Source organism: Strongylocentrotus purpuratus, unplaced genomic scaffold (assembly GCF_000002235.5).
Source record: "Strongylocentrotus purpuratus isolate Spur 01 unplaced genomic scaffold, Spur_5.0 spur5_scaffold_5, whole genome shotgun sequence".
Taxonomy (NCBI): Eukaryota; Metazoa; Echinodermata; class Echinoidea; order Camarodonta; family Strongylocentrotidae; genus Strongylocentrotus; species Strongylocentrotus purpuratus.
Genome location: NW_022145611.1, coordinates 3900185 through 3972273, shown reverse-complemented (window position 1 = coordinate 3972273; position 72089 = coordinate 3900185). Strand labels below are relative to the sequence as shown.

At 40.6% G+C, this 72089-nt stretch overlaps 4 protein-coding genes across 5 annotated transcripts in view; 2 read left to right on the top strand and 2 right to left on the bottom strand.

The window, feature by feature from the left end:
• LOC115929478 (pollen-specific leucine-rich repeat extensin-like protein 1) overlaps positions 1-3413 on the bottom strand; it is a 19771-nt gene extending 16358 nt beyond the window's left edge. Inside the window, exons 1-2 of the mRNA XM_030998462.1 lie at positions 3134-3413; positions 1706-1942 (exon numbers count right to left, since the gene is read on the bottom strand). Coding sequence (XP_030854322.1) covers positions 1706-1942; positions 3134-3413 — 517 coding nt within the window. The remainder of the gene's footprint in view (positions 1-1705; positions 1943-3133) is intronic.
• Positions 3414-28056: 24643 nt separating this feature from the next.
• Positions 28057-32378, top strand: LOC585065 (fatty acid-binding protein type 3). Its single transcript, XM_011666099.2, has 3 exons — positions 28057-28143; positions 30014-30284; positions 31949-32378. Exons 2-3 carry the CDS (start codon positions 30039-30041, stop codon positions 32087-32089), a joined length of 387 nt encoding a protein of 128 aa, XP_011664401.1. The 5' UTR covers positions 28057-28143; positions 30014-30038; the 3' UTR covers positions 32090-32378.
• Positions 32379-33797: 1419 nt separating this feature from the next.
• Positions 33798-39955, top strand: LOC585086 (programmed cell death protein 2). Its single transcript, XM_011666098.2, has 5 exons — positions 33798-34455; positions 35842-35921; positions 35970-36245; positions 37964-38077; positions 38747-39955. Exons 1-5 carry the CDS (start codon positions 33846-33848, stop codon positions 38909-38911), a joined length of 1245 nt encoding a protein of 414 aa, XP_011664400.1. The 5' UTR covers positions 33798-33845; the 3' UTR covers positions 38912-39955.
• LOC585110 (axin interactor, dorsalization-associated protein) lies at positions 39576-70320 on the bottom strand. 2 transcript variants are annotated; one of them, XM_030998804.1, is made up of 11 exons: positions 70122-70319; positions 64370-64511; positions 63689-63752; positions 60831-60884; positions 59223-59277; positions 58707-58779; positions 57381-57493; positions 55514-55636; positions 53584-53706; positions 50509-50626; positions 39576-40501 (listed from the first exon to the last, which is right to left on the bottom strand). In XM_030998804.1, the coding sequence occupies exons 2-11, from the start codon at positions 64474-64476 to the stop codon at positions 40405-40407; spliced, it is 927 nt and encodes a 308-aa protein (XP_030854664.1). In that variant the 5' UTR covers positions 64477-64511; positions 70122-70319; the 3' UTR covers positions 39576-40404. The 2 variants fall into 2 exon arrangements, with proteins under 2 accessions (XP_030854664.1, XP_030854665.1); XM_030998805.1 differs by lacking the exon at positions 50509-50626 and having other exon boundaries at positions 70122-70320.
• Between the last annotated feature and the right edge of the window lie 1769 nt (positions 70321-72089).

The window sequence follows — 72089 nt, the reverse complement described above, 5'->3', positions numbered from 1 at the left end:
TACTACCATCCTACCTCTACTACCATCCTACATCCACCCCACCCCAACCCTACCTCTTCTTCCATTTTACCTCTACTACCATCCTACCTCTACTACCATCCTACATCCACCCCATCCCACCCTACCTGTTCTTCCATTTTACCTCTACTACTATCCTACATCTACCCCACCCTTCGTCTACCCCCATTCTATGCCTACCCCCACCATACCTGTTCTTCAAGCCTACCTCTGCTACTATCTTTCGTCTACCACCACCCAACCTATTTTTTCCAACATCTACTACCATCCTACGTCCACCCCCCACTCTACCCCCACCCTACCCGTTATACCTCCCAACTTCTACTACCACCCTTTCTGTTCTTCCATTCTACCTCTACTACCATCCTACATCCACTCCACCCCCATCCTACCCATTCTTCCATCCTACGTACACCCCCACCCTACCCATTCTACGATGATACCTCTACTACCATCCTACGTCCATCCCCCACTCTATCCTCACCCTACCCCTTCTTCCATTCTACTCTTATTATGTTCTGTCAATGTTCAAGGTTGATGTTCAGCCAAATAAAGATGACAAATAAAGACGTATTCGTAACTTTAAAACTACATGGTGGTAGCATGGACTTTATTCGATGAAGGCATCGATGGAAACTGCGCGCGGTACATTGGGCAATGCGTATACATAAAATGACAAGTCAAGACATGCATAGTCTTAATTTCAGACGTCATACATAACATTCCTCCCCTTTTAGTGAATTACATGGGTACATCAAAATGAAATACATGTATCAAACTGGCATGCAGACTAGGCAGAACTATATAACAATATGGTCTTATTTTCTCAAAAAATGTTTGTATAGAGATGTGACACTGGCAAGACAGGAATGTACTCGCACAACTTGATTCTATTTAAAAAATTCTATTCCATGTATAACATAAACTAGCAACATTGCTTGGATGCATGTAAATACAACAACACAAAATTTTCACTGTTATAACAACCTATTTTTACTGATCTAAGTTTTACTTGAAGGTTGTTTGACACCTAAGGAACAACACTTTTCCTCCTTGAAAATAGTCAACATATGCATTATTTGATGCATTACTTTATGCATTACTTTATGCATTAATTACTTTATGCATGAAAACTTTACATGGCAAGAAAATAAAACAAACTCCTTGTACTTTGATACAAAACTGATTGGATCCAAACTTTATCAACTAACTTATCTCCTGGCATAATAAAGAACAGACCAAAATAAGTGACATTTTCTCCATGAAAATACATGTAGTATTTTTGATAAAATGTAGAACAATTTACACTGTTACTTTTAAAAACATCAACACTTGTGATGAATGCACCAAATTAGCTTTCATCGCTAAAGAAAAATGATTTTTCCTTTTTGATCATTGCCTTAATTATGTAACACATAAACAATACCTGTTGCACTTTTGCAGACTTATGCAATACAAAATTAAAAACATATTTAACCCCATAACAAATAGAGTTTGATCTACAATAGTTTCACTTGGCATAAATACAATTATCTTGCAAAATAATTCTTTACTGCTTTGCATTGGCTTTTAGTATGTCCAATTTCCTGGCATTGATAGCATTGCTCTTTCTGAAACGGACAGGATTGATGAACATGTCTTGTCGATCCACAACGCCAACACCTTAACTTCTGGTCAGTCCACTGACCTGTGGGCTTTTCCTTCTCAGTAAGCTTGGAATTCCACTTGCTTGAAGACCTTTCTTTCATCTGCGTGGTTCTTAACTGGTGAACCTCTTTGTCTTCACTACCATTGTCACTGGAGTGCAATTGTTCAACATCTCTATTAGCTATCTCCATGGCCATGGCTACTTTCAACGCTTTATCAAATGTAAGCTCTGATTCACTAAGAAGCTTTCTTTGTGTAGCTTTGTCCTTACAACCAACTACAAGGCGATCTCGAAGCATGCTATTCAATTCTTTAAACTTGCATCCTTCACTCAACTGGCGTAAACGAGCAACAAATTGCGGGATTGTTTCACGTGATTCTTGAACACAAGTATAAAACTTATACCTTTGGACTATTTCAGTTGGTTGGGGGGCAAAATGTTCAGACAGGGTATCCTTACATACTTGGTAAGTTTTATCAATTGGTTTGTTGGGCTGCAACAATGCACGTAATGTGGCATAGGATTTACTTCCTAATCCTGATAAGAATATACCCTTCTTCTTTGCATCTGCTGTAATATCATTAGCTATAAACCATGACTCAAGAACCTCAATCCAATCTTCAAATTTATACCCCGAGTCCAACTGAGGGACATTACCAAACATTTGTGCTGCCATGTTTATGTAAGGCGCATTAAACTTGTAATGAACAACTTTATACCATAACAAATACTTGCATAAATATTTGACTTGAAATACCAATACCAAACAACAACAACATTTGGGCTCTTTCCACTTCCACACATGTATCTAACACATACACATTTCTTTGACAAGCAATTTACAACTGAAGAACCAAATTCTTGACTTTAGACCTGGACTAGACTGCAAAGACTAGACCTAATTGTAATTATTGTCTGATTGTTAATAGGTTCTACTGTTATTTACTGTAAAAACCCCGAGACTAATGTCTAACTCTAAACTTGTAGACCTACTTAGATCCACATCTTCACACTTGAATCACACTTTAACTTGTAATGTTACTAGTCCTGGTCTGGGACTGGTCCTTACACTCAGTTACAAAACAGATTCATCATAACAATCGACAATATTATCAAATGAGTTCTAAATGTTTATTTGCTTGCATCAACATCACCATCACTTCATGATGAGTGGTCTGGCTTTCACTTGGGTGGGTTGCTACTAGTCCGAAACTATGAACTGAGTCAACTGACACTGTCACTGAACTGGATCCTGGTCCTAAATTGAAGGCAATCACGAAGTAACAACTTCCTGTATTTCAATTTTAAGGCTAAAACAAAACACTTCCTCCTCTAGTCTACGCTGCAGTAGATCTAGATACAGGAACCTGGATTCTGAAACAATGTATGCCGGGCGGGGCTGGCTGGGCGGGGCTGGCTGGGCTGGGCTGGCTGGGCTGGGCTGGCTGGCGGGCTGGGCTGGCTGGCTGGCGGGCTGGCTGGCTGGCCATGGGCTGGGCTGAATTGGCTTGCTGGCTGGCTGGGCAGGGCTGGGCTGGCTGGGCTGGGCTGGCTGGCTGGCTTGGCTGGCTGGCTGGGCGGGGCTGGCTGGGCTGGGCTGGGCTGGCTGGGCTGGCTGGCGGGCTGGGCTGGCTAGGCTGGCTGGCGGGCTGGGCTGGCTGGCTGGCGGGCTGGCTGGCTGACCATGGGCTGGGCCTTGAACTTGGTTGGAGCTTTCATGGGCTTGGCTACTGCCACTGAGTTGCATGGCCTACTGTAGTACTACTGCAGCACTGCCACTGGTTGATTGTTAAGTTGAAAGTTAGGTTGGGGGCATCCATTCACTATTCATCCAACTGCGGCTAATAAAGTTAAACTGATGAGGCAACATCAGCAAAAACAAATACTCGCTCACCTACGATCAACTGCTGGATCTCCTGGCTAAAGAGTTTTTCATCCAAATTAGGCAAACTCAGCTCCATTAGTTCGGTTCATTTGCTGAATACATGCTGATGCACAATTCTCCATAGCTGTACGTGCTGTACGGCAAAGCGTTCATAAAAAACTGCACGTGTACAGGCATAATTCCAAACCATGTCGGATCTCTGCTGGAGAAACTTTTTCAAGTCTTTATTTCAGCAACTGCGGCAAAACCAAACTAATCATCTCGACCTCGTCGCCAATATTATGTTCTGTCAATGTTCAAGGTTGATGTTCAGCCAAATAAAGATGACAAATAAAGACGTATTCGTAACTTTAAAACTACATGGTGGTAGCATGGACTTTATTCGATGAAGGCATCGATGGAAACTGCGCGCGGTACATTGGGCAATGCGTATACATAAAATGACAAGTCAAGACATGCATAGTCTTAATTTCAGACGTCATACATAACAACTCTACTACCATCCTACCTCTACTACCACCCTACCTGTTCTTCTATTCTACCTCTATACTACCATCCTTCCTCTACTACCATCCTACGTCCACCCCCACTCTACCCCCACCCTACCCATTCTTCCATCCTACCTCTACTACCATCCTACGTCCACCCCCACCCTACCCCTTCTTCCATTCTACCTCTACTACCATCCTACCTATATTACAATCCTACATTCACTCCACCCCCACCCTACCTGTTCTTCCATTTTACCCCATCCTACGTCTACCCCCACTCTACCCCCACCCTACCTGTTCTTCCATTTTACCTCTACTACCAGTACGTCCACCCCCACTCTACCCCCACCCTACCCCTTCTTCCATTCTACCTCTACTACCATCCTACCTCTACTACCATCCTACATCCACCCTACCCCCACCCTACCTGTTCTTCCATTTTACCTCTACTACCATCCTACCTCTACTACTATCCGACTTCCACCCCACCCCCACCCTACCTGTTCTTCCATTCTACCTCTACTACCATCCTACCTCTACTACCATCCTACATCCACCCCACCCCAACCCTACCTCTTCTTCCATTTTACCTCTACTACCATCCTACCTCTACTACCATCCTACCTCTACTACCATCCTACATCCACCCCATCCCACCCTACCTGTTCTTCCATTTTACCTCTACTACTATCCTAAGTCTACCCCACCCTTCGTCAACCCCCATTCTATGCCTACCCCCACCATACCTGTTCTTCAAGCCTACCTCTGCTACTATCTTTCGTCTACTACCACCCAACCTATTTTTTCCAACATCTACTACCATCCTACGTCCACCCCCCCCCCCCCCACTCTACCCCCACCCTACCCGTTCTACCTCCCAACTTCTACTACCACCCTTTCTGTTCTTCCATTCTACCTCTACTACCATCCTACATCCACTCCACCCCCATCCTACCCATTCTTCCATCCTACGTACACCCCCACCCTACCCATTCTACGATGATACCTCTACTACCATCCTACGTCCATCCCCCACTCTATCCTCACCCTACCCCTTCTTCCGTTCTACTCTACTACCATCCTACCTCTACTACCACCCTACCTGTTCTTCTATTCTACCTCTATACTACTGAAGAATTATTAGTGTGTAGATGAATTGTGAATGGAAATTGTAAAGGCGTGTTCACTGATCACACAACATAACTCTCTTTTTAATTTAACTACAAGGAAACAAGGTTGCACTGGCAATAAAATACATGATAAAAAGTCTTCCCTTTTCGTTATTTTATTGGGTACTGATTTGCAGACACAACACTTGCAAAGTGTAGTCATGCAAGCAAATAAATGATTCAGAATGAGAATCACATGAATAAGTATCGTGGATATTGCACGGAGTTTAAATGGTCATGTATGAGATGGACATGAATAAATGTAGTGAATGAGTAGAGCTTACGACAATGGTAGAAATGACGTCGAAAGTCCATGAAGATGATGATGGATGAAACGAAGAAAGGGGCTCACGCGATGATTGTGCGGAGGCTTGATGATGGAAACGCGACTTCGTTGACGTGGCTGAAGAGCCGAGAAGAACGCGATGTCGATGCCGACGCTCGTGATGATGATGAATGTAGCGCTCGGGCGAGAAGAGAAGAGAAGAGATGTGGCGCTCGACGACGAGGCAGTGAGTCGCTCGATGTCGGAGGCCCAGGTTGAAATGTAGACATCAAAGCCGGTATAGTGGTGATCGTGAAGAGCAATGAGTCGCTCGATGCTGGATCGATGAGCCGGACTTTGAAGTGAAATCATCGGAGTTGCAGTGAGATGGACTCGTTGATGAAAGTTCAGGCGAGCTACAGTGAATCGAGCTCGTGTGTGAAAAGAGTTACCGAAGCGAAGAAAATGACAGCTCCCAGCGGAGAATCAGGTGCCATGTCGGGTCCTGATTTAGACGTTCCACTGCAAGACTGCCCGTCCTTTGACGACGGCAGAGAAAGAGTTGATGTGCCATACAAGAGGTGATAGACACAGAAGAGAGTTCTCCAAAAGAAATGCAGGAGGTTAGAATTGAAGAAGGATTTGCTCCTTGTGTATGCATGAAGCAAATTGTAGAAGTAGAGGTGACATTCTCATATTGACGTGTTACTTCATCGAAGAACTATGAGAAGTGTAGTGGTGAAGAAAGTTAGAGAGTATGATGTTGTTTTCATCCTTCTTGGGAGGCAGGATAAAACAAAGAGGGTACTATATACCAATTCTGGGAAGGGAGAGTGAGTCACTGATGATTACCAGGTACAGGGACATTGAAGCCATTATGCTGACACTTGTTGATAAATATATAGGGGCAGTGCCTGGCATAATGTCAGAGGGCAATGTCCTCCCAAATTGGGTTTGCAAAGTAACAAATGAAATTGAGAAATGAAGAAAGATGAAATGAGGAAAATACTACACTACCATCCTTCCTCTACTACCATCCTACATCTACCCCACCCTCCCTGTTCTTCCATTTTACCTCTACTACCATCCTACGTCCACCCCCACTCTACCCCCACCCCCACTCTACCCCCACCCTACCCATTCTTCCATCCTACCTCTACTACCATCCTACTTCCACCCCCACCCTACCCCTTCTTCCATTCTACCTCTACTACCATCCTACCTCTACTACCATCCTACATCCACCCCAACCCACCCTACCTGTTCTTCCATTTTCCCCCATCCTACGTCTACCCCCACTCTACCCCCACCCTACCTGTTCTTCCATTTTACCTCTACTACCATCATACGTCCACCCCCACTCTACCCCCACCCTACCCCTTCTTCCATTCTACCTCTACTACCATCCTACCTCTACTACCATCCTACATCCACCCTACCCCCACCCTACCTGTTCTTCCATTTTACCTCTACTACCATCCTACCTCTACTACTATCCGACTTCCACCCCACCCCCACCCTACCTGTTCTTCCATTCTACCTCTACTACCATCCTACCTCTACTACCATCCTACATCTACCCCACCCCAACCCTACCTCTTCTTCCATTTTACCTCTACTACCATCCTACCTCTACTACCATCCTACCTCTACTACCATCCTACATCCACCCCATCCCACCCTACCTGTTCTTCCATTTTACCTCTACTACTATCCTACATCTACCCCACCCTTCGTCTACCCCCATTCTATGCCTACCCCCACCATACCTGTTCTTCAAGCCTACCTCTGCTACTATCTTTCGTCTACCACCACCCAACCTATTTTTTCCAACATCTACTACCATCCTACGTCCACCCCCCACTCTACCCCCACCCTACCCGTTATACCTCCCAACTTCTACTACCACCCTTTCTGTTCTTCCATTCTACCTCTACTACCATCCTACATCCACTCCACCCCCACCCTACCCATTCTTCCATCCTACGTACATCCCCACCCTACCTGTTCTTCCATTTTACCTCTACTACCACCCTACCTCTACTACTATCCGACTTCCACCCCACCCCCACCCTACCTGTTCTTCCATTCTACCTCTACTACCATCCTACCTCTACTACCATCCTACATCCACCCCACCCCAACCCTACCTCTTCTTCCATTTTACCTCTACTACCATCCTACCTCTACTACCATCCTACATCCACCCCATCCCACCCTACCTGTTCTTCCATTTTACCTCTACTACTATCCTACATCTACCCCACCCTTCGTCTACCCCCATTCTATGCCTACCCCCACCATACCTGTTCTTCAAGCCTACCTCTGCTACTATCTTTCGTCTACCACCACCCAACCTATTTTTTCCAACATCTACTACCATCCTACGTCCACCCCCCACTCTACCCCCACCCTACCCGTTATACCTCCCAACTTCTACTACCACCCTTTCTGTTCTTCCATTCTACCTCTACTACCATCCTACATCCACTCCACCCCCATCCTACCCATTCTTCCATCCTACGTACACCCCCACCCTACCCATTCTACGATGATACCTCTACTACCATCCTACGTCCATCCCCCACTCTATCCTCACCCTACCCCTTCTTCCATTCTACTCTACTACCATCCTACCTCTACTACCACCCTACCTGTTCTTCTATTCTACCTCTATACTACCATCCTTCCTCTACTACCATCCTACGTCCACCCCCACTCTACCCCCACCCTACCCATTCTTCCATCCTACCTCTACTACCATCCTACGTCCACCCCCACCCTACCCCTTCTTCCATTCTACCTCTACTACCATCCTACCTGTACTACAATCCTACATTCACTCCACCCCCACCCTACCTGTTCTTCCATTTTTCCCCCATCCTACGTCTACCCCCACTCTACCCCCACCCTACCTGTTCTTCCATTTTACCTCTACTACCATCATACGTCCACCCCCACTCTACCCCCACCCTACCCCTTCTTCCATTCTACCTCTACTACCATCCTACCTCTACTACCATCCTACATCCACCCTACCCCCACCCTACCTGTTCTTCCATTTTACCTCTACTACCATCCTACCTCTACTACTATCCGACTTCCACCCCACCCCCACCCTACCTGTTCTTCCATTCTACCTCTACTACCATCCTACCTCTACTACCATCCTACATCCACCCCACCCCAACCCTACCTCTTCTTCCATTTTACCTCTACTACCACCCTACCTCTACTACTATCCTACTTCCACCCCACCCCCACCCTACCTGTTCTTCCATTCTACCTCTACTACCATCCTACCTCTACTACCATCCTACATCCACCCCACCCCAACCCTACCTCTTCTTCCATTTTACCTCTACTACCATCCTACCTCTACTACCATCCTACATCCACCCCATCCCACCCTACCTGTTCTTCCATTTTACCTCTACTACTATCCTACATCTACCCCACCCTTCGTCTACCCCCATTCTATGCCTACCCCCACCATACCTGTTCTTCAAGCCTACCTCTGCTACTATCTTTCGTCTACCACCACCCAACCTATTTTTTCCAACATCTACTACCATCCTACGTCCACCCCCACTCTACCCCCACCCTACCCGTTATACCTCCCAACTTCTACTACCACCCTTTCTGTTCTTCCATTCTACCTCTACTACCATCCTACATCCACTCCACCCCCACCCTACCCATTCTTCCATCCTACGTACATCCCCACCCTACCTGTTCTTCCATTTTACCTCTACTACCACCCTACCTCTACTACTATCCGACTTCCACCCCACCCCCACCCTACCTGTTCTTCCATTCTACCTCTACTACCATCCTACCTCTACTACCATCCTACATCCACCCCACCCCAACCCTACCTCTTCTTCCATTTTACCTCTACTACCATCCTACCTCTACTACCATCCTACATCCACCCCATCCCACCCTACCTGTTCTTCCATTTTACCTCTACTACTATCCTACATCTACCCCACCCTTCGTCTACCCCCATTCTATGCCTACCCCCACCATACCTGTTCTTCAAGCCTACCTCTGCTACTATCTTTCGTCTACCACCACCCAACCTATTTTTTCCAACATCTACTACCATCCTACGTCCACCCCCCACTCTACCCCCACCCTACCCGTTATACCTCCCAACTTCTACTACCACCCTTTCTGTTCTTCCATTCTACCTCTACTACCATCCTACATCCACTCCACCCCCATCCTACCCATTCTTCCATCCTACGTACACCCCCACCCTACCCATTCTACGATGATACCTCTACTACCATCCTACGTCCATCCCCCACTCTATCCTCACCCTACCCCTTCTTCCATTCTACTCTACTACCATCCTACCTCTACTACCACCCTACCTGTTCTTCTATTCTACCTCTATACTACCATCCTTCCTCTACTACCATCCTACGTCCACCCCCACTCTACCCCCACCCTACCCATTCTTCCATCCTACCTCTACTACCATCCTACGTCCACCCCCACCCTACCCCTTCTTCCATTCTACCTCTACTACCATCCTACCTGTACTACAATCCTACATTCACTCCACCCCCACCCTACCTGTTCTTCCATTTTTCCCCCATCCTACGTCTACCCCCACTCTACCCCCACCCTACCTGTTCTTCCATTTTACCTCTACTACCATCATACGTCCACCCCCACTCTACCCCCACCCTACCCCTTCTTCCATTCTACCTCTACTACCATCCTACCTCTACTACCATCCTACATCCACCCTACCCCCACCCTACCTGTTCTTCCATTTTACCTCTACTACCATCCTACCTCTACTACTATCCGACTTCCACCCCACCCCCACCCTACCTGTTCTTCCATTCTACCTCTACTACCATCCTACCTCTACTACCATCCTACATCCACCCCACCCCAACCCTACCTCTTCTTCCATTTTACCTCTACTACCATCCTACCTCTACTACCATCCTACATCCACCCCATCCCACCCTACCTGTTCTTCCATTTTACCTCTACTACTATCCTACATCTACCCCACCCTTCGTCTACCCCCATTCTATGCCTACCCCCACCATACCTGTTCTTCAAGCCTACCTCTGCTACTATCTTTCGTCTACCACCACCCAACCTATTTTTTCCAACATCTACTACCATCCTACGTCCACCCCCCACTCTACCCCCACCCTACCCGTTATACCTCCCAACTTCTACTACCACCCTTTCTGTTCTTCCATTCTACCTCTACTACCATCCTACATCCACTCCACCCCCATCCTACCCATTCTTCCATCCTACGTACACCTCCACCCTACCCATTCTACGATGATACCTCTACTACCATCCTACGTCCATCCCCCACTCTATCCTCACCCTACCCCTTCTTCCATTCTACTCTACTACCATCCTACCTCTACTACCACCCTACCTGTTCTTCTATTCTACCTCTATACTACCATCCTTCCTCTACTACCATCCTACGTCCACCCCCACTCTACCCCCACCCTACCCATTCTTCCATCCTACCTCTACTACCATCCTACGTCCACCCCCACCGTACCCCTTCTTCCATTCTACCTCTACTACCATCCTACCTATATTACAATCCTACATTCACTCCACCCCCACCCTACCTGTTCTTCCATTTTACCCCATCCTACGTCTACCCCCACTCTACCCCCACCCTACCTGTTCTTCCATTTTACCTCTACTACCATCATACGTCCACCCCCACTCTACCCCCACCCTACCCCTTCTTCCATTCTACCTCTACTACCATCCTACCTCTACTACCATCCTACATCCACCCTACCCCCACCCTACCTGTTCTTCCATTTTACCTCTACTACCATCCTACCTCTACTAATATCCGACTTCCACCCCACCCCCACCCTACCTGTTCTTCCATTCTACCTCTACTACCATCCTACCTCTACTACCATCCTACATCCACCCCACCCCAACCCTACCTCTTCTTCCATTTTACCTCTACTACCATCCTACCTCTACTACCATCCTACCTCTACTACCATCCTACATCCACCCCATCCCACCCTACCTGTTCTTCCATTTTACCTCTACTACTATCCTAAGTCTACCCCACCCTTCGTCAACCCCCATTCTATGCCTACCCCCACCATACCTGTTCTTCAAGCCTACCTCTGCTACTATCTTTCGTCTACTACCACCCAACCTATTTTTTCCAACATCTACTACCATCCTACGTCCACCCCCCCCCCCCACTCTATCCCCACCCTACCCGTTCTACCTCCCAACTTCTACTACCACCCTTTCTGTTCTTCCATTCTACCTCTACTACCATCCTACATCCACTCCACCCCCATCCTACCCATTCTTCCATCCTACGTACACCCCCACCCTACCCATTCTACGATGATACCTCTACTACCATCCTACGTCCATCCCCCACTCTATCCTCACCCTACCCCTTCTTCCGTTCTACTCTACTACCATCCTACCTCTACTTCCATTCTACCTCTACTACCATCCTACCTCTACTACCATCCTACATCCACCCTACCCCCACCCTACCTGTTCTTCCATTTTACCTCTACTACCATCCTACATCCACTCCACCCCCATCCTACCCATTCTTCCATCCTACGTACACCCCCACCCTACCCATTCTACGATGATACCTCTACTACCATCCTACGTCCATCCCCCACTCTATCCTCACCCTACCCCTTCTTCCGTTCTACTCTACTACCATCCTACCTCTACTACCACCCTACCTGTTCTTCTATTCTACCTCTATACTACTGAAGAATTATTAGTGTGTAGATGAATTGTGAATGGAAATTGTAAAGGCGTGTTCACTGATCACACAACATAACTCTCTTTTTAATTTAACTACAAGGAAACAAGGTTGCACTGGCAATAAAATACATGATAAAAAGTCTTCCCTTTTCGTTATTTTATTGGGTACTGATTTGCAGACACAACACTTGCAAAGTGTAGTCATGCAAGCAAATAAATGATTCAGAATGAGAATCACATGAATAAGTATCGTGGATATTGCACGGAGTTTAAATGGTCATGTATGAGATGGACATGAATAAATGTAGTGAATGAGTAGAGCTTACGACAATGGTAGAAATGACGTCGAAAGTCCATGAAGATGATGATGGATGAAACGAAGAAAGGGGCTCACGCGATGATTGTGCGGAGGCTTGATGATGGAAACGCGACTTCGTTGACGTGGCTGAAGAGCCGAGAAGAACGCGATGTCGATGCCGACGCTCGTGATGATGATGAATGTAGCGCTCGGGCGAGAAGAGAAGAGAAGAGATGTGGCGCTCGACGACGAGGCAGTGAGTCGCTCGATGTCGGAGGCCCAGGTTGAAATGTAGACATCAAAGCCGGTATAGTGGTGATCGTGAAGAGCAATGAGTCGCTCGATGCTGGATCGATGAGCCGGACTTTGAAGTGAAATCATCGGAGTTGCAGTGAGATGGACTCGTTGATGAAAGTTCAGGCGAGCTACAGTGAATCGAGCTCGTGTGTGAAAAGAGTTACCGAAGCGAAGAAAATGACAGCTCCCAGCGGAGAATCAGGTGCCATGTCGGGTCCTGATTTAGACGTTCCACTGCAAGACTGCCCGTCCTTTGACGACGGCAGAGAAAGAGTTGATGTGCCATACAAGAGGTGATAGACACAGAAGAGAGTTCTCCAAAAGAAATGCAGGAGGTTAGAATTGAAGAAGGATTTGCTCCTTGTGTATGCATGAAGCAAATTGTAGAAGTAGAGGTGACATTCTCATATTGACGTGTTACTTCATCGAAGAACTATGAGAAGTGTAGTGGTGAAGAAAGTTAGAGAGTATGATGTTGTTTTCATCCTTCTTGGGAGGCAGGATAAAACAAAGAGGGTACTATATACCAATTCTGGGAAGGGAGAGTGAGTCACTGATGATTACCAGGTACAGGGACATTGAAGCCATTATGCTGACACTTGTTGATAAATATATAGGGGCAGTGCCTGGCATAATGTCAGAGGGCAATGTCCTCCCAAATTGGGTTTGCAAAGTAACAAATGAAATTGAGAAATGAAGAAAGATGAAATGAGGAAAATACTACACTACCATCCTTCCTCTACTACCATCCTACATCTACCCCACCCTCCCTGTTCTTCCATTTTACCTCTACTACCATCCTACGTCCACCCCCACTCTACCCCCACCCCCACTCTACCCCCACCCTACCCATTCTTCCATCCTACCTCTACTACCATCCTACTTCCACCCCCACCCTACCCCTTCTTCCATTCTACCTCTACTACCATCCTACCTCTACTACCATCCTACATCCACCCCAACCCACCCTACCTGTTCTTCCATTTTACCCCATCCTACGTCTACCCCCACTCAACCCCACCCTACCCCTTCTTCCATTCTATCTCTACTACCATCCTACCTCTACTACCATCCTACATCCACCCTACCCCCACCCTACCTGTTCTTCCATTTTACCTCTACTACCATCCTACGTCCACCCCCACTCTACCCCCACCCTACCCCTTCTTCCATTCTACCTCTACTACCATCCTACCTCTACTACCATCCTACATCCACCCTACCCCCACCCTACCTGTTCTTCCATTTTACCTCTACTACCATCCTACCTCTACTACTATCCGACTTCCACCCCACCCCCACCCTACCTGTTCTTCCATTCTACCTCTACTACCATCCTACCTCTACTACCATCCTACATCCACCCCACCCCAACCCTACCTCTTCTTCCATTTTACCTCTACTACCATCCTACCTCTACTACTATCCGACTTCCACCCCACCCCCACCCTACCTGTTCTTCCATTCTACCTCTACTACCATCCTACCTCTACTACCATCCTACATCCACCCCACCCCAACCCTACCTCTTCTTCCATTTTACCTCTACTACCATCCTACCTCTACTACCATCCTACATCCACCCCATCCCACCCTACCTGTTCTTCCATTTTACCTCTACTACTATCCTACATCTACCCCACCCTTCGTCTACCCCCATTCTATGCCTACCCCCACCATACCTGTTCTTCAAGCCTACCTCTGCTACTATCTTTCGTCTACTACCACCCAACCTATTTTTTCCAACATCTACTACCATCCTACGTCCACCCCCCACTCTACCCCCACCCTACCCGTTCTACCTCCCAACTTCTACTACCACCCTTTCTGTTCTTCCATTCTACCTCTACTACCATCCTACATCCACTCCACCCCCACCCTACCCATTCTTCCATCCTACGTACATCCCCACCCTACCTGTTCTTCCATTTTACCTCTACTGCAATCCTACCTCTACTACCATCCTACCTCTACTACCATATCCTACGTCCACCCCCACCCTACCCCTTCTTCTATTCTACCTCTACTACCATCCTACCTCTACTACCATCCTACATCCACCCCACCCCCACCCTACCTGTTCTTCCATTTTACCCAATACTACGTCTACCCTATCCTACGTCTACCTTCTACTTGTTTTCCCAGCCTACCTCTACTACCACCCTACCTGTTCTTCCATTCTACCTCTACTACCATCCTACGTCCACCCCCACTCTACCCCCACACTATCCCTTCTTCCATTCTACCTCTACTACCATCCTACCTCTACTACCATCCTACATCCACCCCACCCCAACCCTACCTCTTCTTCCATTTTACCTCTACTACCATCCTACCTCTACTACCATCCTACATCCACCCCATCCCACCCTACCTGTTCTTCCATTCTACCTCTACTTCCATCCTACCTCTACTACCATCCTACATCCACCCCACCCCCACCCTACCTGTTCTTCCTATTTTCCCCATCCTACGTCTACCCCCACTCTACCCCCACCCTACCCCTTCTTCCATTCTACCTCTACTACCATCCTACCTCTAATACCATCCTACATCCACCCTACCTCCACCCTACCTGTTCTTCCATTTTACCTCTACTACCATCCTACCTCTACTACTATCCTACTTCCACCCCACCCCCACCCTACCTGTTCTCCCATTCTACCTCTACTACCATCCTTCCTCTACTACCATCCTACATCCACCCTACCCCCACCCTACCTGTTCTTCCATTTTACCTCTACTACCATCCTACTTCTACTACCATCCTACATCCACCCTACCCCCACCCTACCTCTACTACCATCCTACCTCTACTACCATCCTTCATCCACCCCACCCCCACCCTTCCTGTTCTTTCATTTTACTCCATCCTACGTCTACCCTATCCTACGTCTACCTTCTACTTGTTTTCCCAGCCTACCTCTACTACCACCCTACCTGTTCTTCCATTCTACCTCTACTACCATCCTACGTCCACCCCCACTCTACCCCCACCCTACCCCTTCTTCCATTCTACCTCTACTACCATCCTACCTCTACTACCATCCTACATCCACCCTACCCTCACCCTACCTGTTCTTCCATTTTACCTCTACTACCATCCTACCTCTACTACTATCCTACATCTACCCCATCCTACGACTACCCTATCCTACGTCTACCTTCTACTTGTTTTCCCAGCCTTCCTATACTACCACCCTACCTGTTCTTCCATTCTACCTCTACTACCATCCTACATCCACCCCACCCCCACCCTACCCATTCTTCCATCCTTCCTTTACTACTACCCTACCTCTACTACCACCCTACCTGTTCTTCCATTCTATCTCTACTACCTCTACTACCATCCTACATCCACCCCACCCCCACCTTACCTGTTCTACCATGATACCTCTACTACCATCCTACGTCCACCCCCACCATATCCCTTCTTCCATTCTACCTCTACTACCATCCTACCTCTACTACCATCCTACATCCACCCCGACTCCACCCTACCCATTCTTCCATCCTACCTCTACTACCATCCTACCTCTACTACCACCATACCTGTTCTTCCATTCTACCTCTACTACCTCTACTACCATCCTACATCCACCCCACCCCACCCTACCTGTTCTTCCATTTTACCTATACTACCATCCTACGTCCACCCCCACTCTACCCCCACCCTACCCGTTCTGCCTCCCTATGTCTACTACCACCCTTTCTATTTTTCCACCTTGCCTCTTCTTCAATCCTTACTTGTCTAACACTCATCTACCTCCTATACGATCATGAACATCCTACCTTTACTACCATCCTACGTCTACTAACACCACCTTACCAGTTCTTCCATCCTACCTTTACTACCACCATACCTCTACCACCATCCTACCTACGTCTACTACCACCCACCCGTTCTACCATCCTACCTCGGCCACCATCCTACAGATCATTCCAATCTACCTCTACTACCATCCTACCTCTACTAAGACCACCTATCTTGTTCTTCCACTCAATATACATCGTATACGACCATGAAAATCCTCCCTCTACCACTATCCTCCCTCTCCCACTATCCTCCCTCTCACACTATCCTCACCTTCTACCATCCTGGCTCTACCACCATCCTAGCTGTATCACTCTCCTTTCTCTACCACCAGGCTCAGATCCAGGGGGCGAAGCGGGCCTTGCCCCCCCCCCCCCCCCCGCAAAGAGAGAGAGAGAGAGAGAGAGAGAGAGAGAGAGAGAAGGAAAAGAAAAGAAGGGAAAGGGAAAGAGAAGAGAAATAAGAGGAAGAAGTAAAGAAAAAGGAGGGAAGAAGGAGATGGGAGGGGGTGAAAGGGTGCCTCCCAGGCTGTTGCCCCCCCCCCCCCTTATCTTAAAAATAATAGAAAAGTAGAGGGTTGGAAAAAGAGGAAAAAGAAAAAAAAGGCGCACATCGGTTGCAATTTTCCCGCCAACAAGTTGTGGATCGGGGGGGGGGGGGCAAAAGACCATTGCCTCCCCCGCCCCCACCAACAATAAGAGAGAAGAAAGGGAAAGAGGAGAGCTAAAAGGGAAGAAAAAAGAGTGAAATGAAGGGGAGATCAGTTTGGATTAATCTGCCCAACAACGTGTGTATCTGGGGGGGGGGGGGGGGCGAAAGGCTGTTGCCTCCCTCCCCCAGCAAAGAGGAGAGAAAGGGAAAGAAAAAAAGATATGGAAAGATGGGTTGCGAATTTTTTGTGCTTACAAGGTGTAGATCGGGGGGAGGGGGCACTGGCGTACTCAAAATAGGCTGATCTGACCGTGATTGAATGCCTAAAACCCCTGAGATTCCGGGGGCTATGCCCCGTACGTAGACCCCATGTCAGTTAGTGTCCTACCGGTGCACAGTGGGCCAGAATCGCCTCAAAGTGTGTCAAAATTCAAAATCGGCGAATGTGAATTTTTATATTTTTTCATTCGCTTGGGGAAGAAAACATTCTAAAGAATATTTTTCCACCCATATTTTAATATTTAGCGAGTTTTAAAAGTGTTATATACCCCTGCGAACATGGGAAAATCTATATTGTTTCTCCAAAAATGATAAAAGAGGCAACTTTACAATAGATGTTGAGAATTTATGAAGGGAAAAAGGAATCAACTTGATACTGCGTGCACTTCTTGCCTATTGGTAACCCAATTAGAAAATACAATGACCAAATTTATTGAAGCTTCATTTTGGGAAAAATGAGCATTAAATTTCACACAAAAAGGAAAAATTGCAATTTTTATATAAAAGTAGCATGTTTATTAGAATTCCGGCCGATTCCCGCAATGATGTTAATCTCAAAATGTCTGCCCAAACCTAAGCTTTCCATGTATGGTATTTCTTTTTGCTAGAATTTGGTACACTGCATGTGCAGGCGCTTTTCCTCCCCACGTCCATCGATTATTATTAGGCATAATCGGTACACATTTGTACTGTTTTCGTTTACGCACAGCCGATTCAACGCTCGTCCGCGTAACCATGGCAACGCACGGTGGGCCAGGGAGGAACCAAAGTGCGCCAAAACTCATTTTGGGTAATTTTTTTTTTTTTTCTTTTCAATTCTCTTCTTGACAAGTTGAACTGTAATACATTGAGGAATACTTCAGTGAAATATTTAATTCCGGTAAGCACAACTAGGGTACTAATTTACTCCTTCAAACAGCAAAATCCTACACATTCACAGTTTTAGTGCAAAAGTGACTTATTTTATAAATCTTTCAATGTAACATGAAGTTATTAAGTTATTGATATGAAACTGCTCTCACATATTCATGATAGTTCATTTCGCTTCATGAATTTGTTAATATGTATAGAAACACAATCTTCATTATATATATTAAAGGTTAATTCACTGAAAAATGGACTAATTATCCATGTTTTTTATAAATCCAGAGGAAACGTTTAAATTTCCGCAGAGTTCCGCTTATATTTTAATACCACCATTTTGTCTGATGTCTAAGCTTTAAGTTGATACCAAATTTGGCTGCCCGATCTTGCCCGTTGTCATGTTAGAGCCGATTCCCCTTGCCACATTGTCCCGAAAAATATGTTTGTTTTTAGTCCGCGGCTGAATCATGAAGTATTCGCGGTCATAAATCACGTCGCTTGGGGGCGCGTGACACTTGTTCTGACACCGCGGACCAAAATAAACACATTTTTCGGGTATCAAAATATGCTTATTTGACCATAATTAAATACCTAAAACCCCTGATCTTCCGGTGGCTCTGCCCTCCTGGACCCCATCTATGGCCCTAAAGCAGTCCTCTGGATGCTAATCTGTCGGTAATTTAATTTCTTTCCCCTTTTTGTTCCCTTTCTTTCATTTCAGTTTTCCCTTTCCCTCTTGTTTTTTCCCTCCCCTTTTCTAATTTTCCCGACGGCAGCGCAATCACCCCTTTATATAGCAACCCCCCTGCTCCACCCCCTGGACCTCACGCCAATTAGTGTCCTGCCAGTGTCACAAATAAGGTATCAAAATATGCTCATCTGACCGTAAGTAAACGTCTGAAACCCCTGAGCTTCCGGGGGCTCTGCCCCCAGGACCCCACGCCAATTAGTCACCTAGTTGTGTCATGAATTATCAAAATATGCTCATCTGGCCGCTATTAATAGCCCATACCCCCTGAGCTTCCTGGGCATGGGTGATGCAGATTTTTTGCCTCCCCCCCCCCCCCAACGTTTTTGTTCATTACGTCACTGCTGGTCACCATTACGTACCAATATTTGGCTCGCATATTTTCAAATTTCGGCCCCCCCCCCCCCCGTAAGAAATCCTGGATCCGCGCCTGCAGTGTAGGACGGGGGCGGGGGATCTTTAAAGATCATAAATTTGTCTTCCTTTTCTTTCCTTTCTCAGGGCCTCGTTTCATAAAACTCAGCAGATGGTAACTTTGCAATTAAAATGGTAACTTCCATGGAAACGTTGATTGGCTGCTCAGCGATGTGTCCGTGGTAGTAGTCAATAATAATGGCGAAGTTACCCATCAATAAGTAAGTTAAGTTTTATGCAACGGGTCCAAGGCGTCTACATAATTAGTTGCATTACCCACTTTTGCGCTGTTTGCGTCCATTTGAAGTACCCACAAAATAATATAAGCCTCTGTTTAAGCCTCTTTCAAACTGGTCACCCTCCCATTTAAGAATCAGTCTGCCCCTGTCTCCCCCTCTTGAGCTGTGCTCTATACAATGTGGTTTAATCAAAATTACATGGATCGCTATATCAGCTAGACTGTTTGTCCCCCCCCCCCCCAATCTTAACCCTTGAAATTGATACCTTGATACGCCTCTGAATTAGTGTATTATGTGAGGGGTGCATGGCGGTGTCGCGTGTTGTATTAATAAGTTTAAAACATAGCTTAATCATTTACAGCGCTGTGTTCTTTTTGTTTCCAAGATAATATTGAATGTCTTGATTAACAGGGGTTTTTCTACCTAGCGTCTGATATTTTCAGAATGGCAACGAAATGACAAACATGTTAAAGGCCTTTCTTACAAGTAGTTGCATGTGTGATTAAAATCTTTAAAATGCGTTGATTCTGAAACCTCATTTTTTCCTGATAGCATGGTAACAATTTATTAATCCATTCATTCTTTTATAACCGTAAAAGTGCTCTCGCTTTTACCTAGGATGATGAACCCCACTTGCTTATCAAGTTGAGTAGCTCATTATCTTGATGTTAAATCTCATATTTGCTTTTCACACAGTCTTTGAACACCTTCTTGATTATTGTGATGTAGAGATTGTAGGTCTGTGTGCAAAGTTGTATGACTCAGAGTCGAAACCGAATGAATCATATAGTTCTAGAACGTTTCGCCGATGTATCTAATATTCAGGGAATGGCGACAATTCTGCGGGAGGGGGTGGTTATGGTTTCGTTTGGGTTTCATGGTTTCAAATGACACATTCATCGCCGCGCCCTCGTGAAGTGGTGAAAAGGGGGAGAGAAGAGGGTGAAATGAGATGTAAAAAGGAGACCCTACGATCTTCCCCTCTAATCTTTCCCTAATAACCTTGTTAATTGCATTTCATCCACCGAGTAAGACCATTGCCCCCCCCCCCCCCCCCCCGATGTTTGAACCCACACTATACTGCTACCGCGCCGTATATTGGCCCATTGTATATGTAGATTCCATTATTTTCCTGTCATTTTCGTCGCAAAATTATCTGTAGAATGTGTTCAGGAAGAACATTCTTTTGAAGTGTTTCGTTTTCATCACAGCGCAGTAGAGTATATTTATTTATTTATCTAGTAGCTGTGCTAAAATGATTGTTTTTTTAAACAATTATTATCATTATTATTGAATGATACAGCTTTATTCCAAGGGTTCGCTAGTATTCTTTAGAATTTTAACTTTAAAGATAGTGTTATTAGTACAGTTGTTTAATCTTTGTTCGAGGCGCTGAAACATCGCAAATAATCTTCTTTAATTATGTATATAGCGAATCAGGAAATTTTGTATTAAGATAGTTCTTTGATCATCTATATTAGAATGTAACTATTACGTAATGGTGTAGGCCTACTGGATTTTAGAAGCCGCGTACAACCAAACACTGCTGTAACATAAGGTTATACAGATTTTAAACCACCGTCACCTGCACCGGGGACTTATCACACCGTTTTGCTCCTTTAATGTGAACCACAACCAGTGGCGTAGTAAGGATCCAGCCAATGAAGAGGGCCAGTGGCGGATCCAGGGGAGGGGCCCAAGGGGCCCCGGCCCCCACCCCTGGGGAAATAAACGTGTAAAAACACATTAATTTTAATTTTTTTTGGAGTTGGGCCCCCTCTCCTGGCGCTCAATGGGGGGGGGGGGGGATTCGATTTTTCAAATCTTCCAAAGCCCCCCCCCCCCTCAAAAAAAAATAAAAAAAATAAAAAATTAGTGCTTAATCGGCAGGCTGTTTCGCCGCTAAATATTTTCTCACGGATTGGGCCCCCTCCTCTGCCGTCGGCTGGATCCGCCCCTGAAGAGGGCCGGGTAGGGTGTGGGGGAACCCGTGTTATACGGCGAATAGAATGCAAAATAACAAGTCCATCGGTAAGGAGAGCTGCGGCAGGGGTCATATCATCATCTTTTGTTGTCCTTTCTCCCCATTTGTCTTATATTTTCTCGTGTGTTAATATTTTTTCACTTTCTTTTTTCTCTATTTAATGGGGGATGTGCCCCTTGTGGCCTCCCTCTGTAGCTATATACGCCACTGACTACAACGAGATAGTATTTGGCGCGTTTCCTTGTCTCCTTGCGGTAGGAATTTTGAACCGACACGCTCTATTTCCCCAGCAAAACTTGTTAATGCACCATTTTGCTTATACGAAATTGAAAAGAAATGAGAAATGTATGGGATACTGTCAATTTTACTGTTTAGTATTAATAAGTCACTACAATTGGTCTCGAAATTTGAAAATTTGACATTTTTCTTCGCTGGGGGGGGGGGGGGGTCAGGTCACCTTTTTTAGGTCAGCCATGGGCATAATTATTTTTTTTTTTTTATACACTGTCGCTCATAAAGGTGGAATATTTTTTTTTATTCCAATTTATGGAATTATTTTAAAAATAATTTAAAAATAATAGATCTAGATAATAGTATACATTCTCAGATTTTATTGAATAATAATTTGCCAATGTGTGTTTTGCGTGACTGCTAAGGCATGTGTATGCGACTATGCTTATCAACTAGGGGACCTATGCCCTTAAGTCATAAATGACAGTAATGAGGATTAGTGCCCCACAAAAAGAATCTAAAGTCATATATGTTCGCATGTTATTTTAGTTAATTATATGTTAATTGTACATCTATGCATTTTTTATCCCTTCTCATTTCTCTATGTATCTCATTCTAATTCTATCCCTTTGCGCCTCAGAATAGTTTACTAGATCGATGGCGCATAATAAATGCTGTATTATTATTATTATTATTATAAATATAGCACATCGACACGGTTTTGATCCTGGGGCCTCACAGTTACGAGGCCATTGCTTTGTCACTGAACCATGACTGTACGCAGCGGGGGCTAGGATACGGGGCAGTTTCCATAAATAAAAAAAACACACAGAAAATGCAATAAATTTTCAATAATTTATTGCATTTAACCCCGGTGCCTAACGTAAAAAAAAATTATGTGTGCCCATGCCTTGAGCCATAATGCATGGCAGTCCAGAGGATTTTTTTATGTCGGGGACCGGGGTAAAATGCAATAAATTATTGAAAATTTATTGCATTTTCTGTGTTTTTTTTTATTTATGGAAACTGCCCCCTACTCTAGCCCCCGCTACGTACATTCATGGTTCAGTGACAAAACAATGGCCTCGTAACTGTGAGGCCCCATGATCAAAACCGTGTCGATGTGCTATATTAGTGCCCTTTTGTGGGGCATTAATCCTCATTACTGTCATTTATGACTTGAGAGCGTAGGTCTCCTAGTTGATAAGCATAGTAGCATACACATGCTTTAGCAGTTCCGCAAAACACACATTGGCAAGTTATTATTCAATAAAATCTGAGAATGTATACTATTATTTATATCTATTATTTTCAAATAATTTTTAAAATAATTCCATAAATTGGGGTAAAACTAAAATATTCCACCTTTATGAGCGACAGTGTGATTAAAAAAAAAATCCAAAGGGGGGGGGGGGTTAGTTTTTTTTTAGGGGGGTTTACACACATAAAAATACCAAAGGGGGTTCAACCCCCCCCCCCCCCCCCCCCCCCCCCCCCCCCCTGCGTACGCGTCTGCATGCATGTATAGTATGTAGATAATATATTGGGATAAAATGTAAAATGTTCAATTGTTTAATATATTGCATAACATATCACACCAACATGATTTACCCAACTTTCTTTTCGTCCGTATGGTTTCGTACCCGGGACCTCCCGATTCTATTTAGCCACCGCACCAGATGGCCCTGCTAACAAATTCCTACGTCAATTCATTTATCAATATCAATGTTAAGAGCTTCAATGATTGTAATACCCCACGCAACTTACTGCAACATAATCATCATTTATCACAATTACACTTCCGAATTAGTACCTTCTCTATTCATAAATGTTTAAACCAGATACATGTAATCTTATCTTGAAACTATAGTGTTAGTGAAATCACCTTTTAAAAGGGTCGAAGGCCGGTTACACTTTCAACCTTTATAGTTGTATCCAGCATGTTAAAGTGTCAAATCTACCATTCTGAACATGTGGTCACCCCTCGATCCTTTTAAATAATGGTTTGAGTATGTAACACGTATAGTTTTAGTGAGTACTATATCTCAAGTGTCTGATTCATCATTCATGTCATTCATATTATCTTACATGCTGTTAATAGCACCTTGGGTGCCATCCAAAGATAATCATGGTGCGTGCCTAGTTCGTATGGGTTTAAAAAGCAAGTGTTTGCTCAATATTATCATTGTAATAGTGTTTATTCTAAATTTATTTCCATGTGAATATTCAAGTGGTCCAATCTTCTATCAGCTTATCCAGGGGAAGTCATGTCTGCTTTAAAATATCTTGTTTAAACACTTCATTTGAGTCAAAATCAACGAAGCTTGCTTTTTGTATTGCGTATCTGATAACGTATGTTTGTTTCGAATGATAATGGCAGTTAAACAAGTTAAACATACACTTTATTCCGTACAACGGCCGATAGCGATGTGCATCGATCAAAACAGTCGTGATCTTTGCAATTCGCCCAGTAACCTTTTATCAGCTTGCCTTGGGTGAAGTAATCAGCAGTCGACTGAAGGTCCTATAGTCTGATGAGAATGCATTTAGAGCTTCTCGATGACTCACTTAAAATCTAATATTTTAAAATAATTTTGTCTACAGTTTCCTATAATTTGTTGGTTTGCTTTACCTGACTGCTAAGAAATCGTATAGTGCACTTGTAAGTAAGCAACCAGGGGACCGAAGACTTTAACAACAACAAAACAAAGTTCCAAAATGTCAGGAGAACGACGGCCCCCGTCCCCGAGACCGACAGCCCATCGTAGGCAGACACACAATAACAAAACAGAGAAATGAACAATCGGAGAAAAGCATCCATCCAGGGGGCCTCTGGAATAGAGATAGAACTTAGAAGGCCCACAAATACGATATTGTCGGTATAATGGCCTGTAGTCGAGATTTATTGTCACATGAACTTTGTCTCCATAGCTACAGTGCCGAAACTTTCTCATGTCATAGTTTATGTAAAATGGTGAAAGAGATGCGTTGCATTCCATTAACCTGAAAAGCATGCATATTACAATCCACGAAAAAGAGAAAATACAGGGAGAGAGAGAGAAAGAGAGAGTCATTCCGTGTTGAATCAACCATTTTCAATATACACCCCACCCCTTTAAAATTATCCCCAAATCGGTCGACCTCTATAAATTATGAAGCATTGAGTCTTTATGATTGAATTAAAAGAGTCCTAACCCGCCCTCGTCACACCGACACGAGACCGACAACAGACTGCGTATGTACAATGGTATTGAGTGGCCAAAAGGCAGTCGGTTAGAGTCGGTCTGGAGTCGGTTTGGCGGTGTGACCGAGGCATGATTTTCTTATTACCATTAAAGGTACTATGTCCCTTTTGCAGCCAACCTCAAATTCTGTAGAACTTTGCAGGAATTATGAATATGTCATGTATGTCCTATCTGTGAAATTTAAACGTTAGCAGTGTCCTTATATTAAAATTATGCAAGGAAACCCGTTTACTTGTTAGACTTCACTGTCAGACACTATTGAGTGACTGACTGGCTTTTTTCATCTTTGGTAATAACATAAATGAAAAGAGTTGTAAAGGGTACATGAGCATTGGTCTACATCAATAACCCACTTCTTGTGATGGCCAAGATTAAACTGATCGAATCTTTGCGCAGCATAAAACGTATGACCATTCGGTACAATTGTCTGAAAATCAAGACTATTACTTTTGGGCTCTATAGCCCTAAAGTCGATTTGACAACTAATAGTCATTATTTTCCCACTTGAAGACATTTTCAAGCCCCACCTTTTTTAGGGAAGTTCTAAATAAGTATTATCTTTCAAATGCAGTTGGAATTTAACTTTTTCATTTTTTGGCCTGCAAATGGGACATAGTACCTTTAACGTTTCCAACATGTCATAGAATTATTTCTTTCAAAGTATGTTTTTTTATTTTTTAAGAATATTGTCACTTTAAGATACATGCTAAACATTGCCATATTTGTGAAAATAGTTCCTTACTTTAATATTTCTTGGTGTACATTTTTTCTTTCAAAGGAACCTAAACAGAAATGTTCCACATAATTATATCTTAATCAAATTTCTAAAGATTTACTGAAAAAAAGCATTCCGATGTCACGATGTCACGTTACCCCCCCCCCCCCCCCGCCCCCCCCCCCCCCCCCCCACAACTAAATTACTCAAGTAACAATTATTGATGACCCGGTAAAATCTTGTTTGCTGAAGTGTCTGGCAGAATTCAACCCATATCTACTGTATATCAGAATAAAGGTTATTTAGATTAAAGGGGGAGGGGTCCGTGTACATAGCATGATATTGAATATAGAGAACGTGTCAAGTACAATCGGATTATTTGTAAGAGGCAAATTTGTCGAATTGCCACATAAGGAATCGTGAATGATTCAAAGCAGACACTACGATCAGGCAGTTTTTAGCTGAAAATGCCCTTGTGCATGTTTGATCTCAGGATTCCCAGCTATCGCTAGTAAATCACGATTACAAAAAATTGAGTCTGACATTTGCGCCAATATTGGTTCAAACTAGATTGCTTTGATTGTTTTCCACATTTTGTTTTTTCTGACATTGCACTACCGGTAGAATAGGGTAAATCATCTTAATTAGGTTGTTCGTGTTTAGAATTTTTTTTTCCTTTTCGCCTGTTGTGCGTTGTATTGTATTACGTCATTATTCAATGAGGCTTCACCGAGGAGATGTGTTTACTTGCCAACACCGTTCTAGGGCCCTGTCTTACAAAGAGTTGATATCAATCCCAACTATAACTTACGATTGAATTCGATTGATTTGGATCAATCATAACTCTTTGTAAGGCGGGGCCCTGGTTTTCATTTGATTTTCCTTAACTTTGTATGTGCTCATGCATTTTCACCGAGTGAATAGCTCTCCAGAAAATAAATCTAATCATAATAATAATAATAATAATTAGAAAAATAATAATAATAATAATAAAAATAATATTAATAACAATAATAGCTCTCCAGGAAATAAATCTAATCATAATAATAATAATGATAATAACAATAATGATAATAACAATAATAGTAATAATAATAACAATAATAATAAAAATAATAAGATTTTGAAATGTTTGCATAAGACACATGCATACTTTACAGACGCTTAAAGTTTCATCCGGATCTGTAAAGTTATTGTGGAGCTTTGTCAGACAAAGGTCTATTAGAGAAAGGACAATTGTTTATTTTTGAAGGGATTTAAACCAAATTAAGGCGTAGAAATTAAGAGCTAGCAATTTTACCTAAGGAGGGGCATCTTTGTTATTGGAATGGTCATTTTTTTTCTTACATTTTTAATTATGAGCCCCTCTACAACACCCTCTAATTACCGTCGCATTTTCATTGTTGCTACGATCCGTCGAGTATCGGCGAGGAATAGGCAATCACAGTCTAAAGTAAATATTTAATGTAGCTGAGTGTCATAAAATGAATGGACACTATGCATACGACTAAATTAAGTTGGTTCAATGTTTCTCGCCCCCTTTCCATCTTTTCTTACCGCCTCATTTAATGTTGTCATTGTTTTTAATAATTTCGTTTTGAAATGAAGAAAAATAATCTAGGGCATGTCGATAGTTACATAACCAAAAGAGAGGGTGAAAAGGGAAGATCTTTTATATCATTGAATTCCATCTTGTCTTGAACCCCTGAATAATTATGATTCCATTTTTTGAAAGTGACCTACTAAAATGTTAATGTATACAGGATAATATCAAACATCAAATAAAATGGAAGCCACTCCAACTAATTTTTATATTATTCGGACGAGAAACTAGGAATCCATTTCAACTGGTCTTATCAGAGCTTCAGGGATTACCTCATCAAGTATCAAAGGTTAATTTTGATGATAGCTATACACTCTTGCTATTGATTATCATCACGTTCCTAGATAGATTCAAGGACTAGCTTCACTGTTTGCTAAGGCCCTGGACCAATCCAAACGCCATTGGAAACTCGATAAATACGTGCGTCTCAAAAACCTCTTCCCCACACCTTCAACAAACGGTCCTGGTGCCAACACTTCACTTCACTTCTCATTCTCACAATCAGGTAAGAACATCTGTTTTGTACGACTAATTGCCGCCGGAGCAAATCTCACATCATCCTTTGGCCTTTGTTTGGGATAAAAAAAAATTGACGAATTTTCCACTCAATAACGAGTTTGTTTTTTCTTCGTTATACGAGCAGAGTCATTTTTTAGTACAACAACAATTACACTATCCAATGATTATTGAACACTGAATATTTATTTGTCAATTTGACTAGAATTCTATGCACCTTTAATATCGTAGATTCAAGCTAATGGCAATATCCGCATGACTTTGAATACATAGGATAATCAAATCTCGTTTCTTCTATTCAAGTTAAAAGGCCTATATGGTATTCACGTATGAATAGAAAATTATGGCAGTGTAGTTTTTGTCCTTTCTTCGTGAACGATATATTTATCCTTGTATTGTACGGTTTTTAGATTTTTGTTCTCACCTTGTTTAAATTAAAAAAAAAAAAAATGGTTTTTGAATATGTCTTGTCCTTGTATAACTTACAAACTAACAGTTTAGTCAGTGTAAAGTGTAAATCGTGAATAAAAGTTTCATCATTGATAACGTAGACCTATTATAGTGTGCTTATTTCTCATGATTAGAATTCTGTTAACTTCAATTTATCTATTTATTCTCTTTAAAAAATGCAAAGAAACCTATATTTAGTCTGATGTGGTTATGGGTTTGGTTCCATTTACACAACTCCAAGTGAATTAAAACTAATTTACCATAACAGGATCTTGTATAGTGATCATGTCTGCCAAACTTGACACTCCTGGCTTAACCCCGGCTTTCGTATGGCTGCTTTTGTGGCGCTCTATAGCATTTCAAGAAATTAATTTCTGTCAGGTACCCATTTACCTCTCCTGAGTGGAGTGTGGCAATTGTTGTTTAATGTCTTGCCAAAGGACGTTAACGCCCAGTACCCTGTGGATCACAGTCCGGCGATTTATCCGCTAAATCACAACACCTCACCTCATTAACTTTAGGGCAGCCTCACTATAATTTATAAGGGCCGGTATAAGGGCCCTTTGCTTTTTTACGGCTGCTACCAGCCCCCGGTGGGGTCACTCAATGTGACTTCCGGACCGCATGACCGTTACCACAAATGCATATAACCCCCTTTTGCGGTCAATTTCAAGGACATTTTGTGAAATTTAACCCCCTTTTTTACGTCAAAACAAGGACAAAATCGTACTTTGGAATACCCCTATTTATAAGATTGTAAGGACACTTTCGCAAATTTACCCCTATTTTACCATATTTCAAGGACAAGACTCGGCTCCGAGAATTTTTCTTCCTGGTTTTCTCTTTTACCTTCCCGGTTTTCTCTTTTCCCTTTTCCTGACCCCTATTTATCAATTTCGAGGACACCTGTGCCCCCCCCCTATTTTCTTTATTTCGAGGAATATTTTGTCCGCGGACATTGCTTGAAATTGACCCCTTTTTCCGCGATTTTGGTAACGGTCGTGCGGTCCGGAAGTCACATTGAGTGACCCCACCGGGTACCAGCCCCAGCATACATGTATCTATATATGTATAGAGTGTTTTATGTTATTTTCTTGTATGCTGTAATTTGTCATTTCAAAATTCATCTGTTGTGTTTTTGTGCTACAAGTGACCCGATCGAAGCTACTTTGAAAAACGTCAATCCAAGACAATTTCAACAGTCTTGTGCTGTGCGCCACTTATTGAAATGTGCGAACATGACAATGAGTTATTACTTAAACTGAATATGATTCGTATGGGATATACAATAGGGTATTTAAATTGCCCTTGAGTTGGATTTTTCGCAATTTTTTTGTTTTTGTAATTGTTTTATCCGTAGACAACATGGAAAGAGATATTTAATAATGAGTTTGATTTGCTATATTCTGCTGATTTAGAACCCAATCATCCATCATGCCTAACCTCTCTGGTTCATGGACTCTGGCCAAACATGATTCGTTGGATGCTGTCCTGGATAAGCTCCAAGTTCCTGCTGACAAACGCCCTCCAGGAACCATCACCGGACTCAGTATGACCATCACTCAGAATGGCGACAACTTCACCGTCAAAACTGTAGCACAGCGTGGCACCCGTGAGACTACCTTCGCCGTGGGAACTACTTTCGAGACCGAGCTTCTCATGGGCACCATCACCGTTAAGGTTTGTAGGCCTATATTCTATCTATCATCTCGGTTCGGCCCTAACAATCAGTCAATCAATCAATCAATCAATAATTATATCAATCAATATATAGGCCTAGCCTAGGCCTATATCCATTCAATCAATCAGTCAATCAACCAATTTAACCCTTGACCAAAATTATACTATACCTAACCCTAGCCCTAAAAAGAACTAGAACGTATCTGCAACCCTCACCTCAACCCTACATCTTTGAGGAACTAGAGTCCAGAGCAAATGTCGCAGGAGAAAAATAATGTCGGATATCCAAGATTGATCCCACTACGGAATTCATTCCCAACTTTACAACTTTGAGAGAGAGGTGTAGCTTCTTGCTCTGAGTTTGAAACCTGAATTAATAGAATCATGGACCTATAACCAACATTCATGCTTACACTTACATTCGTAACATCTATTTCGGGTAGGCTTATTTCCCTTTTCCAATTCTTGATTATATTACTCATTATATATATCCAAATCTAAACCGCTACCATCAATTTAGGTCCAGCTCTCATTTTCGCTCCCTATTGATATGAGTGGAAATAATGGGTATATGTTTTGTTGTCAACACGATAAACAAAAAACTAATGGTCACTGCTCATGAATATATTATTGGTATGTACTTGTTGACAAATAAATCTATTCTGGTTTGTTTGTAATGAAAACAAAAATCGCTATTGAATTCTCGACGGTGGTGTAGGCATCCAAATGTTTTCAAATTACTCATAAATGCAAATAATACAGTACCATGTGAGATTTTGAGGCAAAAACAAGCAATATTTCTATACGTGTATATTTAGCTCTCCGATAAAGTGGCAACACGACCATAAGTTTGTTATGTCAATTTTCTCAATATTCATCAAATGTTTTCATATGATTATGATAATAGCTATGATTTGATTTCATAAATTTAATAAAGATATCCATATAAATTGTTCATTTTCCCCGAAAAAAAGAGAAGATTTCCTTGTGCCTTTGCCTAAACAATATTTGTATATTATACTTTAATATGATACATAGTCTTTATTAATGTTTTGATAGAAAAGGAGCCCCCTATAGTAGTGCATATTGGCCTTCTAAAAAGAAAGAAAAAAACGCATGTAGCCATAAAAAGGCGTTTCAGAATTGTAACTTTTTAGCTCATGATCGCTAATCAGTTATTAGCTCATTATCTTCATATATTTTGTTAAAATGTGAAAATCATTGTAATTTGATCAGCATTATGAGCATCTGTAAAATGGCGCCTAGCTGGAATACTCCCAAGGGAGTGAAGAATGTGCTATATTTTTTCAATCTTACAGGTTATGTTACAGTTTAGAATGTATCTACGTAGTACAGTTTAGTTTGTTATACTCTCAGTAAGATTTGTTGTTACTATACTCACCATGTTTACACTCCGCTCTTTTCCCTATAGCCTATTATGTAACATAATGTGTTTGATGGATCTCTGCCCCCTCTGCCTTATGCAGCTGAGTCTGAAATAAAGTTCTGAATTGAATTGAAAATGGAATTGTGTGCGGGCAAGCCTGAATCTGATGACCGGGGAAATAATATTTCTACAAATCGCTTAGAGACATCGTCAATGTATTAATCGCTATACAAACCCAGATTATTATATATTCAAACTATTATTATCCTTAATACAGGTGACTGCTGCATGGGACGGTGACTGTCTGGTTCTTACCGGTGAGAAGGGCGCCAAACTCACCCGTCAAATAGTTGGAGATCAACTCGTCTCAACCATCGACGTCGGCGGTACCTGTGCCAAATTCTATTTCAGCAAATAGAATGATGAACTCTTTATCGTCTGCAACATATAGTTGATGAAGAAAGACTGTACATAATTGTGGAAATCACATTTCTCTATATAGTGAAAAGAAATTATCGATATTCTCTATTTTTCCCAACCGAATTCTTGAGGTTATATAGCAGTGAATAAGAAAATAACCTTTTGTTGGTAATATTCTGCTATATACCTCAGCATGAATGACATCACAATACACACCCGAATGGACCGTTTGTAAATAAAATAATAGAACTAAAAACGTTCTGCTATCATGATATGAATAGTTAAAATTTTAAGGTGTCTTTGTCTCTTTATTTTGAATGATTTTTTAATGATCCATAAAAAAATTATGAAAAAACTTTAGATGGCTGGTATATTGTAATGCTCCGCCCTGGATTAGGGAGCTAGGTTGTAAAACTGGACATAATTACTGTCCTATCAAATTCGAATAAAAGTGTGTGAAAGCGTACCGTCAAAGATTGCATTGTGATGTGACCTTAGGTTCATAATGGGGGATATTAAGAGAGATGTGGGGCAAGAAAGAGAAGGAGACGGGGGGATCGAGATAGATAAGAAGGGTGTAAGAGAGAGAGAGAGAGAGAGAGAGAGAGAGAGAGAGAGAGGGGGAGAGAGAGAGAGAGAGGGAGAGAGAGAGAGAGAGAGAGAGAGAGAGAGAGAGAGGGGGTGAGAGAGAGTTGATAGAGACTTGAGAAATTAAGAGAAAGCGAGGGACAGAGAGAGAGAGAGAGATGAGAAGGAGAGAGAGATAAATAGAGAGAATTGTGTGGAGACAGCGTTTGCATGCAAAATGTCCCTTTTCGTTAATGCCCCATTTTTGACAGATAATTGTGTATCACGATAAGAAGCGGGGGCGGGGTTCGGCTGTACTCTGGGTAACAGTAAAACAGATTGAACTGTGGGAGCAAATTAGACAATACCTTAAAAAGATATATTTTCCTGCTATATATATATTTTTTTTACAGCAAAATATACATGCTTCGAATAAAAATCTATGAAAAAAGAAAAGGAAAAAAAAGGAGCAATAGAAAAATCTCTATACTATATTAAGGGCTGCGGGAAACCACTGATAATCATATGAGATGAAGTAAAAACAGCTTCCGAGCATATATAATCTGAATTTCGATGTACTATTATATTTTACAAATAATTTTTATTGTGTAGACAACTAAGAGGGCGCAAATCCACGAAACAGTAGCCAGGCATTGAATCCTTAGCCCCTTTGTACTTGAAGGATGGGTCTGATGCAGAAAGTAGGCCTTTGAGAACAATCTTTTATAATAATTCAGAAAACTTTCGTAACTATGTGAAAACTTGTTGAGGCTTTCATCATTTCAAAATGACGATCATTACTGTCGTTGACATCATCACCATCTCCATCATCATCATCATCATCATCATGCCACAAACATCATTTAAATAAAACATAAAATAATAATAATAATAATAATAATTTATCATCATTGCACGATTTCATCCACTGTGTCTAGGTCAACCCAAATATTTTCTCCATTTATTTCATAAAAATAAAAAAAATACTAATGACCATTTGTTATGTAAGCAGTTACCACAACCACCTACTCACACATGCATATTATTAATTAGTTCATGAGATGTTCAATACAAGTTGATAACGCCATCTTCGGTAGGCATAGACCAACGAACTAACTTGGATTTCGATGGCATGGACCACTGACCTCTAGTGGCATGGACCTGCTAAGCTGGCTAGCGCAGCATGCATGCGGCATACTGCAGACTGGAACACCATGGCGGCCTCCACGGTTAAAAATGTGGAACTTGGGTTCGTTGAAAAATCACCTACGTTGCGTTTGATCAGTCAATTTTTCCCAAGTAAAGTAGGTGGTAAACCAGCATGGCTGGATCTGAAGGAAATACCTCAATCAAAAGAATTAAACTGTCCGATTTGCAGAAAGACAATGGCATTTCTCCTGCAAATATACTGTCCACCGGGCGAAGAGGACGAACTGACGCCGCCGAACACCCGGCAGAAATGTTTCCACCGTTCGCTGTACGTCTTCTGCTGCAGGGAAGCTTCCTGTCATCAAACAAGTAACTCTGAAGACCACAACATTCCATTCATAATTCTTCGATGTCAGCTAGATAGGAGAAACGAGTTCTACAGTTATGAACCGCCAGACGAAGACAATGAAGTTGCTGAAAGTGATATCATTTCTCCTAAGAAATTTGGAGTTATGTTGTGTGAACTTTGTGGGTGCAATGCAGGCAATATGAAATGTGGCAGATGTCAAAGGGTAACATACTGTTGCAAAGATCACCAGGTTCTGGATTGGAAGATGGGTCACAAGGCAACATGTGGCAAGGAACTGGGTACGTTAAAGCAACGATTTGATAATCTCTGACTCTCAGGGCTGTACACTTCCAGGACTTCTTTTTTATGGGGGGGGGGGGGGGGTTGGAGGTCTCTTGTAAGTAAATCAAATGCACCCTCGAAAGACAGAATTAAGTGATAGGATTTGTCCATTTATTCATTAATTGTTTTATTTATGTATATAGAGTAGCATAACCTAGATTCAAACACCACCATGATCTTGACACAAACTTTACTTGTAATGTATGAAAATTACACTTCCAAGACATCCAAACAATCGACCCATTAAATGGCATTAGTACACACACAACTTACAAGTATTCTACAATAGACCTAGAAATCACAGAAAATTTGGAAAACCCATCAAAAATCATCCTTATTTCTGCTGCTAAAATTGCGATATAACTATAACTATAAAGCTAAAATCTGAAAGCCTGGCAGCCAGTGGCAGGCCTTTTGCCCGGTGCTAAGAAATGGGGTTGGAAGTCCAAAAATATGAGGTTATGCGCCAGGGTTTGTGTTTATCAAAAGCCATGATACATGATGTAGGCACTGAAAAAGTACATTGGCACATGTCACATGACATGTGTGTGTCAGGTGACCTCCTAATTACAATGATGTACAACGTCATCGCCCTGTATTCCCTCGAGTTTTGAATTCTTTTTCTATCTTTGTCCTCAAAATCCCATTTGTATTTTCCATGTCAGACAATTTTGCAGAAGAAAAGTTGCCCCTATGAAGCTAATCAAAAAGCTTGAATGGACATGAAATTCCTTTGTTAATTTATTCATCCCCTTTCTGATAAGGCCTCCTCAAGGTAATGCCCTCAAAATAACATTCACCAGATCAATGATATGATTTGACCAAAACTGTATCCCCTTCAATATTATTGTCATTTTTTCTGCACTTGATGATCAAAACATGAGCTTATTGGCTCATTCCCCTGTTGCCTTTTGAAAAATATTCTTTCAATAATGAATTTACTACATTTTCAATAATGAATAATTCACTTCTTGGTAAGGGGTAAATATCTTAAAGCCCCACTGTTCCACTTGTATCTACTGGCTCCCTCTATATAGAAAACTTTCCTAATCAGTGCCTGTTGGTCCCCCATGATCCTCTATTTCCTATGTTATTTGAGAGCCGAGTTGATGAGATAGCCACCTGTCAGTGACCTCGCTGTGTGGTCTATTCCCTCCGAGCCTCACTAGTGTTGATAAGCTTTAAACCTAAACCCCTTTCAACATTATATTCAAAGACAGACACAAAACAATAGTAGAGGGGAAGCATATGTGTGCTGCACAGAGAAACAAATCTAGCTAATGGTTGCATTTTTAGCATCCCTACATGCCTTTAATATTGTTTGTTTTGTTTATATTTTGTAGGTCCCAATTTTGAAGATATTTCAGCTGAAAATAAATTCCTCTTCCCGGAGTTTGAGCTTGTAACAGAGCCAGAAAGTGAGGAGAGTGTTGCAGAAGAAGAAGAGGAGAGTGTTGCAGAAGAAGAAAAGGAGAGTGTTGCAGAAGAAGAAGACGAGAGTGTACAGAAGGGCTCAAGCAATGAACATCTTACTCTTAAACAAACTGGTGCAAGTCTGATGAAAATTGCTGACGAATTTGATAGAAATCATGATATGCGCAGGAAGGATCTTGATAGAATGGCTAGGGAATTTGATAGAAATGATGATATGAGCATCAAGGATCTTGATAGCATGGCTAGGAAGGAGACAGAAGATGATGTACAGTTCAGGACCTTTAAGGAGAGGATTGCACACAATCCAGATCAGGTATTTCTAATTTACGGTAGGACAATTCAGGCCTTTTTCCTCAGAAAGTGACTTAATTTCAAGTTGCAAAAAAGCAACAACCCAAAAAAAAGATTACCGGTAGTATATTTTACTAAATCGCCAGTTAATTGTCAAACATGACCATTAGTTATTTAGTGAGTTTTAGTCAGCTTTCTGATTGGGGCAACTTTGTAATTTATGTGTCATCATGTTCAGAGCATACAATAGGGATTTGCGTGGACTGAAATGTGTGACGTCCATTCAAGACAGTGCATTAAAAGGACGTCGATCGTGGCAATCCCCATTGTCTTTGTGCGAATCTAAAAGTCCCTATTGTCTGTTCAGAGTCGACCCTTTGTTTGAACATAGGATTAGAGTCTATCTGGCTCCAAACAGATGTAGAATGATTGGAAGAATTGTCAATACATATAAAAATAGACATTTATTAGATCTGAGGTAAAAACAAATAGAGAGCTGCTTGGAGATTAAATCACAGAGTTTTTACTCTGTGAATTTTTACTTGATATGTTATCTATCTCATTTTCTGCTTTAGTAAAGCCTTCCTCTCCCAACTTGATGCCAGGGTGGACTTTGCCATTAGAGAGCAATCCAACCCCCTTGTAATAATTTTGAATGAAAGCAGAAAAATGAATGGGACCAATTTAAGAAAGTTATGAATGTTGAAATATGAGATCACTAAGTCTAGATGCCAATCTCAAATCGGCTGTTTGGTCAGTGGATTGTGACGTAGTCGCTGATAACTCTCCTGTTTGTAATGTACACAAAATATCATTAATTTCTGTTTTTATCCCAGGTGTCCTCTCTTATCAGAGTTGTCGGCCACTATATCACTGAGACATTACCAATTCACGAAATATAAAGAGTTTATACTATAATGATTTACAACTTTTGAAATTGTATAACTCTCTAATTTTTTTGTCCGATTCCATGGAAACATTCACTAGTCTTCTCCTCCAGAGTAGTTTGCTATCAAGGTTGGATTTCCCTAAAAGAAGTCTATTTATCTCATGGATACTAAGATAGGACATAAACTGGAGATCGCGTGTATAGGAGAGTTGCCACCTATGCCCACTTAAGTGTACCAATCACCAACAACTATTTTGTTTTGTGTGTTAGTAGTTTTGTGTCGTAATATAGATTATAGATTCACAATATGAGCTTCAAATATTACTTCTGAAAAGAGATCTTGCAAGATTAAATACACTCTCAATTAACAAAATAGTGACTTCCAAGTAGACTACTCAACGCATCCATACATGCTCACATTAAATATGGCCCCAACAGACACTTTGTTTCGAGCAATCTCTAGCTATATGAAGAGTTTAATATTATATTATCATTTATTTACTTCATAGTCTTCATCTATTAGCCCATAGAATTGGGGGTGAAGTTCTTGAGGCTGATTTCATACATTCTAGTTATACACAAAGTATGTTCTTAGGTGACCGTGATTGGTACACTGAAAGAACCCACAGCACTATTAATAATAATACATACATAATTAAAGGTTTGTAAGGTGCCAAATCCACATGACAATCAAATGCTCATGAGCAGGGGAAAACCCCAGTATAAAAGCTAATTTGTACATCCCAATAATCTATATCAAGACACTGGAGGGTTATAATTGTCTACAATTTCCCCCTTCCAGGCACAGATGACACTTGATTATTTGATGACTTGTTTCTTTGGTGTTTTAGGTTCTACGGTATGAGAAGGGAGGAGTGCCTCTATATGTATCTGCATGTGACCAACCAAGAGTCGAGGACATTATGCTTTGTACTTGTGGGGCAAAAAGACGTTTTGAATTTCAGGTGATCTTATACAGCAGACATAAAGACCAAGTTGTATTTGCTTACCAATATATCTGTGTATGTTCTAAATGAATTATTAAAATGATCATACATACACACTTTGTTCTAAAGGTTATGTAACAGGTAATCTTTGTGGTCCCATTTATTTTGAGTACATGTATTGTCTTTTTTTAGCCCTTGTTATAAACAAGGTTCCAGTATTTCAAACCAGGTAATTTCACTTGTTCCAAGTTGCAACAGGTTCACTTTAAGGGTTCAGTGTAGCTAGTTCAGTGACACAAAGACGTAAATCCATATTTTGCCAAAATGAGTATTTGATATCAAAATGTTCAGAAAAATGTGGGCTTTCCAGAAAACACGAAAACCACCCAACACCCCATTGAAGTCAATGGCTAGTGAAACATAGACTTAACTCCTTAAGGCCCAAGTGCTCCTTGACACATGGAGTTACACCTTTGTGTCACTGACCCCTCGAATTGTACTAAACATTTCCAGTGATTCTTTGAAATTGTGTACTCTCAGCAAAGAGTAATTTTTACCACTATTTTTTAATTTCCTCCTACTACATGTTTGTAATGACCGCATAGAATTTTTTTTTTTTTATATGTAAGGTAACATATAATAAACATTTCACTTTATTTTGATAAATGACTCTTCTTTCTTTTTCAGATCATGCCCCAGCTCCTGACTCATCTTGATGTAGATAGTCTTGATGCAAGCATTGATTGGGGGACTCTGCTGATCTATACTTGCTCAAAGAGCTGTACAGAAGGACATCCGTACCATCCAGAATTCTTATGGAAGCAAGACTATCACAACTCATCTATCTCGTGAGCTGTGTCCACATGTGATGCAATAAACTGCCTCAAAAACAAACTCTTACAGCAGTTTACAAACCTACTACATGTATGTGTAAATGAATTTGATATGCAGGTAAAAAATAAAAATAAATATAAATGTGCACAACTTAGGCCCCAACATGATCTGTAATTGTTTCCAGAAACAGTTTATGGTGTGTATTGCATAATGCTAAGATTTAAAAAATTGTAAGATTTAGATTTAGAGAGTAAACGGTTTCCCTTGCAAAGCTAGGACACTGCTAAGGTTTAAATTTTTCAGATGAGACATATGTTACATATTCACGACTCCTGCAAAGTTCTACAGAATGTGATGTTGGCTTCAAAAGGAATACACTACCTTTGAGACATGAAGTGGAGCTTTGAAATGAAATGATGCATTATTTAACTTCAAGGGAGTGTAGCCTGTCTCTGGGCCAATCAGGTATAATACGAAATAAAATAAGTCTATTCGTTTACGTGCAGTTTTCCAAAAGAAGACATAGATGTTGTTCACCAGTATATGCCAAGCTACACTCCCTTTAACATAATTGACAACATGGCTATTAAGTATGGATGTATTAAGTGCTTTCGTAAATGCAGCTCTACATATAAGAAATATCTAGTCAACTCGAAATAACGCAACTTCTGAACATCCATTATATCATCAAAGCATATACATGTATTTATTACTCTGTACAAATCTACATGTATTACAAAATCGTTAGTTACAAATGATTCCCTTGTACAAAAAAAAGGATAAGTCTCAACTGTCTAGTAAATTTAAATTTAAATTTAAAAAAAAAATAACATAGATAATGAATACAATTTAGACATTGGTTTGTACATTGACTGACACATAGACCAAGGCACACATACATCTGAAATAATGAGATGTGTTTGTTCAATCGTCATGTTGTGAAAAAACATTCATGCACACATTTTTTTTTTTTTAAGCTGATATAACCTACTATAATCCAATGTGTTGTTTCTGGTACATGTTCAATGAACTTGCTTCCTCATTAAAGTTAATTAATACCAATTTCTAATCATTGTTTATAATAATGTTATATTTAATAGTTTTTATTCCAGGTCATTAATTATTGCATTTCCATTTAACTAGATTTCCTGTCAATAAAACCACATACTGTATGATCATACATAGAATAGAAATATATAAATCTAAAGAATACAGTACTGGTATTAAGCATGTACATTATAGCATATTGATATTATTTTTCAGAGTGCTGTAAAAAGAATTATTTATAATAGAAAACAATCTCCTTCGGCAGCGAGACAGAAAAACAGTCAATACTTCACAACAGTGAATTTTCACCTTTCAGCGCTGGGGTTAGTACAGCGTCAAGTGGACTAAATTTGAAATTAGCAACCTCAACATAATTTGGCCCCTGAGAGTGTATTTCTGCTCAAACTGCTACCTTTCAAAAAGAAGGCACCCTGCATAAAAAAAACACTGCAGTGAGTTGTTCCTCAGTTCTCATACAAAATTAAGTTTAGATGAAGATATAGTGGCTTGGACGTTAACAGACTCAGCTTTTTCCTTTTAAAGTCGGTAGGCTTCCTATATCTGTGAAGGGGGAAAAAAACAAAAAAACTTTGGGTCAATACAATGAATGTCACTAGGTAGCTACAGTGCAAAGTAGTTGAACCACTGAACCAAATGAAAGTATGCCAAACGTGGTATCTACCAAACTGAACATAATTTTCACGTTGGGCAGTTTGGGAAAATAATTAGAGGTGTTATGCAACGTATAGGTTGGTCATAAAACTATTATAAATCAGGTGGTGCAGACGGTGCCATTAACTCGCTGATAACACTGAAAACGTTTTTGAATATTTAGCCAATGAACTGATTAGATTTTGGGGTCACAGGGCTCATTATTGTATGCAAAGATAGCTTGTGAATGCATTTTCATTACAACCGATGGATAGATTACTATCAAACTGGGGACATGCATGTTTCTTGCAGAGCCAATAGCTTGTAATCAAGATATTCTGAGAACCTTATGATGGATTACAATCAAACTTGAATTTAAAAAATTGCTTCTGTTTTGGTTTGTAAAATCACTCTTTGGCGTAGGCATCATTTTCAACTCCATCTAGTTTTAAAGAGTAAAGGAGTTGCAATTGAGATGAGTATGTGCAGATAATAATGGCCCTAAACATGCTCCCTTATCTGTGACATGCTTTGTTGACAGTTGCATCAAGATCAATGAGCTACACTGTTAAACCAAATTCTTGTTGACTACACAATGAGCCTAACTTTCACTCTAACCCCATACCCAATAGTGACCCTAAAGCCTCGTTCAGATATGAGGTGGTCAATAGCTGCATTTTTTGTAAAGACGTGTAATACGATTCACATTTCTGCATCTCATTACACAGAGCTTATTAAATATGCATAATAATAATAATAATAATAACGAGATTTGAATTTGTCACGTAAGACGAATGAGGTGGTCTGGAAGTTGAAGAGAGAAGAGAGAGAGAGAGAGAGATGGCAGTAGATATAGAGGAGAGACGGAGACGGGGTATAGTAATGTAAAAAATTCATGAGCTGGACAGAGGGGTAAAAGAGGAATTGGAGGTGAAATGAGAATACAAAGGACGAAGGGAAGAGCTAGAGAAAATTAAGGAACATTCGAAGACATAAAAGGGGGAGAATGAGAGCCAGAGGCAGGAGAGGGTGAGAGAGTAGAGCAAGAGAAGAAGAGTCTGGTAGAGCAAGAGAAGGAGATGGGGAAAGAGTAGAGACGGAGAGAGACATAGAGCATGAGAAGGAGAGGGAAGGGAGACAGAGAGAGGGAGATGGGGAAAGAGTAGAGACAGAGAGAGACATTTAGAGAAGGAGAGGAGCAGCTAAAACATGAGAGAGGATGGGAAGGGAGACACAGAGAGGGAGATACATAGAGCATGAGAAGGAGAGGGGCAGCTAAAACATGAGAGGGGAAGGGAAGGGAGACAGAGAGGGGAAGGGAAGGGAGACAGAGAGAGGGAGATGGGGAAAGAGTAGAGACAGAGAGAGACATTAAGAGAAGGAGAGGAGCAGCTAAAACATGAGAGGGGATGGGAAGGGAGACACAGAGAGGGAAATACATAGAGCATGAGAAGGAGAGGGGCAGCTAAAACATGAGAGGGGAAGGGAAGGGAGACAGAGAGGGGAAGGGAAGGGAGACAGAGAGAGGGAGATGGGGAAAGAGTAGAGACAGAGAGAGACATTTAGAGAAGGAGAGGGGAAGGGAAGAGAGACAGAGAGAGGGAGATACATAGAGCATGAGATGGAGAGGGGCAGCTAAAACATGAGAGGGGAAGGGAAGGGAGACAGAGAGAGGGAGAAGGGGAAAGAGTAGAGACAGAGAGAGACATTTAGAGAAGGAGAGGGGCAGCTAAAACATGAGAGGGGAAGGGAAGGGAGACAGAGAGAGGGAGATGGGAAAAGAGTAGAGACAGAGAGAGACATTTAGAGAAGGAGAGGGGCAGCTAAAACATGAGAGGGGAAGGGAAGGGAGACAGAGAGAGAGAGAGAGAGATACATAGAGCATGAGATGTAGAGGGGCAGCTAAAACATGAGAGGGGAAGGGAAGGGAGACAGAGAGAGGGAGATACATAGAGCATGAGATGGAGAGGGGCAGCTAAAACATGAGAGGGGAAGGGAAGGGAGACAGAGAGAGGGAGATGGGGAAAGAGTAGAGACAGAGAGAGACATTTAGAGAAGGAGAGGAGCAGCTAAAATATGAGAGGGGATGGGAAGGGAGACACAGAGAGGGAGATACATAGAGCATGAGAAGGAGAGGGGCAGCTAAAACATGAGAGGGGAAGGGAAGGGAGACAGAGAGGGGAAGGGAAGGGAGACAGAGAGAGGGAGATGGGGAAAGAGTAGAGACAGAGAGAGACATTAAGAGAAGGAGAGGAGCAGCTAAAACATGAGAGGGGATGGGAAGGGAGACACAGAGAGGGAGATACATAGAGCATGAGAAGGAGAGGGGCAGCTAAAACATGAGAGGGGAAGGGAAGGGAGACAGAGAGGGGAAGGGAAGGGAGACAGAGAGAGGGAGATGGGGAAAGAGTAGAGACAGAGAGAGACATTTAGAGAAGGAGAAGGGAAGGGAAGAGAGACAGAGAGAGGGAGATACATAGAGCATGAGATGGAGAGGGGCAGCTAAAACATGAGAGGGGAAGGGAAGGGAGAAAGAGAGAGGGAGATGGGGAAAGAGTAGAGACAGAGAGAGACATTTAGAGAAAGAGAGGGGCAGCTAAAACATGAGAGGGGAAGGGAAGGGAGACAGAGAGAGGGAGATACATAGAGCATGAGATGGAGAGGGGCAGCTAAAACATGAGAGGGGAAGGGAAGGGAGACAGAGAGAGGGAGATGGGAAAAGAGTAGAGACAGAGAGAGACATTTAGAGAAGGAGAGGGGCAGCTAAAACATGAGAGGGGAAGGGAAGGGAGACAGAGAGAGAGAGAGAGATACATAGAGCATGAGATGTAGAGGGGCAGCTAAAACATGAGAGGGGAAGGGAAGGGAGACAGAGAGAGGGAGATACATAGAGCATGAGATGGAGAGGGGCAGCTAAAACATGAGAGGGGATGGGAAGGGAGACAGAGAGAGGGAGATACATAGAGCATGAGATGGAGAGGGGCAGCTAAAACATGAGATGGGAAGGGAAGGGAGACAGAGAGAGGGAGATACATAGAGCATGAGATGGAGAGGGGCAGCTAAAACATGAGAGGGGAAGGGAAGGTAGACAGAGAGAGAGAGAGATACATAGAGCATGAGATGGAGAGGGGCAGCTAAAACATGAGAGGGGAAGGGAAGGGAGAGAGAGAGAGAGAGATACATAGAGCATGAGATGGAGAGGGGCAGCTAAAACATGAGAGGGGAAGGGAAGGAAGACAGAGAGAGGGAGATACATAAAGCATGAGATGGAGAGGGGCAGCTAAAACATGAGAGGGGAAGGGAAGGGAGACAGAGAGAGGGAGATACATAGAGCATGAGATGGAGAGGGGCAGCTAAAACATGAGAGGGGAAGGGAAGGGAGACAGAGAGAGGGAGATGGGGAAAGAGTAGAGACAGAGAGAGACATTTAGAGAAGGAGAGGGGCAGCTAAAACATGAGAGGGGAAGGGAAGGGAGACAGAGAGAGAGAGAGAGAGAGAGAGAGATACATAGAGCATGAGAAGGAGAGGGGCAGCTAAAACATGAGAGGGGATGGGAAGGGAGACAGAGAGAGGGAGATACATAGAGCATGAGAAGGAGAGGGGCAGCTAAAACATGAGAGGGGAAGGAAAGGGAGACAGAGAGAGGGAGATACATAGAGCATGAGATGGAGAGGGGCAGCTTAAACATGAGAGGGGAAGGGAAGGAAGACAGAGAGAGGGAGATACATAGAGCATGAGATGGAGAGGGGCAGCTAAAACATGAGAGGGGAAGGGAAGGGAGACAGAGAGAGGGAGATACATAGAGCATGAGATGGAGAGGGGCAGCTTAAACATGAGAGGGGAAGGGAAGGGAGACAGAGAGAGGGAGATACATAGAGCATGAGATGGAGAGGGGCAGCTTAAACATGAGAGGGGAAGGGAAGGGAGACAGAGAGAGGGAGACACATAGAGCATGAGATGGAGAGGGGCAGCTAAAACATGAGAGGGGAAGGGAAGGGAGACAGAGAGAGAGAGATACATAGAGCATGAGATGTAGAGGGGCAGCTTAAACATGAGAGGGGAAGGGAAGGAAGACAGAGAGAGGGAGATACATAGAGCATGAGATGGAGAGGGGCAGCTAAAACATGAGAGGGGAAGGGAAGGGAGACAGAGAGAGGGAGATACATAGAGCATGAGATGGAGAGGGGCAGCTAAAACATGAGAGGGGATGGGAAGGGAGACAGAGAGAGGGAGATACATAGAGCATGAGATGGAGAGGGGCAGCTAAAACATGAGAGGGGAAGGGAAGGGAGAGAGGGAGAGGGAGATGGGGAAAGAGTAGAGACAGAGAGAGACAGATAGAGCATGAGAAGGAGAGGGGCAGCTAAAACATGAGAGGGGATGGGAAGGGAGACAGAGAGAGGGAGATACATAGAGCATGAGATGGAGAGGGGCAGCTAAAACATGAGAGGGGAAGGGAAGGGAGAGAGGGAGAGGGAGATGGGGAAAGAGTAGAGACAGAGAGAGACAGATAGAGCATGAGAAGGAGAGGGGCAGCTAAAACATGAGAGGGGATGGGAAGGGAGACAGAGAGAGGGAGATACATAGAGCATGAGATGGAGAGGGGCAGCTAAAACATGAGAGGGGAAGGGAAGGGAGACAGAGAGAGGGAGATACATAGAGCATGAGATGGAGAGGGGCAGCTAAAACATGAGAGGGGATGGGAAGGGAGACAAAGAGAGGGAGATACATAGAGCATGAGATGGAGAGGGGCAGCTAAAACATGAGAGGGGAAGGGTAGAGAGACAGAGAGAGAGAGAGAGATACATAGAGCATGAGATGGAGAGGGGCAGCTAAAACATGAGAGGGGATGGGAAGGGAGACAGAGAGAGGGAGATACATAGAGCATGAGAAGGAGAGGGGCAGCTAAAACATGAGAGGGGATGGGAAGGGAGACAGAGAGAGGGAGATACATAGAGCATGAGATGGAGAGGGGCAGCTAAAACATGAGAGGGGAAGGGAAGAGAGACAGAGAGAGAGAGAGATACATAGAGCATGAGATGGAGAGGGGCAGCTAAAACATGAGAGGGGATGGGAAGGGAGACAGAGAGAGGGAGATACATAGAGCATGAGAAGGAGAGGGGCAGCTAAAACATGAGAGGGGATGGGAAGGGAGACAGAGAGAGGGAGATACATAGAGCATGAGAAGGAGAGGGGCAGCTAAAACATGAGAGGGGAAGGGGAGGGAGACAGAGAGAGGGAGATACATAGAGCATGAGATGGAGAGGGGCAGCTAAAACATGAGAGGGGAAGGGAAGAGAGACAGAGAGAGAGAGAGATACATAGAGCATGAGATGGAGAGGGGCAGCTAAAACATGAGAGGGGAAGGGAAGAGAGACAGAGAGAGAGAGAGATACATAGAGCATGAGATGGAGAGGGGCAGCTAAAACATGAGAGAGGATGGGAAGGGAGACAGAGAGAGGGAGATACATAGAGCATGAGAAGGAGAGGGGCAGCTAAAACATGAGAGGGGATGGGAAGGGAGACAGAGAGAGGGAGATACATAGAGCATGAGAAGGAGAGGGGCAGCTAAAACATGAGAGGGGAAGGGAAGGGAGACAGAGAGAGGGAGATACATAGAGCATGAGATGGAGAGGGGCAGCTAAAACATGAGAGGGGAAGGGAAGAGAGACAGAGAGAGAGGGAGATACATAGAGCATGAGATGGAGAGGGGCAGCTAAAACATGAGAGGGGATGGGAAGGGAGACAGAGAGAGGGAGATACATAGAGCATGAGATGGAGAGGAGCAGCTAAAACATGAGAGGGGAAGGGAAGAGAGACAGAGAGAGAGAGATACATAGAGCATGAGATGGAGAGGGGCAGCTAAAACATGAGAGGGGATGGGAAGGGAGACAGAGAGAGGGAGATACATAGAGCATGAGAAGGAGAGGGGCAGCTAAAACATGAGAGGGGATGGGAAGGGAGACAGAGAGAGGGAGATACATAGAGCATGAGATGGAGAGGGGCAGCTAAAACATGAGAGGGGAAGGGAAGGGAGACAGAGAGAGGGAGATACATAGAGCATGAGAAGGAGAGGGGCAGCTAAAACATGAGAGGGGATGGGAAGGGAGACAGAGAGAGGGAGATACATAGAGCATGAGAAGGAGAGGGGCAGCTAAAACATGAGAGGGGAAGGGAAGGGAGACAGAGAGAGGGAGATACATAGAGCATGAGATGGAGAGGGGCAGCTAAAACATGAGAAGGGAAGGGAAGAGAGACAGCGAGAGAGGGAGATACATAGAGCATGAGATGGAGAGGGGCAGCTAAAACATGAGAGGGGATGGGAAGGGAGACAGAGAGAGGGAGATACATAGAGCATGAGATGGAGAGGGGCAGCTAAAACATGAGAGGGGAAGGGAAGAGAGACAGAGAGAGAGAGATACATAGAGCATGAGAAGGAGAGGGGCAGCTAAAACATGAGAGGGGATGGGAAGGGAGACAGAGAGAGGGAGATACATAGAGCATGAGAAGGAGAGGGGCAGCTAAAACATGAGAGGGGATGGGAAGGGAGACAGAGAGAGGGAGATACATAGAGCATGAGATGGAGAGGGGCAGCTAAAACATGAGAGGGGAAGGGAAGGGAGACACAGAGAGAGAGATACATAGAGCATGAGATGGAGAGGGGCAGCTAAAACATGAGAGGGGAAGGGAAGGGAGACAGAGAGAGGGAGATACATAGAGCATGAGATGGAGAGGGGCAGCTAAAACATGAGAGGGGAAGGGAAGGGAGACAGAGAGAGGGAGATACATAGAGCATGAGATGGAGAGGGGCAGCTAAAACATGAGAGGGGAAGGGAAGGGAGAGAGGGAGAGGGAGATGGGGAAAGAGTAGAGACAGAGAGAGACAGATAGAGCATGAGAAGGAGAGGGGCAGCTTAAACATGAGAGGGGAAGGGAAGGGAGACACAGAGAGAGAGATGGGGAAAGAGTAGAGACAGAGAGAGACAGATAGAGCATGAGAAGGAGAGGGGCAGCTAAAACATGAGAGGGGAAGGGAAGGGAGAGAGGGAGAGGGAGATGGGGAAAGAGTACATATAGAGAGAGACAGATAGAGCATGAGAAGGAGCAGGGCAGTTTAAACTTTGGAGGGGAAGGGAAGGGAAAATGAGCAAGATAGATAGAGAGAGAGAGAGAGATGTGATGGAGAATGAAGCATTCAACATTTCCAGCATAAATAGAATTGAATATTAACTATATAGAGAAAGAGAGAAGTTATAGACATGTAAACAATTCTATGTCCTTGGGCGTAAACACTGCATATATTCCTGGGCTGAATAACTGGGAAAATGCAAACGTCTGGGAAGGAGACTAGCATCATAGAAGTGGGACGATCAGATATTGTAGCAGACTTGGGAGATTGACCCTATAGGTTTAATCAATGACAAGGAATCCGATTCCCCATAGGGTTGTATGCAAACTATTGACATTCCTCTCCCATAGATATAACACGCGCAAAATTAGGCATTTTATTACATTGTTTGTGATTGTATACATTATGTGATATTAGTTGAAGGAAATGATAAAATCCAATATCAAAGGGGGGGGAAAAAAACAAGGGAAACGCTCCCAGCGGTCTCGCCTGCATTACGCAATTCGATATGATGAAAAATTGAGTTTGGGACATTATTTCAATTTCAATTTCAAATTTCAATTTCAAATTTATTCATGTTTTCAGCAAAAAATTACAAATCAATTATAAGCACTTAAAACATTTAACATTTAAGAAATACATGTTGGAAACAGATGGGTCCGCTAAAAAGCAATGCTTGTTGTACAAGTGTGAACACTTAGCAGGCCCCAAAATAGGAAATCCTCTGAATAATAATCGGCATTATGAAGTGAATATTGACTAAGCATCACCAGAAAAATTATTTACTATTATTTGTACCAAGATTGATAACTTTCGTGAAATATGAACAAATAAACAAAAAATGATTTATTAACTCTCATATTAAGTTGTGAAAAACATAATTCAAGTCTACTGACCTAAAATGACCTTTGACCTTGACTTTGTGACCTGGAATTTGTGTCAGATGATTTGTGATACTTGATAACCCTTCGGTACATGTTTCATGGAATTTGAACAAACATTTTTGAAATTATTCCAAAAATTCTAAATCTTGATGTTGATGCCACAACAAAGTATGTATGTAGACCTGAAATGACACTTGACCTTGACTTCATTACCTAAAAGACTAATCACATAATTGGTGATACTTGATAACCCTTATGTTCAAGTTTCATGGAATAGGAATGTAAATCTTGATGTTGATGCCACAACAAAGTCTAAGTTTGCAAACCGGAAATGACCGTGAATTAGTGACCTGAAATTCTCCTCGCATGATTGGGGATACTTATAAACTCTTTAGTCTAAGTTTCATTGAATAAGAATTTGTACTTTCAAAATTAAATTAAAAACCACCTAATAATATTAATATGGAAGTACAGTGTACAGGGAGTCTATTTTTTCAATTTTTCTTCAATTGGTATCATTCAAAAGGGTGTTTTATTGTGGTTAGTTGGAAAACTATTACCATCCTCACCAATGTTTGTCATGCATTTCAATATATTGCATAGTACATTCTGTTTATTTGGCAATAACTTTGTGATGATATCATCCAATTCTGTATAAGCTTGGCTTGTTAGAACTCTTGTGAGTGATGTGCCGCAGGATTCCATATCCTTAAACTGCTGGCGAACAGAGCAACAAGACCAAGCTCTGTAATTTTTATGATCTCTGTCCAGTAGTGCCGTGTTTGTACCATTAACCTGGATCGACCAAATCAATTGATTCATAATATATATAAATAATATTTTTCCCCCGTAACAAGAGAGTAATATTAATCGCTTCATTCGTTCGATGTCTGATATGGGTATTAATAATTGTTATTGTACAATATTTTTAAGTGGGGGCACGCTACAAGAGTCCTATCTCGCACCCCGGGGCAACGTGTCTGACACGGCCGGTTGTAGCAACTACTCTGAAGATCAAGATACATTAATCTTGATCTAAGGAGACACGAACGAACGATTCAATTCTAACAATCTTAGCAGACAGTTGTCGTTTATGGATTTATAGAACGTGTACAAAGTTTCATGGACTTATGTAAGCTTGCAAAATTAGAGCAATTTGAAGCTATTTTACAATTTTCTTAAAAAGTTCAATTAAAGAGTAATTTTCGCAATGTTTTAATTTTCATTATTTGGCTTGAAAGAGTATATCTTGATAAATCCAAAAATGGGTTAACCATGCCATTGTGGTCATATGGCCGCAAGAAAATAGCTATTTTCATAAATTTATAGGAATATTTATACAATGTGTGATCACTAATCCGTGAAATTCTACAGGAGTGTGTGCAATGACAAGAAAAAGGTATCTTGTAAAATTGAGTCAAAAAAGGATTGATATGAGAAAGTTTTTTGTTTTAAGGGATCAAATTTTAAAGAATTCTAACAATTTTATATTGGATTCGATTTCGGATTTGAATTAATAGTATGAAGGCATTTTGAAGGCCAGGTTATGCATTGCAGATGGAAAACAAATCTTTTAGAATGTCTAGAGCAATTTGTTAGAAGTCTGTAGCATTTAGTAAAGCAGAGATACGAAGGAAGAAAGAACTGCCTTAAAACGAACCAGAAACAGACAAAACGCCCACTGGACGGGCCTACGAAGTTGGAAAGGAATCGGGATACTATGTGCAAATTAAATGAATGGGATTTGGGGAAGAAGGTCAAGAAGGATAAGAATTCAGAATGAAAACAAGGCAATGACGTTGTACGTCAGTGCAATAATAAGAATAATCCTACCAGGTACCCAACTACCCATTTACCTCACCTTGGTGAAGTAATTTGAAACATATATGAGTAATGGTCTTACAGTTCTATGACAAGTGGTCCATGCTTGATCTCATCCATCTCCATGAATGCAAAACATTTGCAGCTGATCGTCCTCTTCTTTGCCTTGTAATGCTTAAACTCAAAGAACACGGCAGTTCCTGTAAACACATTCAAATAGTAATAATAACTAGAAATATCCTAATCCATCTGCATTGACGCGCAATGCGAATGTATCCCCCGCACTGGCAGCAATTTTTGCGTCATCCTTATGTTCGAAGGAGGGACAAAGATACCCTCTTCCCTCCCTGAAACAAAAGGACGGCGTAAAGATCGCCACTAGTGGTTTGGATTATTGTCAAGACTAGGAGCAGCATCACCAAAACAATATACTGTAAATCTCTGTGTATAAGACACACCTGTGTATAAGATGCACCCTATTTTTTTTTTTTGCTTTTTTTTTTTTTTTTTTTACCGCAAAGGCAGCAAGCCAGATGAAATAGTGTCTTATTTCAGCGTTTGGTAAGGTACGTTCGGATTCCCAAGCCATGCAGGGAAGGATTTTAATTTATTACGAGGCGCAGTTGACGTGCTTCCAAACTTGTTACAAATTAAACAATGTTGTTTTTAAAACTAAAGATTACAGAGAAATTTTACTCTGAGTCCAAACAGAAATTTGGACAGGCTAGATTTTGAGTGGGGAGTCGATATTCCCTATATGAGTGCAGCTGCATGATACGTTTGAGTGATCTGAAGACCGGCAAAGTGCTATGTGTAGGGGCATAATTTATTGAGACTGAAAAAAGAAAGAAAAAAAAAACTCTCTTCCCTTCAAATTAGGAATGTAGTTTAACTTCAAATAGTAGATCCTATTCTTTATTCACACTAGTAATTCATTTTGAGACACAGAAATTATGAAAATCACTAAAAAGTTGCATTTTGAGGATTCAAAATATCCTGTACCCGTGTATAAGATCACCCCCGACTTTTGATTTTTTTCCTGCAGAAAAAAGTGCATCTTATACACAGAGATTTACGGTATGTGTAGATTAGAGTATAATGCATATCTATAGAAATTTGAAAAAAAATGTAACCTGCAGAACGACACAAGATATTCCCTAAAATATGACCTTTGACCCTATAAAAGATGGAAAACTGGGGGCAGCATCCCCAAAAGCTATAGGTGTGTAGATTATACCAAGATACACCTCCATACAGAATTCGAAGAAATCCGTCAAGGAATGTTGCAGTTAGAATATGACGCAATGCTGCTGAATCCAAGGTATCCTCCGGCATACTGCCAAGGGATACAATAACAATAACAATAATAACCATAATATGTCTTGTTTACCCAGGGTAGCCTTACCAATATTACATACATGCAACACAGTTCTCCCTAAGGGCCCTTCAATCCTTTTATTACCCTGGCTTTAGCCAAGCTACCATGATAAGGTGCTCATTCAAGGAATTTCTTCCTACTGGGTACCCATTACTACACCTGAGTCGGAATGGCAGATGTAGATTTTTTTCTTGCCGAAGGAAAATACAATGAATGTATGACACGTTGCTTACATATTGTAGATAACATCAAATGTGTATGTATAGGATATAAAATTCTGAACAACTGCTAATTCGCACTATCATTATCATTGTTTCCCTAAAGGGAAGATGAGTAGAGATTTCAAATTTAGCAATTATATTTTCCTTTCTTAAAAGTCACACTAATCAGGATAGAGTTTCACATAAAGAATTCAATAAAAATGTTCCCTGTCACCATTTAAAAATATAAACATTTTTCCATGTAATTTCATTTTCCAGTAGCCCCCCCCCCCCCCCAATAACTAGAATCTCAAAATCAAGAAAGTTACATAAGCTTTGAACTATCAAATGCAATTATTATTAATACTTGCCATTGCATTGTAAACAGTAAACTATTTATCAAATAGTTTGACAACACCATTTTCACATGCCAATAGAATGTGTGTTTCATATTGAAGGTTCAATGCAATTTCGAGGCTGCAATTACAAAGTAATTTTTATTACATCTTAGTATTTCTCCTTTTTCTTCTTCTTCTGTTTGCTCTACCATTTTCTTTCCTTCAAAGAGACCTCACCCGAAGAATAAGTATACTGATGAATTCCTGCCCTTTGATGTACAATATTCCTTACGAAAATGTACAAGAAATGTATAAATGAAGATGTTCTTGGCATGATGTGATAAATAATAATAATAATAATATGTCTTGTTTACCCAGAGTAGCCTCATCAGTATTCATACTGTTCTCCCTGAGGGCCCTGCAATCAGATTATTACCCCGGTCATTGGATTCAGGCTTACCCGCACACAATGTATACACATTCTCCACTCCCTGGGGAGTATTTCAGCCAGGTGTCATTTTTAAAAGCGCACACTTGCTAATCTAAGCACATTAGCTTTCGCATCCTACCGGGTACCCATTTTAGCATAGTATTAGCAGCCATTTTCTTGAAAATGTGACGTGCCAGTTGAAGTTGTACATGTATCATACGCCAAGCTTCAGTTGGAAAGGCTTTTGAAATCAATAACAAAACCTTTACTTTTCAGTGAGAAAAAAACCATAGCTGAGAAAAAAGTAATTATATCTGGTGAAAAATTTATAGCAGGGGAACAATGTAACTAATTCATTTTACAATATTAAGATATAGCAATTGACAAATCATTTACCCTAAAGAAGCACCAACTTATTTATTCAATTTGCATTCTGGCAATTGTAGTACAAAGGATAATAGCAGGTGAATGAAATGCTTTATCACCATACACACCTGGGAAGGAAGCATCCATAAATTTGAAAACATTAACTTGATAAAAGACTTCACATAGTACGTCACGTTTTTGAGAAAATGGCGATGCCCATGCCGTGCTGATAAACTGACCATTATTCTTGCTTTATGCCTCTCTTTGGTGGGGAATCTTGTAGATTGAAGAATATAATAAATCTCTCAGAAAAAGTAAAGTTATTTTTTGGGTGAGGTTTCCTTTAAGATTCTTTGCACATGAATATTTTCACTGCTTGCTGACAATCATGCAAGGCAATTTTTTTCCTGTAAGGTGATGCTGCTTTTTTTAAGACGGTACATACCTTTGGGTAATTTTTCCAGTGGTTTTTGTAACTCCACATTCGATTTGTAGATGACATACTGGTCCTCTCTTTTAGTAGCAACAGGAGTGTCTTGTGATTTCATGACATCGACACCAGCCATATCTACAAGAGAAACAGAATCAAATCAAATCAAATTTTTCACAATATTTAAACTTATGATCAACAAGACTAATGTGACTGCATCTACTATAGGCCTCCGCCCTAAATTCAGAATAGGAAATGGATGGAATTATTTGTGACATATCATGAAAAACAAATAGCCTACAATCAAATGTCAATCCACGACTATGATCTTAACTTACTAATATGATTGGATCATCTTCCTATACAGGTAGTAATATTGTCACCATGTTCAGATATTGAGAAAGCAAGGCTAAAAATCTTCAATTTCAGAAATTGACCTGAGACCTTTAACCTACTACCTTTGACCTACTTACCTTAAATCTAATGAGACTGTCTCCCAATGGTGATACAAATCACCAAGTTTGAACCTCATATCTCTAGTTATTCTAGGGTTTTGCGATAATGAGACTAATAGCTTGAAATTCAGAAGCTGACGTGTGACTTTTGGCCTACTAACCTCAAACCTTAAATCTAATCAGGTCGTCTTCCTATAGAGTACCGAAGCTGTGACGTCATAAAAATCTATTTTCAGAATTTCTCAATTTTTTCTTCATTTTCCGAAAGAGCATCAAAAAACAATGTCCAAATGTCGAAAACCAATTGAATATGTTAAGTATTGGCTGAGATAGGTTATGAGCCAGAGCAAATAGCACTGAGTTCCTATGGGAAATCTTTTTATTCAGATGGTCATATCCCCATTGAATATGTTAAGTATTGGCTGAGATATGACCATCTGAATAAAAAGATTTCCCATAGGAACTCAGTGCTATTTGCTCTGGCTCATAACCTATCTCAGCCAATACTTAACATATTCAATTGGTTTTCGACATTTGGACATTATTTTTTATGCTCTTTCGGAAAATGAAGAAAAAATTGAGAAATTCTAAAAAAAGATTTTTGTTGACGTCACACTTCACCACTCTATAGTGATACATATTATTAACAAGATTGAGCCTGGTATCTCCAGTGGTTTGTAAGATATCCCGATAAGGATAAAAATCTGTAATCTAAATTTACCTCTATGACCTTTGACCATTGACCTACTTACCAAAAATCTATTCAGTTTGTCTTCCAATGATGATACATACAACATGTATCAACAACTTTGAACACTAGTTGAACTCTAGTGGTTCTTGAGACATCGTGATAACGAGGCTAATAGCTGGAATTTCAAAAGCTGACCTACAGTATGTGACTGTTTACCTTTGACCTACTAACCCAAAATCTAATCAGATTGTCTTTGTATGGTGATACATACTATCATCAAGTTTGAAGTTTGTATCTAAAGATAACGAGAAACTGGGACAGATGGACGAACAACCCGAAAACATATAATCAACGGCACAACCTTTGGTGGGCGCGGCATAAAAATTGTTTAGGAAGGCGTTAGTTGATCTAACAGGGTGTCATCGGTGGTATGCTTGGTTCGAAACCAAGTCTTGTCTTTCACTTTGTTAGGTTAAAGGCCAGTCCCCAGACGTAAATAATCGTATCTGATTGATTACTCACAGAAAGTAAACTTATGAAGAAAAAAGAGCACAAAAATTCTTGAACTTATTTCAGCCGAAGATTTATGCAACATTTGCGGCAACTTCTCTTCACTTTCTTCAGGTCGAGACGAGGTAATAAAAAGATACAGGGCACCCAATAAAACTAGGGTGTCCGAACAAAGCATTTTTCTTGTTATAATTTACTCTCGTTAAAACAGTAAATACAGACAAAACGTGAAAGAATCTACGCCTTCTTTATGTTTTCTATAAGATAATGATTCTGTGATGAATCTCACCTTTGACAGAGACAGTGATAAAAGGATCAAGATATGAGGTGGAATCTTTGAGACCAATCTTCTCTAAATGGATTGACAGTCCAGTAGTCCCAGGCTCATGGGCTATCCTTGGTAAAAGCGTGCCTTTGGAAAAATAAAAGTAAGAGTAATTGTTGAATTCCAATTGAGTTTGATGAAACACATTGTAAAACTTTATGCAGTCAGACCGCAGCGCATATGCTAATGAGGCTTACGGCGAAGATTTATTCAGCACCTGGTTCATGAACATTACTGATTTGCACCCGCTGAACTGTGTGATTTTCAGGGTGATTTTGCAGCGTCACGTTTTTTGACGATAGATAGTATTATTTGCAGTTGTCATGGCAGAATGCAATAATCCCATATTCTTCTGCAGTTGCTCTTCATTTCTATATCTTATTTAAGATAATCTATAATTTTTAAAGTATTATTTTCACAATATGAATTATTATTATTTATTTCTTTATTGCAACCAAAATTTGGGGTTAGATTTCAAATACAAATAAAATGACAAACAGATAGATAACAATGGTAGAAATAATGTACACAAAGTCATAGAAACTGTCGAGTCTGATACATAAATATGTGAATAACGATGTGTTACAATCAAATTATTACATGTTGTAAAATAAATTAAAGTAATGACTGACTGTAAATTTAGCAACTTTTTTCATCAGCGATTTTGCAAAGTGATTTGTGTTTGTGATTCCTGACCCAGCTACAAAAGCAAATTGTATAATTTGAATTATTTACCAAAGAAATCATTCCAGTGAACATAATATGTCAAAATTGTATATGAATATGAATTTGGCCTGAAAATACAAAATATTCGACATAAACACTTAATAATTTGAAGCAGGCACAATTTATGCCTATTGCACAAAGTTTGGTTTATGTCACGACCCGGCTGGCTCTCCCAAGAGGCTAGGAGCAGTATTCTGAAAACCGTTATATCTGTTATATTGTTATATCCTAACCTGATCCTTTTGAGTAACTTTTCTGTTACTAAAAATTCTTCTCATAATTCCTTACCAAAGTGCGTGGTAAACGTAATAATGCGCTCTGGAAGACGATATAAGGAGCTAATTGGTTTTCTGTATTAAATGTTGTATCTTTTGTTTTACCATCTTAGGTTTTATATCTTATCTTCCATGTTTTCCCAGCGGTTTAGAACAGCTATAACACTACAGTCTATTGGGGAAAATGAGTATGGTAAAACCGGTCACTCAAAGATTTTTCCTTTTTTCTTTGGGTCTTCAATATTACACTATATCACAGACACTGTAGGGCCATGCATCTCAGATTTGTAAAACTGGAAACATTGTTAAATGATGCCTTTAAATAAGAGACTGTAGACATTTAAAAGGAAGTAAACCAGCAAGTCTAAATCTTTATCTTAAATTGTTTAAATCTACATACACATGTTGTTTTTTTCCTGACCCAGCTATGACATATCTTTTCATGATTTTGATACCTGTAGAAAGATCAACATTTACTTGTTCTACAGATGATAACTTTTTGTTGACGCAAAAGCAGTTGAATGGTGAAAATTAGCTCTGAATTGCAAAGAAATGGAATCTCCAATTCCTGACACAAATTAAGGTTTTCTTTCCTGGGTATGCAGGTGCAAATGTAGATTAATGCCTTGCCAAAGGACATTAATGCTGTGTAAGGGATCAAATCCACAACCTTTGCATTTCAAGTCAAATGTTTACACCACTCAACTACAACACCTCAAACCCTTAAAGCTCATAACAGTTCTCTCCTACTGAGATTGTGCATGGGAGAGAGCTAGTTACAACTATGAAAATGGATGTTTAAGCTCCGAACTTTAAACCTATTATCTTACCTGTAGGTTTGATGTTTTGTGATTTGGACTGAAGTTGTGGCATTGCATCTTCTTCTTCATCCTCTTCATCTTCTTCTCCTTCAATATCGATATCCAAGTTCATCTTAGGTGACCTGTGTATTATTGAGAAAAGGTTCATTTTGACAATTTTGAAAATAAGGTTCAATTCTGTTGTAAAAATTAAGGCTGAGGATGGAGTATGAAACTCTGAAACATTTCAGTTCACTCAAATGCTGTGACTTTTTTATTGTTTTTATTCTAAAAATATGTAATTTTAATAAATGCATAAAAGGTACAACTAGTTCTTTAAAACATGTAGGTTTCGAACATGATATTCTGTTGGAAGGAAAATATGATAAAAGGTTCAAACTTTTTTTGTGTGTGATTGAGTTTTATAGGTTTTGTTTCTAAACTTAACAGAGCCTCTATGTCATTGTTTTCATATTTTCATAGGTTGTGATAATAAGCTGATTTTAACAGGGATTTCCTGGTTTAACAAAACCTCCATGCACTGTGCTGTCTACAGTGTACAGTATCCAACAAAAATGAGTACGCCCCGAACATATAGTTGATCATTATTTGGATAATGGTTTTGCGGCGAACCAGAAAAAATAGTTCATCTGGATGAGCATGCAATTTTAATACCATATCTTATGGTTTGTGAATCAGTAACACAATGACTGTGCAGTATTTCTCCATATCCCATGGTCTGGGCTGCGTGAATGCTTATAAAAAAGGAAAATATGGGTTTACATACGCAAAGGCCAAGACAATGGATGCATGTGCGAAGCCCTTTCAAACTGCTAGCTCTTGGGTTAAAAACAAAATGTTTGTTTTTTCTTCCTGTGTTTAATAATGAAACTATTTAATAACAGAAGGACTTATTGAGGAAAACAGAGGTAGAAGATACCATACAATTAATAATAATAATATTGAATGGCTTTTCTTTCGTGAGATAGAAGAGAATATATTAGCTTGTGGGATATACCCTTGTATCCCGCTCAAGGCCATTCAATATTATATGAATATTTTGATTTAACCTTTTACAAAGTTGTCTTAAAAAACAAGCCTAAAAGCAACCTATTCATTGCATGAATACAGTATAGCATACTAAGGAAATACAATGTAATATTTAATGTTTTTTAAAGGGGTATACTCACTTTTATTGGATACTCTATATCAGGATTTCAGACACAATGATTCCCAAAAGCAAAAAGAACATAATAGGAGAATTGCAACATGATTTATTCTAATTCAAAGGAATGATGTTTATTGCTTTCACATCTTAATTCTTGTATGATAGTTGTAATATGTTTTTCAGCATACCGTGTCCGGAGTGCTCCTGCAGGCAAGTCCACTGGAAATTCTGAAGGTGAACTTGATAGCAAATCTTGTAAAGCTGAGAATTAACAAGATGAATGATATAGGGTGACCATCTAGGTTTCTACTATAAACAAAGGTTGAGATTCTAATCACAGTTATTCAAGAATCCATTTGTCAAAGGGAGATTTAGTCCGAATTGGACGTCGACCTAAAAGCCAATAATAGGTTTCAACCAAAATGGCACTTGGGGAAAATGGCAGGCAAGTTAGCCGCAAGAGCTTAATCAAGAGCTGAAACAATCGCAAATATATAAATTTCTGCATGGAGTATGCACTTAAAACAAAAAATTTCAAGATTATGCGATAAAGTTGTGGCACCCGAGTTCTCTTTCATTTCTTTCAACCTAGCTATATCAAACATCTGATTCCTTGCATAATCATTTTGTAGCAGTGATATTAAGGAGGATCCATAAGTGTGGATGTAGTGTTATGGAATATAAATCAACATGGAGTATCATACCTTTATCCAACTTCTTTAACTCTTCAAGTGAAAGTTCATCTGTTGCACTTGGTGACTGTTGAAAATGGAAAAGATATTCTTCTTTGAGATCTTAAATACTAAGAATATATAAAATTCTTTTAATTCAAGAAGGAACCCTTTAGTCTTCTGATGGTTAGGAATCACTGTAATTGAATGTGAGAACTGCTTACAGCAGTGTGGCATAGGCAAGATCAATGAAGTAGAAAAATGACTACCGGTACTACATGTACATGTAGGTCTCCAGACTCCCTTCCTTCACAGTAAGAGTCATGTCTCTACAGCAAGTTAAAGTAGACATTTGTTGATTTTAAATATTGATTTAATTTGTATCATTGCATAAATGCTAAGGGAATGGTAAATCGAACAAGGTTATCGAAATTCCCCGCTTGGAAACAGTCAAAGTAACAATTATTTTCAATTTTGAAATGGTAAAATACAGCAGCAACTGTCGCACTTGAAGAGCTCTCCGAACACTGCTGAGATTTGTGACGTCACGCAAGTAACCAGATTAGCATAAGCAGACAGTGTCCCATAACAATGCATACATTTTCAGTGCCTGTTTTGTTCTCTCTTCTTCACTTATTTCTCTTACTTCACCTGTGTTATTGTAACTCTTTGATCTGCTGCCTCACACTGCACTGACTACAGTATTTAAAAAATATAAAGGAATCACTTGAAGCTTCACTATGGCTTGTAAGAAAGATGCCTTTGTACATTCAGCTGCATACTCCAATGCATGTGCAGCGTTTCAATTGGGAACAAACACCGTCCGTTTAATTACTTGGCGAGCTTTTCAATTCAAATGTGGGCTGATGTTTCAGTAGTTTGTTTGCCCTGGATGTTTCTTAGAAAAATATTATAATTATCAGCATCACTTCCCTTTTTCAATCAAATTTATCAATCAAACTCTTATTGAGAAATAATTGCACTGAAAATATGTTCATTTGTTATAGCGCGTTGTATGCAGGATTGGTCCCTTGTGTGACGAAATCAAAGCATCACTACATTTTCTGGTGAACTGCTCGTATATCCCAGATTATTTCGTCGCTGTTTTCACGAAGTGACGGTAGTGAAAAAAATTGCATTCACTTTGCGTGACGATTTTTCTCACTACCGTCACTTCGTGAAAACAGGGACGATTTGTGTGATTTTCTAAATCATCTGATATGCAGCGACTTAAAACTTATGTGATTGTCATCTGTAAGCTTCCTGGTTTCTAGCGAAACTTTACTGGTCGTATTTGTGATTTAAAAAAACACAACTTTTTTAAGCATTACGAACCCTATGACAAAAAAACTTCAATCTATGCTGAATAAGTACTTTCCATAGGTTTACATATTGTAATCAATGTAATGTATAAAGACAAAACAAAACAGATTGACCTGAGTTCATAATATATCAATATTATGATTACTGACGATCAGCTTCGTTAAATTAGCAGTACTATCATACACTAATTTTTCACAACGTTTAGTCTTCATATATATATATATATATATATACATGTACATGTATGTATGAAAATAACCTATAAATGTGATACCGGTATGTAAAATAAAAGAAAGTAGTAGAGGAAAGGGATCTCACTTGTAATGTTTCAGCTCTGAGGTTCAGGCAGGCCATGATTTGTTGCAGAGTTTTCTATTCAATTCAAAAGAAAGTAAAAATATTAATGTTAGTGTTCAACATGTCCTCACCTTAAAACACAGTTATGAATTAAAGGAGAATGAAAGCCTTCATTGTGACCTGCATCATTATGTAGAGTTCAAGTTCAAGTTCAAATAAGGTTTTATTCATGACTTGTCAAAAAGTCCAAAGACTAAAAATGCAAGTTTACAAAGGACGTTTAAACTCACATTTTCATATAACAATCAGGTTTGTACGGTATGTATATTCACTAAAGCTTCCACATAAGAAGATGGTTATCGTCTGCTTTAAGTTCAGATGGGAGCCGCCATTATGACGTATTTGCTCTGTATTCCGCTCTAGCTCTGCAGCTGGCATGGATGCACTCAGCACAATATATGGAGCGCGCAAGGAGCATATTTATGAGTCCAATAAGCCAATTCATAGTTGCAGTCCGAGCATGAACAGATAAAGGTCAAAGCAGACCAAATTGTGAAATACAGAGAGATAAAATGCTGGATACGTGCTCATGAAAGGTGTGTAATCATTATTCATTTATGCACAAGCAGTGCACTCCATGATACACAGGTGGAAGTATTCTTTTGAAAGGGGAAACAAAGAATATTTATGTAGCACCTCCATCACTGTGGGAGTGATTATTTCAAAATTTACAAAGATCTGTGGATATTCAGGGTCATTTGGGACATGTGCTAACCGTGAACTGGTCTATTCGTAAGGCTTACATACAGTGATCAAGTCTCGAGCTATTCTCATTTCCTGAACCGTATACACCGGTTCAAATGCATATAGAGCTGCTGACCATCCCTAATACTTAATAGTGATAGACCACAGGTCAAAACTATAATTTCTATTTTTGTTTTTGATGACTGTAATACATCTGCGATAGTAGGAGATCTACATGTACAAACACGTCAAACCCTAGAAATGTGTAATATCCAAGACTAGAAAAACGTATGCGCTTGTGCTTTGATCAAGCTCCCATGAGTGCATCTGACTTCCTGCCATCCAATTAGAAAATTTATGAATCAGCTCACAGTAAAATAGAGATACTTACTTACTACTGTCTTAATATGACAAATGTAAATTATATATAATTTAAATTAAAATAATATTTTCAATTAAAAAATAAATGCATTTTTTGAAGATTTAATAAAACATGCAATTATACTTGATATAGTACGATTGATATAGTTGGCCAATCATACATCCATAGCGCATTTACATCACAGTCTCCGGCGAGGACAAAAAATGGCTGCACCCAGTAAAACGAAGAAAATATAAAGGTATTGATGTATTCTTTACATTAAAGGTAAAGACCAGTATTGGCAACGCCCCAATTTCAAAAAATGAAATGGAAGCTCTCATTACCAATCATGTGAAAGAATATGTTTTGACTAATACATGATGATAAAAAATTTGCCGGGAAACCGCCTACTAATTCATATATTTGGTAAATTTATTTCTCTCATGGTCTGGTGAGAGAGATAGGGTAGTCCCATATACATCTTTCTGTGTATAGTGCTTGTAACTTTACGAAGAATGGGCCAAATTTCTTATCATTTTGATGATTCCAGAACCTTGCAGATGCTAGATGCTAGATGATCAACCTTTTCTGATCGATTCCACAACGTTTCTTTCACAATGCAATCGCATGACCATTACTGGTCTTTACCTTTAATGTAAATCCATTACTTTGCATAAAATTTCCACAAACTTTTGAGGACTGCCATTAAAAAATAATTTAAAAACTTTGTCATTTGCAGAATTAGTGTGTCAAATAAGGTTGATTCACACTCAACAGCGCCATCTAGCGACACCAGTGTTTAGTCGATTAAATGTGATGCATTATGGGAAAAATGTCAAAAAAAATATAAGCAGTGGCATTTTTATACCCTAGGGGCCCGGCCCCCCCACTCAGTGTTATTTAGGGTACGCATATGCGTGTTCCAACCAACCCCCCCTTTTCAGCAAAAGTCTGGTGTGTAAAGTCAATACGGTTCGACCTTTTTGTATACGAGCCTTTTTCAGCACCCCCCCTTTTCAGCAAAAGTCCGGTGTGTAAAGTCAATACGGGTCGACCTTTTTCTTTTGTTACGAAAAGGACATTTTGGCAACACGCATGGGGTCCGTTCGTTCTCGGAGTGGGGGGGCCGGGCCTAGGGGATAAGGGGATTAAATGAGAAATTTTGGTGGAGAAGGTTTGAATAGCTTATCCAGGGAAAATTGTATTGAACCATTTTAATGACGTTTGGTCATTTTGTCCAAAACTCACAATTATGGTCCCTTTTGGTAAGGGGTGATTTTTTTCGAAATTGTTGTTATCAGCAAAGGAGATTTGAGGGGCCTTTTCTATGTAAACATGTGCCTGATGCTTGAAAAAGTGGTCAAGTAAACCCCATCAGCAATAATATGGTCATTTTGACACTTTGGGCAGAAAATGACCATTTGTATTGATTTTTGTCCAAATCAGGCAAACTTTCAGCCAGAATCAATTGATGATTTGGTTTTGACATCCAAAATCAATATGAAAATGTGTGCTGATATCAGAACAATCAATCCCATCTAAAGAATTCACACCTTTCAGACCACTTTGGCCTTTTCGATCTGTGGCTAGCGTTTTGCTGCTCTGCACTAGTTGAAAGATGTTTACCCCCGAGCTGAAAAATTGGGGCTTGCTGGTGGGGGTGCTGTTTATTGTGAATCTACTCTTTTACATGTTTATTATGTTTACGGCATAAAACTTTCACAAATCTGAATAATTTGTGAAATGCATTTTATGGACACAAATCAAGTGTTACCTTTTGGCTCTCTGAAAAAACAGGCGGCTTGGCATTCATTTCCTTGTTGAGCTGTCTTTCTAACCTAATTTGCAAGAAAAAAATTGTGACCCATACATTCACTTGAATACAAAAACGGAACCTGTAATGACTTTGTGAGCTTACTCATTTACAAGATTTAGTAATGTAATATTGGAGGAATTTCTATTCTTCACAACTGAGAACTTTGAAGAAGTGATAACAAAACTGATTATAACTGAAACAATTTTGAATGTACGTGTAAGGGACTTGCATAATTACATGAATAATCAAAGCCCTGCGACCTTTTTGTTATATCAATCAAATAAGTTATCAATAAACCAAGTTTCACCAAATACTTAACTTCCAATGCCATATGATTGTTATTTTTGCTGCCTTCCTTTTTGCCTTTTGATAAGGAAATGAAATACACACCCACTACTACATATAATGTACATTGAGACAAAAATTGAAGCAGCTTCATGGTAGGTGAAAATCAGTTGAATGCACTTTCTCTTTTGTTCTGTGGTCAATTCTTTACTTCAACCTTTGACCAACCCTGACCCTTCTCCCAAACAAGCCTCAGTCTTGCTCTAACATGATATCTGTAATGAAAATAAAGCCTGGAGCAATTGTCACCAGACCAAATGTTTGATAACTCTAATTATAACCTTTATCACTTACATTTGGTACTCTTCCACTGCTTCCACCACTTGTCCCCAAGAATCAAAATCTGTTCCTTTGCGTAATGATGTCTGCCATCTTGTTACTAGCTTACCTCGGTCTCCCATCTTGGGTATTCACCTGAAGAATATAAAATTTGTACCTGAGCACACACACAAAAAGAAAAGGTGAATACAATATACTGTACAGAACCATCTGGTAAGGGGGGTTGCTCAAAAAACTGTAATACACATGATAGCCATGGGGGGGGGGGGCGCACAGTGCCCCCCTCCCCCACTTTTTGAAGTACCTCAAAAGTGCTCCTTTTTACATAGAAGTGCCCCTTTGCCCTTTAGCTTTTTAAGTCTGTAAGTGCCCCTTTTTAATTAGGAAAAGTGCCCGTTCCCCTTTCCACCTCTGATAAGTGCCCCTTTTTAATTAGGAAAAGTGCCCCTCAAATTTCAAATTTCAAATCAAAAATCAAATTTTGCGTTTGCCAAATGGTTCTCATAATACTCCATCTATTGGGGAAAAACAAGTATGGTAAAACCGGTCGCTCAAAGTTTTTACTTTTTTGAGGCACTTCTTGATCATTTTGAAGCGCAATTTTTTTTTAAGGGCTTCAATACAACACCATATCACAGACACTGATAACACGTAGAACCGTGCATCTCAGATTTAACATTGTTAAACGATCCCTTTAAGATTTGCTTTCTTTTAAAACTAGTTCTAACGTTGAGAAATGAGTAATTAAAGGTATAGACCAGTTTTGGAAACGCCCCAGGATAGATATCGTGCACATGTCGCGCCTGTGTCGCATAGTCCCATACATGTATACATCTTTCTGTGTACAGTGCTTGTAACTTTACAAAGACTGGGCCAAATATCATATTGATGATTCCAGAACCTTGCAGTACACACCAATACTTATATGCTAGATGATCAACTTTTCTGACCGATTCCACAACGTTTCTTTCACAATGCAATTGCATGACCATAACTGGTCTTTATCTATAAAATGTTAGATTTTGGTATTGAAAACCTGAATACCTTGAATACCAAAGCTTCTGGAAGAAAGCCGTCTCCAGCTGCCAAGCTTCCGGGTCTAACTCAAGTTTCCACTCTTGCATATTCAGCAATTTCGAGCGAACGGCGCTCTATATCAAGTATATTCTTTTTTGCTCCACCGCTACCGCGCATGCACAACATGCATAGACCAAAATTTTTGTCTCTTTCGTTCGTTAGCCTCTGACTTGGATAGGGACGGCTCTGCTCTTTAGAGACAGAAACCGACTTTAGGCGTTCCCATTCTGGCACCAAGGCCATTTATGGCCATGTTCTTTACCCTAAATATTGCATTTTACCTGATGCATATCTGATTAATTTTATTTTGTAAATTAGGCCTAGGCTATTATACATCGGTTCCACTTACCAAATTGACTGAATAAATCTGTTTAATGGTCCATTTTCAGGAAATTATGGGTCAAAATCGACTTCCATGTTGAAAATCTTGCAAGCCGTATTTTAAACTCTCGCTGTGCATGGCGTCATCTAAATCTTATCCCTTCTAGTTTACGCCGAAGGCAAAATGATTAGGAAGGAAAAACTGTGCGCCAGCTACAATTTCAAGCTCGTAATGACGTTATCGGGCAGGTCCAAGCTATTGTCCCCTCTGGGGGTCAAATTTCATCTTTATATATATTTAACAAACTATACATCATTTTAAAGCTGAAACTATGAATTTTATGAATCTGATACAAAAATAAAAAAATAATCAAAATACAAAGAATGCCAAGGTCACAAACTTTGATTTTTATTAATTAGCATGACGTACGGGACATTACATCTTTATTTTTGTATCTCATTTGAATTATTTTTTTTAAATTAAATATCTCAAGACATGTAGACCATCATGCTAGAAAATAGGAAAAAAATATAAAAACTTTCAAAATTAATTAATTGTGCAAATGAGGTAGGTTCCAAAGTGTGATGTCCCGTACGTCACAATTTGACATTAATTTGTTTAATTTTAATTATGAAAATATTTTTTTTTTTTAAAGATATTCTAGGAAGTTCTAATTTAGATGAATACCTATAACAAAATAGGTTTAACAAAAATTACAAAAATTCTGTGTTGATTACATAATCAAATTAAGAAATGTGACGTACGGGACAAGTGTGTGATAAAAATGGTAATATAGTGTGTATGAACGTAATTCATTTTTTTTTTCTTTATTAAAGTAATATTTGTATTGATTTATCTCATAAATTAACACAGAGGATATTAAGTGAGGGTCAGAGGATCTAATTGGGTTCTAAAACACTCTAACTGTCACTGATTTAAAGGTAAAGACCAGTTATGGTCATGCGATTGCATTGTGAAAGAAACGTTGTGGAATCGATCAGAAAAGGTTGATCATCTAGCATCTAGCATCTAGCATCTGCAAGGTTCTGGAATCATCAAAATGATAAGAAATTTGGCCCGTTCTTCGTAAAGTTACAAGCACTATACACAGAAAGATGTATATGGGACTACCCTATATCTCTCACAGTCCATGAGAGAAACAAATTTACCAAATATATGAATTAGTAGGCGGTTTCCTGGCAAATTTGTTATCATCATGTATTAGTCAAAATATATACTTTCACATGATTGGTAATGAGAGCTTCCATTTTATTTTTTGAAATTGGGGCGTTTCCAATACTGGTCTTTACCTGTAAGTATAAAATGTTCAAATTTAACAAATTTTGACGAAAATTCTCAATTTCAATGCATTTTCCCATAGGTAAAAGTTATCCCATACGTCACGTGTCCCGTACGTCACATACACACATTTATCTTTTGGTATATTACATAACAACGAAAGGTCAGAAAAATATGGTAATAGTTGTGATTAATGCTTGATTCCATAATGAATTAGGATATCATTACCATGAATCTCATAACTTAATAAATTCAGAGAACTTTTACGATGAACTTATTTTTGAAAAAGTCAGAAATTCTCTGGTCCCATACGTCACACAGCACATTAATTACATTAAAAATTAATTTATGAATTGGTCAGAACTAAAACTTTCCACAAATGAACTACCTAGCCCATAATAGCCACAGACTCATACCAAAAGATAGCCATATAAATAATTTCATCCATTGTTATTTCTTGTTTAAAGTCTCTGAATGTCCCGTACGTCACAATCCAAATAGCTTGGACCTGCCCTATCACAGTTTTTCCTTCATAATCCTTTTTTTCATTTTTTAAATCATTTTTCATATGGACTAACAAGTCTGTCGACATGTACAGAAGAAGAAGTCTAGCGTATGCATACTTCATTACTTGCTCTTCGCCATGTTGATTCGGATCCGGGCTTACTCGTACCCGGGGACAACTTGGCCCCGCTGCAAAAACTGTCATTTTTTGGTAATTTTATCCTAAGCCTAACTCTGTTGAATCTACGATACAACATGGATGAATTGTCGGGTTAAAGATAAAGACCAGTTATGGACATGCGATTGCATTGTGAAAGAAACGTTGTGGAATCGGTCACAAAAGGTTGATCATCTAGCATATAAATATTGGTGTGTACTGCAAGGCTCTGGAATCATCAAAATGATAAGAAATTTGGTCCAGTCTTTGTAAAGTTACAAGCACTGTACACAGAAAGATGTATATGGGACTATACGCACACATGCATGACACATGCGTTTATCTCTCACATACCAATAGATAAACTAATTTACCAAATATATCAATTAGTAGGCGGTTTCCCGGCAAAATTGTTATCATCATGTAGATCTAGTCAAAACATACATGTATATGATTGGTAATAAGAGCTTCCATTTTATTTTTTGAAATTGGGGCGTTTCCAATACTGGTCTTTACCTTTAAGCCGAATCTAACTTTTTAATTACTAATTTGTTTATAATAAAACAAAGATTAAAAGAAAGTATTTTCTTTCACTAAGAAAATTCACCTATCTGCCGACTCCAGAAGTTCCATCAAATAGGAGATATCCAGCTCTTTTTATCCAGCTTCTTTCTACGCCTATCCGTACGTAAGAGCCTTGAAACAATTATATTTCATGTCGCAAAATTACGTTCATAATTAGACAGGCCCGAGGGGATTGGGCGTATCATTGCCCGGATAACAAGTTTAAAACTTCGCGCAAAATTCCATTCATCATCAGCGGCTAGCCTTGAATCGGTCGCACACACCGACACAGCTAGGTAATTGCATTGCAAGCCGCAGTCCTGAAATCGAGCCATGGAGGGACAAAACATGAACTGACAAAAAAAATAAACATACCGGTAGATGTACGTGATTGTAGTCAATATAATCCTAGAAAAGAATTAAAATTAATAAGTAAGCCTACCTTAAGGTGATATTCCAAATCCAATAGTATTTCCTCATGAGTAAAGATCAATCTGACACTGCATTATCAACGATCGAGAAGTTATGAGGTCCAATTAACATCCATCTTGCAGCGAACACAATAGGACAGCAGCATGCATAGCGCATATCCATGCAATGTACATTATAATATTTCTCTCACTCTCTCTCTCTCTCTCCCTTTCGCTATACGTAACATACACACTCACTAACCATGTATCATACAACACACACCTTCAAATCATGGCTTTCATTTCAATTCTCAATTGGAGTATAGACTGCTCACGTAGACTTTTTTTTTTACTGAAATATCTTTTTTAACACTTCTTATACATTACTGCACGACACTCGTATCTAGTGCTGTGAGAATAAGGTACTAGGGTCTATAAATAAGACTACGCTTTGCGCACGATCTGACCAGAGCTCAGAAATATGTCTCAATACCCTTTATTTTTGGCGCGAACAATGACGTCACTGTTCACAGTTTTCCTACTCATTTTGAGATGGATGTAGCTATAGGGCTCAATCCAACGCAAGATTGACAGAAACATCTACTTTCGAATGTTCAGTTTGTAAAAATCTGTATTTAAAAAGATATAATCTTTTTTCTTTAAATTTTCTAGAAATCTAGTGGTTAGAAGTGGCAATTATGAACATCTGAAATGTTGATCTCTTACTTTAATCAAAACGGATCCCATATTTTTAGGGTCTACCTTCTGCCAATGAGAAGGTTTTTAGTGAGCAAACCTCTACGCCCTCTAGGATTTTCTTAGTCGGTTGTGCGCGCGCGTCAGGGTCTTCTGCTACAACAATTATTGGATTAAAATACGTCAAAATCTGCAAGATCGTCAACAAATGGTGAAAGACTGTTACAGATCCGTGATTAACTAGATAGACTATGTTGTGAAATGTATAATTGTATTTTCTTTTCTTATTTTCATCAATTTTTATTTTTACATCATTTTTTTCCCTCTGCTAATTTTTTGAAGTGGGCGACGAGCGCACAAATCGTAGGTGTAGAAGCCTTACGCCCGGGCATTGGCCTCCCTAATCAAAGACTTCAAATCATATTCATAATTTCAAGTGAAATGGTTGAAAAGATGCCCAGACTGCCAGAGGAGTCGAAAACATTGTAGACTTCTAAGTCAAAATTGTAATTTCTAGTAGCCTACTACTAGTACTACCTCTTAACATTGCGAAAAAATGTGACCCAGGCCAAGTCACCCAACCCGCTGTTTGAATCGTTTTGATAAACATGATAACTGCTCTGCTCTGCTCTGAGCTAGCTCGGCCGAGTCCACGTCCGACTCCGTACGCCTTCGGCATCGGCGTCCGAGCTCCCGAGTCCCTGGACCTGGGCCTGAGGCTAATTAATTAGCACTCACCTCTACTTCTGGCTCTCTTTCTTTCCACTCAGCAGTCCGGTACGGTGTCGATATATATGTCTCTGAAATATGGTAAAATAAAGTCGTGGATTTCATCCAGCCTCATGCCTTGATCGTCCTTTGATTTCTTTTGACATGCCCTTGCTTGCGCGTTGATCCTGGCCTGTATCACGTAGATTATTGGTATCCGAAAAAGGCCAATATAATTCCATGATGACTTTTAGTGTAAAAGGCACGGAGATGATTGTCGCTAAATGCGGATCGCGCTGGTGCAAAAAGGACTATTCTGCAAAAAAATATCCGAAGTATATTCATTTTTTTGCGAGGACTCATGACGTTTTTTGGGTTGTAACCATAGAGATATATACTATGGTTGTAACAAATTAATCATGAAATGAACTATTCGTTATTCAATGGCTAAAAATGGGGGGGGGGGGGGTGAGCACCCAAGGAACAAAGGCTTATTAGCTACTCAGCGCAAGCTTATTACACTCCTTATATACCGAATCAAAGATCTGTCCCATAAGTTGTTGTAGATCTAGATTTTCCTTTTCTACACTTTTCCTTTCTTCATGATTGCTTCAGAGTTTGAGTAGACCCTAGGCCTACTTTTCGGATTCGCGTAGACCATCATTCGATTGTCAGTATTTTTGGTAAATCATACCTTTTTATGCGTTTGTTGGAAAATAAGAAATTCCCAAATTACAGTCGGGCGAAAAATACGCTTATTTAAAAGCCTTTATGTCATGGTCTGCAAAATGGCTGGGCTCGAGCCCCCCTCCACCCCCTCACTTTCTGAAAAAGTATGTTAAAGAGAAAAAGAAAGAAAGACGGAGAGAAAAATATAAGTGACCTGCCAATGTCACAAATAAGGTATTAAAAAATGCTCATCTGACCGTAATTAAAATAATGCCTAAAACCCCAGAGCTTACGGACGCTCCGTCCCCGAACCCCTCCAAGGGCCCTAAGGCGTTTTCCTGGTACTCATCTGATCGTAATTAAATACCTTAAACCCCCGAGCTTCCAGGGGCTATGCCCCCTGGACCCACCAAGGACTCTAAGGCGGGCCCCTGGATGCTCATCTGACCGTAATACCCCTGAGCTTCCGGGGGCTCTGCCCCGTGGACCCCACCAAGGTCCTTTAGGCGGGCCCCTAGATGCTCATCTGACCGTAATTAAATATTAAAACCTCTGAGTTTCTGGGTTCTCTCCCCCTCCCTGGAGCACGTCAATAGCCTTAAAGAGGTAAATACCTATAAAAAAAAACCTGAGCTTCCGGGGGCTCAACCCCTTGACCCCCTGCCGAGGCTCATGCGCTGGACCCCACGCCAATTCAGGCTCTACGTGATCGTTAATACTCCATATTGAAAAACGTTTCGCGGGACCTGCATGTAACGTGTAAGACTGGTGGTGATGCAGATTTTTTCGTCTGCCCCCCCCCCCCCTTCCGAACTTTTTTTTCTCATTACGTCACTGCCCCTGGAAGGTGAGCCCCCTGGAATGTTTGCCCCCCCCCCAAATCCCAAACAGCTTCCGGCGCGCCTGGGGAGGGGTTAAACCCGGGGTTAAACCCCCTAACCCCCCCCCCCCCCTCGTGCTGCTATAGATATGCTCCTGCTATAATGTTGCAGTTTTGTATAAACTATGTTATGTACGAAAAAGAATAGGAGTTTTGAGAAATAAAATCAACTTAAAAAACAAACAAATTACCCATTTTGTTCAAGGTGAGGATTCCATTACCAAAGTAATAGAACTGTTATGGAGAAGTTCCAGGAAACTTTCCGGACTCCGTGTAAACAACGATAAAAACAAATGTTGTTAGGCGCCCTTCAAGGAAGTTGTATAATATCCTTTGGTCAGAAAGTATAATTTTTAAATATTCTAGGGGTAATGTTTTCCTTAAAATTAATGTAGAAGTAAATGAAAACTTAAATTATAAAGAAATACTAGGTAAAATTAAGAAATTGT

Bases quoted from the DNA above. Each gene is read 5' to 3' on its own strand.
- LOC585065 (XM_011666099.2), top strand. From the start codon at position 30,039: ATGCCTAACCTCTCTGGTTCATGGACTCTGGCCAAACATGATTCGTTG. The intron at 30,285-31,948 runs GTTTGTAGGCCT...TCCTTAATACAG, and splicing joins TGGGCACCATCACCGTTAAG to GTGACTGCTGCATGGGACGG.
- LOC585086 (XM_011666098.2), top strand. From the start codon at position 33,846: ATGCGGCATACTGCAGACTGGAACACCATGGCGGCCTCCACGGTTAAA. The intron at 35,922-35,969 runs GAGAGTGTTGCA...GAAGAAGAAAAG, and splicing joins TAACAGAGCCAGAAAGTGAG to GAGAGTGTTGCAGAAGAAGA. The intron at 36,246-37,963 runs GTATTTCTAATT...TTGGTGTTTTAG, and splicing joins TTGCACACAATCCAGATCAG to GTTCTACGGTATGAGAAGGG.
- LOC585110 (XM_030998804.1), bottom strand. From the start codon at position 64,476: ATGGGAGACCGAGGTAAGCTAGTAACAAGATGGCAGACATCATTACGC. The intron at 58,780-59,222 runs GTATGATACTCC...GTTAATTCTCAG, and splicing joins GTTAAAGAAGTTGGATAAAG to CTTTACAAGATTTGCTATCA. The intron at 40,502-50,508 runs GTAAGACCATTA...CCCCCTTCACAG, and splicing joins GGACCACTTGTCATAGAACT to ATATAGGAAGCCTACCGACT.